General features: G+C 44.2%; 1 protein-coding gene across 5 annotated transcripts; it reads left to right on the top strand.

Annotated features, from left to right (window-relative positions):
- Positions 1-18,511: 18,511 nt before the first annotated feature.
- GEMIN8 (gem nuclear organelle associated protein 8) lies at positions 18,512-37,547 on the top strand. Of its 5 annotated transcripts, none has more exons than XM_019808143.2 (5): positions 18,512-18,645; positions 22,409-22,470; positions 26,614-26,658; positions 27,238-27,691; positions 36,999-37,547. In XM_019808143.2, exons 3-5 carry the CDS (start codon positions 26,647-26,649, stop codon positions 37,253-37,255), a joined length of 723 nt encoding a protein of 240 aa, XP_019663702.1. In that variant the 5' UTR covers positions 18,512-18,645; positions 22,409-22,470; positions 26,614-26,646; the 3' UTR covers positions 37,256-37,547. The 5 variants fall into 5 exon arrangements, with proteins under 5 accessions (XP_019663702.1, XP_002927497.2, XP_011233319.1 ...); XM_002927451.4 differs by having other exon boundaries at positions 22,409-22,491; XM_011235017.3 differs by having other exon boundaries at positions 22,409-22,528.
- The last annotated feature ends 16,144 nt before the right edge of the window (positions 37,548-53,691 follow it).

The raw sequence follows: 53,691 nt of genomic DNA, 5'->3' as shown, positions 1-53,691 counted from the left end.
GGAGCCTGATGTGGGGCTCGATCCCATGACGCCGGGATCACGCCCTGAGCCGAAGGCAGACGCTTAAGCGCTGTGCCACCCAAGCGCCCCTGAAGCTTCACAATCTTTGATTAAGCTCTTACTGTGTGCCATGCACTGAACTAAGCACTTTACATACATTATCTCATTTACTCTTTACCACAACCCTTCAAGTATGTATTCTTACCACAGTTTACATATATTACAAGTATTACTAGGATGACCCTTCCTTTTGAGCTCTGTATAAGCTTGGTGTGAACCTCCATTTCATGAAAAACCGATGCCAGCCCCATGGTTTTTAGCACTTCCTTTTTTTTTTTTTAAGATTTTATTTACTTATTTGACAGAGGGAGAGAAAGAGCACAAGAAGGGAAGAGGAGAGGGAGAAGCAGGCTCCCCACTGGGTGGCAGGGACTTGATCCCAGGACCCTGGGATCATGACGTGAGCCAAAGGCAGATGCTTCACCGACTGAGCCACCCAGGTGCCCCTTTTTAGCACATCCGTCTTTAGGACCTTACTTTCTCATGGTTTCCCTGCCTGTGAGCTCCTGCTTTAGCTGAATGATTTTTGCTTCGTAACTGTCTGATCCTTCCATCCTTCCCTCTTATGTGCATTTCTACATTAAACACCAGGCCCATTCCTTTACTTAATTCACACACTCACACACTCACACACATGCACACATCAACACACACACATACACCCCAACCAACCCATTTCCATTTACAGCAAATTGTACCAAAGAATTAGAAAGATATAATAGGTGTACAGCACAGTAAGAGAAATAAACTGGAAGTAAGATTAGCTCTCTCTGTTCCTGGAGTCCTTTCAGTCACCTCAGTATTCCACGTAGCCCCAGCCTTCTTACTGGTGCTTCCTTCCCCCTCTCCCTTACTCCTTCTCACAGGGCCAAGAACAAATGATTGATTTCTCCCATGTTCTTATAGAAAATGAATGGCCCTTCCTGTATTCTGCATTTCCTTTCCAGAAGCTTTCCAGGCCTTTATTTTCACGATACCATCAGGTATTTTTGCAAACAAAGAGAATTCTGTCTCTGTGAGGAATTTTGGCACCAGCAAACAAGAAATACAGATGAGGAAACCAGGGCTTTAAGAAGTTTTGAAATTGGTCCTGGGTTAAGCAGGTAGTAAGTGACAGAGTCAAAACTCATTCTCTAGAGGTGCCTGGGTGGCCCAGTTGGTTAAGCATCCAACTCTTGATTTTGGCTAAGGTCATGATCTCAGGGTTGTGAGATCGAGCCCCATGTGGGGCTCTGTGCTGGGCGCAGAGCCTGCTTGGGATTCTCTCTCTTTCCCCCTCTGCCCCTCCTTGCTCTTAAAAAAGAGCAAAAAACAAAACGCCGCATTCTGTAGAACTGCACCATCCAATATGGAAGTCACTAGCCTCATGTTGCTACTTAAATTTAAATTGGACTTCATTAAAATGAAATAAAATTAAAATTTCGGTTCCTTGCTCTCACTAGCCATATTTTATGTGCTCAAGAGCTCATGGGGCTGGTGGCTATTGTGCTAGACTGTGCATATATAGAAGAGTTCCATCATCCCAGAAAGTTCTATCAGACAGTGCTTCTGCAGACGCTGTGCAGCTCCCAGACTCTGCTCTCTTGCGTAGGTGCCACCATGGAGATGATCACGAGCCCATCTCGTTCCTTCCCTCTCGGACCGCTGTCTGCCACACCGTTTGTAAAGGAGCGCAAACCCAACGCAAGGCACGGTTACAAGTACGGAGTGTAGGGAAGCAATCGGCCTGGTTTCTCTGTGACCTGCTTGCGGGCCACCTCCCTACTCGGCTCCGGTGTGCTGCCTCTGGGCGAGGCCATCACCGGCTGGTGCTCTTCCCACATTTTCACTAGCCCTGGAGACGGGTAGAGGCTGCTTGTCCTCTAGAAACAAGGGCCTCATTTCATAATGAAGGCACTGGCCACTTTACGAACCTTACGGAAGCTGCAGGTCTTTCCAGGAGTGGTGGTGCTCCCTGCTCCCCCTCCCCCGTGAAGGCTAACAACTGTCTCTGTGGCGTTGATATGGATGTGCCTGTTTGCTCCCTCTATAACCATATGCTCTCAATCCTTTCTTCTGACTCTCAATTCTCTTGAATTCTCTGAATCAGTTCAAACAGCCACCATTTCTTCACTTTGAGCTTTGACAGCAAGACAGATGATTCATCAGGATTGAATGCCTGTAAGCCAGTGGTTCTCAGCCTGGCTGCCCATCGCAATCAGCTGGGAGCTTGGAAAAATCCCGGTGCTCAGGCCCACCGGAGACCAATGACATCAGAGTCTCCAGGGATGGGACCTGGGCATCGGCACTTTTAATCACCCCCCATATGATTCCTATGTGCATCCCGGTCATCAGGCAACATTGGCATATGTGGGATGAGTGCATCGTACACATTCCCAAAACTGGCGGTTCCTGAGCATTGCCCCAGCAAGCTTTGTAAAAATATAGATTGCCAGGCTCCTTGCCCACAAACTGAGTCACAATCTTGAGGCTCGGGGTCAAGCTGTTTGTATTTTCTAAAGAAGCGTAAGAGATTTCAAGGGAAGACAGCTTTGCACACATTTCCCTGGGGGCATGTGCCTCCCTTGTAGGGACCAGGGCAGAATTGCACGGCGAGATAAATCTGCTTCTCTCCTGCACTTCCCAGGCCTACCGACAGGCTTCACACTCCTCCCAGCACTGCAAACAGGGACAGCTCCACACCTGCTCTTCTGCTGGTCACACACCCCCAGGGCCCTGCTTCCAGCCTGTTTGGGTTTTACCTCTGCTTTCTAAAAAGGGAAAAGGAAATAATGCTAGCATCTAGAAAATCCTCAGAGAAGCCCTATGCAATGGACCTGGTGTAGTTTTGGAATATCGGTGAGGTTCGGTGGGGTGGAGTCCAGAGCCAAGGACCAAGGAAGAATACTTGAGGTGTCTTTGGTGCAAAAGGGTGGTTTATTATAGCACAGGGACAGGACCCGCGGGCAGAAAGAGCTGCTGCCCCAGATTGTGAGGGGTGGCTGATTATATGCTATGGGGTCGGGGGAGGTGAGGAAAGAGGGAGGTTGAGAAAGTACTTTCCTATGTTAAAGAAGACTCACAGGATACCGGAGGCCCTGCCACTGTCAAGTTAAGGTGGTTTTTCCCTCTAGCAAGGCATTCACATGAAGACAGTTGGGAGCTTCCTGGAGGAACATCACAAATCCCGCCCAGGAGTGGGGGTCGGGGGAGGTTGTAGGGTGTCAGCTTATGCTTTGTCTTCAGCCAGCCTTCTGCTCCCTCATCAGACTCTTTTCCATTCATAATACAACTTTTCCGCCTCAAGATGAGTCTTTCTCCCCCTAGCACCGCACCCATTTTATAATTGAGACCATGGTCCCAGCATCTTGCCTTACACACAGTAAGTGCTCAATACGTGTTTGAAGGTGAATAATACATGTGTGCAAGTATTACTATATTCAAAATTTGACATTCGAAGATTTTTTTAAAAGGTCTGTTTTGGGGGGTTTTTTAAAAAGATTTTATTTATTTGACAGAGAGAGAGACAGCCAGCGAGAGAGGGAACACAAGCAGGGGGAGTGGGAGAGGAAGGAAGCAGGCTCATAGCGGAGGAGCCTCATGTGGGGCTCGATCCCATAACGCCGGGATCACGCCCTGAGCCGAAGGCAGACGCTTAACCGACTGAGCCACCGGGGCGCCCCCATCACTCCAATTTTGAATCAATTTTCTGCAGTAAGTAGAAGAGCCCGCCGAAACTTTCTTCCACATATTTGTATGAATTTTGCCCTTAAATACATATAAACTAACCAGAAGACCAAAGGAAAAAGAAATAAATGTTACTTCTCTCCAAGAGGATTTCCTTGAAACCAGTGCAGCCGTTTCCGAGCTCGGGGGCCCCAGCATTTGTTAAAACTGCCAGGAGGTGGTCTTCCTCAGGCTCGGCCACTGGAGATGGTACAGACCTGCCAATGATTCGAAGATGTTCACCCAGGGGCCCTGGAGAAAGACGCAATGATTATTTCCAGGGAGGAGGGCTGTCCTTCCTTCTTTGTGCTTTTACTTCCTGTTTCGTATCCAATAAAAATCTACTTTCAGGCAATAATAAATTGAAGTGTGCCGGCTCAATAGTGAGCATTGGGAGTTCTGTCTTTATTCAAGTGGAAATCAGAGAAGACCTTTCCATCTCTGTTCAAAGCTAGAGTAGGTGGGCCCAACTGTGTTCATTTCGTGGTTGGAATCCTTCTCTTTAATGGGAGCTTTATGCCAGTTTAAACTTTTGATGATAAATATTAATCCCTGATAGAATCTTTTCTCCATCACACAAGATTTTCCAGTTGCATATTCTTTTATACATTCTTCACAGATAAAGAAACACTTCAAAAATGGATCTTGTAAGTAGCTTAAGAAAATAATCCAAACATTAGAAAATCGGTATGCAGGGAAATCTGTCTGTAATGGTAAAAATCTGGAAACAGCCTAAATGTCTCCAGATAGAAGAATGGTCCAGTAAATTACAATACAGCCATTTGAAAGAATATCTTGAAGCTAACTTAAATGTTGATTATGAGGGATGATGACCAGGAAAATGCATATCAAATAACATTTTTAAAGAACAACATACAGGGGCACCTGGGTGGCTCAGTCAGTTAAGTGTCTGCCTTCCACTCAGGTCATGATCCCAGGGTCCTGGGATGGAGCCCACATCTGGCTCTCCCTGCTCAGCGGGCGCATGCTTCTCCCTCTCGCGCTCCCCCAACTCGTGTTCTCTCTTTCTCTCTCTCAAATAAATAAATAAAATCTTAAAAAAAAAAAAAAGAAAGAAAAGAAAGAAAAGGACGGCAACTGGCAGACACACATTAGGTCCACAAGAAATATGAGTCAAGCAGATATTTCTTGGGTTATATCCTGAGCCCCTTCTCTCTCCTCCCTACACCCTCCCTCACAGTTTCATTACAACCTATAACCTCAACCCCTTCTGTAGTAATGATTCCCCAGTCTATTTACGGCACAGAGCGCTTTGCTGAGTGTGACTCCTGTAGCTCTCTGCCTCTTATTAATAATAACTATAAAGTTTATTACTGAACTGTGTTCATTGGCATTAACCCTCTTCTCTTAGAATCAGCACTTGCAAGAATACCTTTGACTTTTTTTTTTTGACCCACTACAAGCTTGTTTATTTGGACACGCCACCCAACACAGGTGTGTAGCTAGTGGTAAGGTGGCAGAGGCACGTGAAAGGTGGTGGGGGAAGGAATTGAACGGTGTTCTGTAGGCTTGTCGCCTCTTAAAATCCACTTCGAGTCCAAAGCAGGTGCCTGTTTGAAGCAACTCCATCTTACAACCCCTTTTCCCTTCCTACCACCAAAGTATGAAATATTAATGCTGAGGTTGTCAAGAGTAGGGTCATGCAGGGGCGCCTGGGTGGCACAGCGGTTAAGCATCTGCCTTCGGCTCAGGGCGTGATCCTGGCGTTATGGGATCGAGCCCCACATCAGGCTCCTCCACTATGAGCCTGTCTTCCTCTCCCACTCCCCTGCTTGTGTTCCCTCTCTCGCTGGCTGTCTCTATCTCTGTCGAATAAATAAATAAAGTCTTTTAAAAAAAAAAAAAAGAGTAGGGTCATGCAAACAATCTTAAGGACGCTGACGAGAAGGCATGAATGCCTCGAACTAGAGAGAGACATATTTCAGTGACAAGTAGCTACTTGGCACTGTTCATGCTCTACCTGCATTAGCCCATTGAAACTTCATGTCAGCTCCAAGGGGAGTGCTGATAATATTTACATTTTCGATGGATTCGGGCAGGAGTAATAAGGTGCTAAAGCTTTCACAGCTAGGAAATGGAGGAACAAGAATCTGAATACAGGCAGTTGGATGCCAGAGACTCACTCGGTAGATGAGGGTTCCTTCACCTCAGCACTAGTGACATTTGGAGCCAGATAATACTGTGCCGCGAGGGCTGTCATGTGCACTGGCGAACGTTTAACAACATTGCTGGCCTCTCCCCACTAGGTGTCAAAAGCAACCCCCTAGTGGTGACAATCCAAAATGTCTCCTGGGGGGTAAAATTACTGCCAGTTGAGAACCACTACTATAGATGGTGGGGGCTGGGGGCAGGGACTAGTTTAGAGATTAAATAGATTGCCAATATGGTAAATAGTAAATAGCCCAACCTGTATTTGCTATTTCGCTGTATTGATCAATATGGCAGAAAAACCAAGAGCAGAGAAAAAGAGGGAGAAATGAAAACAAATATACTTGTTCTTTTGGACTGATTTACCTTTGTTTAAAGCAAAAGAAACAGAAACAGTCCCTGAAGGCTAAGAAGAGGCTGGTAAAGATTGGTAAAGAAAGAGTCCCTAATGTGCGTAAGCTTACCTAAGAGTAAACACAGACATTCTATAAACCAGTGTTTCCCAAACTACATATTAGCATCACCTACTGAACTTAAAAAATACTGATGTCTGAGTCCCAGCCCCAAGAGATTCTAATTTATTGGTCTGGGATGTGGCCTGGGTTTAGGGTTTTTAAAAGCTCTCCAAGTGCTGCTAGTATGAATCCAAAGCTAAGAACCACTGCTATAAATTATTCAACTAGTACTTTATTTCTATGGGTCCTATCAATTATGTATATTAACCTGATTGCATTTGTTTAGCTTAATAGAAAACCAAGCGGTTACCTAATAAATTGAGTACATATATTATTATCAACATTCAGTGATCATCAAAATTGTGGACGTTTATAGAGTTCCCTAGCCAGAAGGGAAAGTATTCTCTACTTCCTAGCTTTTTGGCCATCTTGTTTCCCATCATCATTTCCAGGAGAAAATGAACAAAAAAACATGGAAATGATATTAGCAATTTCATAGTTGTTCACAACATTGTAAAATTGTTATGAAAAGAAATTTTTTTAATGATTGGGTAAAATGTGGTTTGGAATGGTTTCAGGGCTCTAAATACTTTCTTTTCGTTTATTCTAAGATTTTCGATTAGGTGATTTTTCTACAAGTTCACCTTGTCCCTACCACCAGGAACAATACAGAATTCAATAGATGCATCAAATGCAACAAATGCATTTCTAATATGGGATTTATTCAGACAGCAGCAGGATATGGTTGTGTTTTATAACATCGCCTTCAGGCTATGGAAAAGATGACCATTTTCTCAACTTGCTTTCTAACACGATGACCAGCAAATCTTGTCTGATGGAGATACAACACTGCTACTCACTCCAAGCATCCTCTCTTTCACTCCCTGGACAGTCTACACCTTCTAATCATTTCTCTAGTATTGATGATCATTTCTAATCACACTGAACAAAAATGCATCCAGCAATTTTCATTGATTCTTAGAAGATGGTCACTAAATGTAGGTCACCCCTCACACATTGATCCATGGAATCCATAAGCTTCATCAGAATTAAGCCAAAGAAACCAAAAATGACGTTCAATCACAAGTTATCTTTCAACAACTACTCTGAAGACCAGGGAATGGGTTTGCTTATTTTGCTTTGTGGTTATTGCCAATTTTCTTGGGTATGAAAATAAATAAATAATGGAATTAAGTGGAATAAAGAGACGGCTTGGGAGTGTCATGAGTTTTCCCAGGCCCTGTAAGTACATAAATACTTTCAAGAGCACGGTAGAGTCGAATAAACTGTGGTTGAAAATCTCTTCAGAAGAATGTCTACACATCCACTGTGGCTAACATTGAATTGGAGTTTTACTTTAGACTCCAGAACCAAAAGAAAACAGCATTGACCCTGGATAGTGGAAATATGTGAATTCACATAACACATAGATTCCCAGAGAGGAGAGTTATGTGTCATTTGATTTAATGACATTTAATTCAATTTTAATTGCACGAATGGTCCACTCCTACAGTTAACTCTTTGCAAACCAACAAAAAATAGAGAGCATAAATGCCTACTTTTTTTGAATCTTCATGGCATCTGGCAACCTGCTTTATGTGTTAAAAATATGCCTTTTATGGGGTACATGGGTGGCTCAGTTGGTTGGGCGTCTGCCTTTGGCTCAGGTCATGATCCCAGGGTCCTGGCATGAAGCCCTATATTGGGCTCCCTGCTCAGTGGGGAGTCTGCTTCTCCCTCTGCCTCTGCCACTCCCCCTGCTTGTGCTCTCTCTCTCTCAAATAAATAAATATAATCTTTATTAAAAATATGCCTTTTATGTTCAAAATGCATGCTATTTATTGACTGGCTAAGGAAAAGATCCTTGAATCACATAAATTATTCTTCTCTACATTATTCTAACTTCTGCTTTTTATCATCCATTGCTCCTTTCTAAAGTGGAGGTGAATATGGCCGAGGATGAAGGTTGTGAATGGAAGGATGAAGGGACATGGAAGAAGTAGAGAACAGATGCAAATGTGGGGTTTGTGATGACTATTGATTGCTTGGCTCTGCTCTCAGTTGCCATCGATTTGTTGATGTTGACTGGATCTACTACTGTGATGCTTTCTTTCTGAGGGCCAGTATTTTTTTTTCTTTGAGAGCCAGTATTGTATTTTCCCTGCAGCAGCATATCCCTGGTGCATAGGTCATTTCCTAGAGACCCCGGCAGAGCCAGGAAACAGCCAAGAGTTACGAAATAAGCCAAAACACCTCTGAGCAGCCAAAATAGATATGGCTATGTCTCCACTGTCCAAACACTTCATAAATAGGAAAGCCCTTTGGAGCTCTCTGCACATAGTTCCAGTAAACTCTACTGTGTGATTTTCTAGCAAAGCACATTAAAAACAGCAAGTTTGTGTAGAGGTTAGGAAGGGAAGGCTGCCAAAGGCTGGGACACTGGCAACCATGAAAATGACACCTGATAGACTTTAAGAAAAGAAAAGACCAAAGAACACAAAAAGAAAACCTGTAAAAACAAGAATCAAGGAGGCGGCACCGGGGTGGCTCAGTTGGTTAAGTGTCTGCCTTCGGCTTAGGTCGTGATCCCAGGGTCCTGGGATGAGGCCCTGCATCAGGCTTCCTGCTCAGTGGGGATTCTGCTTCTCCCTCTGCCTAGTCCCCCTCACCCCTCCCCGACTCGTGCTCTCTCTCTCTCTCTCTCTCGCTCATTCTCTCTCAAATAAAATCTTTAAAAAAAAAAAGAATCAAGGAATCAAACAAAACTCAGAGGAGATCTGATCATGCTGTGTAGAGGCAAATAACCCCATACTTGAACTGCATGTGAGAACATCCTTGTATTCTAGCGTGGGAGAGAAACTGACATTCATCATGGTGAGCCTGAGATAAAAAGACAAGAACAAGGTATGTTCAGGAAACCATTGGAAAAGGCAGGATGTATGCAGTACATTTTAGAAAGACTTCTAGCCAAAATGTTTTTGCTGTTGTTTTCGTGTTTAAATAAGTAAAGATGGGGGGGATCTTTTTTTTTTAAGAAAGAGGGAGAGAGCGTGTGGGGTGGGGGGAGCAGAGGGAGAAGGAGATAGAATCCTCAAGCAGACTCCCCACTGAGCGCAGAGCCAGATGCAGGGCTCTATCCCAGGACCCTGAGATCACGACTTGAGCCAAAATCAAGAGCCACCCACTTAACCAACTGAGCCTCCCAGGCGCCCTCCCAAAAAGATCTTTTACCTTTTAACCCACTAAAAAAAAAAGAAGTAACAGAAAAAAAAATATCAGATTCAGAAGTCATTTAAATATGCCAGTTCTTCCGGGACAGGCTAGATACATTAGGCATTACTGTATTACAAACAAAGCATGAAAATCTCTTTAGAAGTGTCATGTTCTGCAAAGATCACTAACAGCAATAATGTGATTCCCGAAGGAGAGAGACACACACAGAGACAGAGAGTTACAGAAAGAGTGAGACTACCAACTCTCTGACATGTCAGGGGTTATTATGGCTTTCTTGCCTTTTGTTTCCCAGCCGCATATGTTCTCAGTGTCACCAAGCTTGCTTTCCATGCACCTAGATAATATTCCTAATTTTCATTTTGATGGCTGCCTAACATTCCATGTTCCTAAATTGCTTCCTATTTTACTAATTATCCGTATACAATTGTTAAAAAAAAAAAAAAAGGAAAGAAAAGAAAAAAAAAAAAGAAGCTCTTTCCTTTTGCCTTGTTGCCTCCAAGATGGCAAGATGGGTCACCAGCAGCTCTACTGGATGCATGCAAGGAGATTTGGCCAGGGTTCTCTTTCTTGCAGCGTCTATGCAAACCGGACCGTCTGATCTGGAAATATGCCCTCAGTATGCACCGCCAGGGTCTCGGTCAGTATGCGGAGGGTTCAGGCTGAGGTAAACCAGATTCAGTGAACTTTCTTGAGTAGGTCATCCTGGATCCCCACCTCAACAGCAGATATCCAAGAATCAGGCACTAATGCTCTCTTGTGCATAGAATAAAAATACTTCAATTAGGAGGGTTTTAAAAAGAAAGAAACAAGGAGCTCGAAACTCAGTCATTTGCCACCACCCCCCAAAGCAAATCCAAATTTAGTTAGTTTCCACCTCTCCCAGGAATGAGATATTGTAACAGTCAGTCTGAAATGTCCTGAGTAGCACAAGTGAGGTCCTCTGCATAATAAAAGCACTCCTATTCCCTTCCTGCCAAACAAGAAGTAAAAATCCTTTCTTTTCTTTTGCTAATAACTTAACTTTATGCCCCACTCTCCTTCTATGAAAACCTTCCATTCTGTACAACTCTCTCTCTACAAGTACTTGGTCGCTGGCGTACTGCTCCATTCTTGAGTCACTTAATAAAGCCAATTAGATCTTTATTATTTTTTATTTATTTTTTTAAAGAGTTTATTTATTTGACAGAGACAGCCAGTGAGAGAGGGAACACAAGCAGGGGGAGTGGGAGAGGAAGAAGCAGGCTCCCAGCGGAGGAACCTGATGTGGGGCTCGATCCCAGCTCGCCAGGATCACGCCCTGAGCCGAAGGCAGACGCTTAACGACTGCACTACCCAGGCGCCCCTGATCTTTATTATTTTTTAAAGGTAAACTCTATGACCAAAACAACCTGGGGCTTGAATTCACAACCCAAGATCAAAAGTCACTTCCTCTCCTGACTGAGCCAACCAGGCACACCAAGATCTTTACAAATGTAAAGATCAGTTGAATTTTATTTTTTTAACACAATACTGTAATAAACATCTATACCTATATAGGTATAGATATATAGCTATTATGTTCTTTTATAGTTTTCAATTACTAACAAAGGATAAACTCTCCAAAATGGAATTAGCAATCTAAAGCAAGAAATGTATCTGAAGCAACGATTTGCTTTACAGGTGGTCTTAATACTAATCAAAACCTTCCTCCCCAGATTAGCTTCAACCTAACCCCCCACTTGGATCCTGCTTCCTCCTACTGCTCTAAATTGCCCAAGAACCCTGCGATTTGTTAAGTGCTTCACAGAGAAAGATAGAAACTTTTGCCGCCATCTGGTGGACACTTGTGACAACGGCTGTTGTCAGTTACTCATGTAACAGCTGACCCCTGCTTGCGAGGAGCTCCTGTCCTCGGCTCTGACACCGCGAGCACACACCGTCCATCTGCGAAGAGGGCCCAGTGGGCATTATTGTTCCTCTAGTAACAGATGAAGATAGGCTCTGAGAAGGAGTCACTTGACCCAGGCCACACAACCGGGAAGGAACAAAGTCAGATCTTCCATCCCCTAGAGCAGTTCTGTCCATTTCAACACATGAGCTCATGATGTACAATATCCATGCCCAGAAAAACCGGAAAATACCGGGGGTGGGGAACTATGAACATGATTTCCCCCCCGGTAATCTAGGAAGAGAATAGCGCCCAGTATATGTAGGTGTGCTTTACTTCTGTGTCATGACCTGTAACGTATCTGGTGAGAAGAGAAAACATGCCATACGTGAAGTCATGCTCTAAGAAAACGCTTACACGTTGTTGGGCTCAAATGCTTTTAGCCAGTTGAAATTAACAGTATTATTTAGAGATTAACCTAATTCTGAGCTTGTGGATGATAGAATTTTTTTTTAAATGTGAAAGAACAGAGTTGGGAAAGCAGTCTACAAACAGCACATTGGTGAACTTTAGATGGATAGTTCCACTCACTTACATGGGATGCCATGTGTCACTAACTGTGAGATGAACACACTTCCAGTTACTTTTTGTCAAGTATTTCTCCATCGCTAACTCTATACAGCTGTGCCCTCTGCTGGATGAAGAGGGTAGCGTTTTGCGGAGCTCTGCATAGACATAATACAGTGCTTTATAATCCTATCTATTTAAGCAAAAATGTTCATCACTTGAATTCTGAGTAATATTTCATAATTAGTTGGCTCTATCCTACACCAATCCCCTAATCCTCTTTATAAGTTACTGTTAAAGAATCTCATCTACCGAAGATTCAAAACACTGTTAAAGATTAGCTCAGAACTGTTAATATTGTCAGCTGATACTGACTCTTAAACTTCTCAAAAAAGTACACATAATTAAATATCATAAGGTAAATATGGGTTAATCTTTTTGGAGTTTCCCACATCACAAGAAAATGCATAATAGGGAATCCTTTCACCATAGTTTTTCAGTTTGCAAAAATCCACATAACCACAATTATTGTCCCATTTCATTTCATTATTTCATTTAACCCGTATTGATTCCCATGCTAGGTTTGGGTGACACAGAACCAAATAAGGCATGGCCCCAATTCTCAGGAGGTTTGTCATTGAGTGGAAGATGCTGAGAAGTAAATTGATAATTGTAGAGTAACCCACGTCATGAACACTGGGATGGCCCCCATCCCCCTTCAGTGAAGGACCTGTTGCTCCAGCCACAGAAAGCCACCTCACCCACTGCCAGGCCCCCTTCCAGCAGCCATGGCTGGTGATGGCTCCATATGAGAGAATAATGGTCGACCCATCTCCGCCCAACTGCTGATGACTCAGAAGGGCCATTCCAGCTCCCGAGATGCCTGTGCGGTCCACGAAGACGACTGTTAGGCTGCTTCCTAGTTCATTTCTTCTCTCTACCGCAGTGGTTCTCAACTGGGGGTGATTTTGTCCCCCCTTCACCCCCAGAAGAGATACTTGGCAATGTCTAGAGATATTTTTGGTCATCACAACTGGGGGAGGACGAGGGGGAGAGGTGTGTGTACGCACACATGAACATGGCACCGGCATCTAGAAGGTGGAAACCAGAGATGCTGTTAAACATCCCACAATGCACAGGACAGAACCCACAACAAAGTATGGCCTGCTCCAGAATGTCAATACACTCTGCTGAGAAACCATGTTCTATCCAATCCTACTTACTCCATTTTCCTTTCATGGGTGTTGGTGCCAAGCTCATTTCTTCATAAGCACCGTCCACCCTAAGCTCTGTCGCAGAGCCAGTTTCCTGGGGAAGAGTTGCTCAATAGGGAGCTACAAGAGGAAGCCGTTTGGCTTTATAGGTGCATGTATAAGAAAAATTATTAGCATAAAACAAAAATGGGAGGATGTACACTGATTAGAAAGAATGGTTCTTTTAAAGTCATGGTGTTGGGAGGGATTCCTGTTGTTTTCCTTTGTGCTTAAGTACCTGTGTCTTCTGAGATTTGTGGCTTTCTTCTTGAGTTTTGTTCTGTGCACTAAGCACATATCACTTTGCAGTTTGGGGAGGGCGAATGTGGTGATTGCAAAAAAAGAAAGAGGACATGGCCAAGAGGATCAAATACTGCAGGAGCCAAATAATGGTAGGCAGGAGAGAGGCAGAAGTCAGCAGAGAGCCTCAGGGACACAGTTGTACAGTACCGAATGTGCTAGAAGAGAAATGGTGGCGGGTTGAGAGCAAGGAAGGGGAGGACACTGAGGTAGCCCACTTCGTACAGAAGGAGGACCAAAAAGAGAAGGAGAAAGAAGAGTAAGGAGCGAGAGATAAAAAATCCACTAAAATTTCTGTAAGGATCGGAGAGCCTGAGCAAGGCTGATGCTGAGGGGGAAGGGGCTGGGAAAGGAAGAGGCACTGATATGAGAAGAGGGACATAACTGAGGGAGCAAGGAGCCCCTGAGGACGTGGGACTGGATCCAGAGAACACGAGGATGGATGGGCGTAGGCAGAAGCCAAGATACCTCTGCCAACGAAACAAGAGGCGCTGCATTCCGAAGTGAGGAGACCTGCACCTGGGCATTTTCGTTTTCATCAGGAGTGAGGTTCTCCGTGGAGGGGGAGGGACGGGATGGTGGGGCAAAGCTGACAAGAAGGTCAGATCAGGCGGAAAGTGTAGCAGAGGCCCTCAGGGGGCCCAGAGGCCAAGCCGCCACTAGGCAACGCTCCTGGGAAACTTGATGTGCAGAACAAAAGCAAAAGAAATGCAGAAAAAATTAAATGTCCTTACAACTTGCAGCCCACTGACAAGTACTCGAGACAGGCAGGGTGACCTTCCTCCAGGAACTCAACTGCCTCAATGTGAATACTTCGCTAGAGGCAAAAGACAACCTTAGCTTGACATGAGCCCGATGTCCAGGATCCTGTAAAAATCCTTTTGGAAACTTCCTTTATCTCTGCCCACCGCCCCCCACCATGATATGTGTTGGCAATCATCCTCCAAACATGTGGCCCACTGATACACATCCGAAGGGTCTCGTGACTAAGGTTTTACTAGACAGTCAGTCATAAATGACCTGATCTTCATAGCGGCTAGCCCCTCAAGGTCCTGAAAACCTTGCTCCCAAATTCCTTAGAGACTTATATGGTCTCCCTAGACCCCTCCCAACGTGAGAGTGTACAGTCAGTCACTCCTCACAACCCCGGTGCAGCTCTGTCTGCCCACGGATCCTGTGCCTGGGCTTTAATAAAACCACCTTTTTTGGCCAAGAATTCTTTCTTGACCATTCGCTCCTGGACCCCAACATTTCACATCAAAACTGACCTTCCTTTATGCAGCTCCCGGGTAAGAACTCAGGACTGTTGGCTTTAGCACCACTCACTTGACCCAGGCAAGGAGACTGGCTCCTCACCAGCTTCTCCAGCACTCAGGCAGCAGAGAGGGACCAGGCGTGGTGAGATCCAAAAAGTCCCAGGAGATGAACCAGGGCTGCCTACGCCTAGCGGGGTCATCCACACCCGTTCATCCCTCAGGAGGACGTTGTCCCCCACACCACCACAGTCTGGGACTATTCTGTGTGCCTTCGTGCTTTAGGCAATAACCGCTATAGATTCCCTTGCGCTGGGGGATTTAAAGAAATTTTACATCCGCTTTCTGGGCCTTCCGGCAGCCCTCCGTCAATCTCATCTCCAGCTGCTAGGACAAGCGGAAGCAGAGCTCTCCAGAGTATTGCAAAGAGGACATGTCACGCTGCATCTGGAGCCTGTCCTCCTGTTTCTCCCAGACGTGCCCCTCCCCCTCCCAGGGTACACAGACAGGAAACGCTATGGCAGATGGCCTTAAGGGTCCGTGGACTTTCGGATACTATGTTTGAAGGAACGGTCCTCAGCAGGGAGTGATTTGGCCCCCAGGGGAGATTTGGTAATTTGGGGTTGTCACCAGAGGAGAGGGGAGGGATGGGGGGGCTACTGGCCTCCAGTGAATAGAGGCCAAGGAGGCTGCTGAAGATCCTCGGGGGCACAGGACAGCGCCCACAATGAAGAATTATCTGGCCCCAAACGTCAATAGTGCCGGAGGTGAGAAACTCCACTTTAAAGAGTTCTTCATCTTAAAGAGGAGGACCCTTAAAGTTTTGCTAAAATCCACTTAAGGGTTATTAATAATTTGAGGTTTACACTGGACAGGAGTGAAAACCCATCCCAGGCAAGCGGGTGAAGAACGGTAGGACTTACAAATTTCCACCAGATGGCACTACAACACAAGAGAAAAATCCAACATTCTGCCACCTCCGTTTCTGAATCTGGCTTCTCTCCCTGGTCAGCCCTCTGCAGTAACAATGCCCATCCTTTTCAAATGGGTTCCTCACTTTTTAGGTACTTAGTGTTTCCCACCACCAATATTTTTATGCAAGTGAATTGAAACGAACAATGACTAAAGCTCATTCTGGAAGATGTAAAGAACAGGGCCACCTCCTCAATCAGCTGCGGAGTTTCCATTCCCTGTGGCAACAAGGGGGCTGAAGAATCTGCTAGCATCTTGCTGCCTCCTTTAGCAAACTTTTAGCTGGGCACCTGGCCAGCAGACAATTCCAGGACTCCTTTGCCCTTAGGATGGCTGAGTGATGAATCTCTGGCCATTCATGGGATTCGAGCAGAAGTGTTGTGAGTACCTCCTAGGTAGTAGTGCACTTGGAGCACGGGTTCTCATCCAAAGGGGACTGCCCTCGAGCGGACATTTGGCAACTTCTGGAGACATGCTTGGTTGTCATACAGGGGGATGCTACTGTCACCTAGTGGGTAAAGGCCAAGGATCCTGCTAAAATCCTACAATGCTCAAGAGAGCCCCCCAAAAGGACACAGAATTGTCCGTCCAGAATATGAATAGTGCCCAGGTGGAAAACCCTGCCTTAGAGGGAAGGGGCAGGCCCCAGCTTCCCCTCTCCCCCTTTCCCCTGGCTGGAAGGAAGGTACACGGGTGCACCATCTTCGGCCAAGTCTTTGACCATGCGGGGCCACAGCAACGAACCCAGGAGTGTGGAGCTCCCAGATAGGTGAAATTTGAGTCCCTGGCCCCATATATCTACCTCACTACTCTGGACACCTGATGCCCAGAGAGATAGAAATACATTTTCAACACTGTGAGCCACTCTCCTGAGTGTCTGTGACAGCAGCCAAAATAATATGCTGATACCATAGTATATCCATTATGTGTGTATACACACACCCACGGTACGATAGCGTACATACTGGTACTACTCCAGTAACCGCTCTACCTGAAACTTCCCCACTGCAGGCCTACTTTGTTCTGTTTCCCAGGGGCCCCCTGAGCTCTTTCCCCCTGGTATCTTAACCCTCTTCTCTCCTTCCTTCCTCTCCTGATGTGGTTTCTTCCCTAAGGCAGAGATTCCACCAGGACCAAATGATTTATCAGCCTCAATCCATAGCTGACTTTGCCCCGAAGACACCACACTCCTACCATCCCCTTCCCATCCTATCCATAGAGATCTCATTCTTCCCACATCCATTTTCTGAACAGGGGAGGAAGAATCTCATCTAAAACAACCCCCTTCAATACATACACCTTTTCCGGCCCTTACCCTTGCTTTATGTTCTTCATATAACCAAGATGTACAACGACATTATTTACCTGTTCATTGTCCATGCTGTACTCAACAGAGTGTTACTTCTTTGAGGACAAAAACTGTTTTGTTCACCACTGTATAACTGGTAAATAGAATACCAGAATCCGATAAAAATATATATGATGCGTGGGACATATGTCATTTCAAATGTTCTAGCAGTCACATTAAGTAAGGAAAAAAAGAAAGGTGAAATTAATTTTGATCTCAGTTTATTTAACCTAAACAGTCTTTCCCTAACATGTTATCACTAGTAAAATGAGGTATTTTACATTCTTTATCTCATACTAATTCTTCAAAATCCACTGTGTGATCTACCCTTCCAGCTCACCTCAGTCCAGACTCCACAAGCTCTCAACAGCCACAGGCGTCTGGCTGCGTGCAATGGACGGTGCAGAAACAGAATAAGCCCAGACACAGTCGGCAGCCAGTACATACTTGTTAATCTTCTATACTGTTTAATTCTTCTGTAATATAGGAATACCAGGTAATATTCATGCCAAGGGTAGAGCCTAAATGACTTAGCCATTTGCTCTTATTAGGCACTTAAGTGTTTTCGTTTTCACTTTTAAAAATAATTCTGCAATGAACATCCGGTTTAACGTCTGTTTTTCTTTGGAACAAATTCCCAGAAGTGAAAATTTTAAGACAAAAGTACGCCCTTTTTAGGGCTCTTGCCCCGGTTTGCCAAAGTACCCCAGAAAGGATATACCACTTAGACTTCGGTGGATTTTGCTTGCTTATTAACGAATCCTCTGTGATGCTAACAGGGCAAGTGCTGCTGATAATGCCTGTGATACAAATAATGTTAATAGGTACGAACTTTGGTCCGCTATATCGCACCAGGCACTGTGCACTAGGGATTATTCACATTTTATGGGCGAGAACCCGAGGCTCGCGAGGTTAATAAACTAAAAGCTATTTCCAAAGCCTGGGCGTGTCCTCCTGGGCCACGTCCTCTAGCATTGCCACTTTAAAAGAGAGAGGAAAAGCTAACTAAAAACAAGACGAGGAAGATAAGAGAGCTGAGAGAAGGGCGAAAAGTCGACAGTCAAGGACTGGCCCAGGGACGAGGGTGGTGCAGAAACAACCCTCGTCTTCTTGGCACTCCACTCGCGTCAGCGGAGATACAGTTGCTCGACCCAACGCGGCGACGCCGGAGCCTCGCCCAGACCTTCAGCCCACCAACCTCCTCCAGCCAATCCCCTACGCTCCGCCCCGGAAGGCGGGGCCTCATTTCGCGACAATCCCACACGTGTCGCAGAACGCGGAGCGGACGTGGCGTCAGCGACGGCGTGCGCGGACTTCCGGCGCGCAGTCACGTGATCCGCGCCGGAAGTGCATTTCTGGTCTCCCGGGCAACAGCCCCCCTTCCGCGCCCCCTCTGTATCCTCACAGGATATAGGCCCCTGCTCGCCCACCGCCTGGGATCCGCGAGCTACGAGCACACGAGGTGACTCCGGGGACGGCTGGGTTTCCTTTGGGGAGTGAGGGAGGAGCCTGGAGGCCCCGGCGCCTGGCTTCCTCAGATGCCGGGAGAGCCGAGGGCTTTCCTGTCACGTTGTCGTAATTAGCCTCATCCCGCGGGGCGCGTGGGATGCCTAAATCATTGCTGGTTATTTGTGACAGGGGACTGGTTCCAGAGACTCTCAGCTGCCGTGCTTCGGAATCACTGGAGGACTTTTAAGAATTCTGATGCCTGGGCACCCCCCCCCGTCCTAGACCAATTAAATTCGAATCTCTAGAAGTGGGGCCCAGGCATCGGTATTTTTATTAAACTCCCCCACGGGATTCTGAGGTGCTGAATAACACTGTGTTAAGCCAAGTCTGGAAAGTGAATTCGAACTTTGGCTGTACAGCCCAGTATCTGAACAGAACGTCGCCCAGGGCACCCTCATCCTTGGAGGGATGTCTGGAATATTGGCCCGTCTACTCAAAACTTGGGGTTTTCTTTGTTTTTCCTCACACTCCTACCTCTGTGGGAGGTCAGAAATTTTGGTGGAAGTTATCTAGAGAACATTTGGCACCCGGGGTCTTTTATGCGCTTTACCCGTGGAGGTGGAGAGGGTCTTTGCCCACTTTTCTTCCTCAGTAATTAAGTGGAGTTGAACCAGGAACCGACGAAGTACTTTTTAGCTCTGAAATCCTGGGAGTTCCTTAGTACAAATCAGATGGTTCTGAACAATTTTATCGTTTTCAGGAATGAATTTTAAAGTTGTTTCATAGGCTAGGTTCTGTATTCAGCTGTTTTGCACCGTAAGTCAGAACATTATTAGAAAGTCTGAAGATTAATAACACTTCGGGGCTTATTTACTCTCAGGGTTTCCATTAATTGTGGGCTGGAGATAACATTTACAAATACAACTTATAAATACAGTTTATAACAGCCCCTTTGGGATAGCAGTGCCAAAAGATACCATATATTTTTAAAGATCATTGGTTAGTGACTTGGGGTAAGTATAACTGAAGACAGGTTCACAGTAAGGTATACAGATCTCCTCTGTGTTTATTGCTCTGCTGGGAATGTATCTAAACTAAAGCTCCAGAGAGAAATTTTCATTCTAAAACTGTTTTACAAATGGTGAAGGATTATTTTGGTTTTTAGGACCAAGCATTTAAGGGTGGGGTGAGATGAAAAGGATGGGGGAAAATTGAACAATTCAGGCCAGAGTGGAGGCTGGAGAGATCACAAACTGGTGCGGAAGAACTCTTGGACCTCTTCTCTCCGATAGGAAATCCAGCCATAGAACAGTTGGACGAGTGAAAAAAGAGCATAACTGTGGTTGATCAGAGATCGGATGAATTGAAAATAGTTTTGAAAACATACTAACGTATTTGTAGGTCTGCTTCCCGAAAAGATTTGGAGCTTTACGGTTACTCGAGTGACTAGCTACTCAGTTTATTTAGGGAAGGTAGAAGGAGGAGGAGGGACTGTTTTCAGGAACCAACAATCTCACCAGCTTCCAAAGGCAAGAAAATATAGCTATGGTTTTTATGCTGGAAGGAAAATAGGAAATTTAAAAGAAATTAATTGCAGAATCCATGCCTACAAGTAATCGATTAAATGAGTGGGACGTAGTGAGTGCCATATAAATTCAGAACACACAGCGATTAAGTGGAATTACCATGTGTGTGTTTATAGAAGTAAACTTGAAATAAAGCTCCTGAAATCTGGTGGGCTTAACCACTTTAAACTAGTCATCGCTTTTGCTGATAGGCTCTGAACTTGCATAACCTGCCTGTACAACCCTTAGTCCTTTACAGTCATGCTAGGTTTTATTTTGTGAGGGATACACTTGGCTGTGAAGTGAATTTACCTGTTTCCTCGTTTGAGTTGTAGTACTATTATGTCCTTTTTGTTATCTCAGTTTTCAACTCTCCCATTGCCTGCTGTGTTCATGAGTCAGAGGGTCATTTTGTTTTTGAGTGGCCTCATATTTCACTTAAGAGTTTGACGTTAGCCACATGGGGATTTGGTGAACTTGCAAATAAATCCACTCACAAATCCATCACCCTGCTGACAAATTAAACAATGCCATTCTGTGGGTGGAAGGTTATTTGTATTTTTTTAAAAAAAGAAGAAAGCTTAATTACACCCTTTCAGTCTTTCTCCTACCCCATGCTGGGCCTGCCTTTGTGACATTACTTCTAACTGCAACATCCAGAAGAGAGTAAACTGGGGTTTGGAGTTGAAGGAATGAAAAGGAAATAAAACTTTTTTGGCTCCCTCGCCTATCAGTTTTAACAATGGTTGTTACAGACAGAGAGGTGCGGGCTCTCTGAACTGGGTAGTATGTGCTCTTGCGGGAGGCCTGTGTCTGGCCATAAGACAGAGCCTGGACTCCTGAGGGTGGGAGGACATTCAGTCTTGAGCCATCTTTGTTCTCCACATTACCCAGCACAGACCATGCTAAGCCACAGGAGGGAGCCCATCAAGCCAGTTGAACTGCTATCAGGCAGCTGGGGGTGGCAGGCAGGAAGCAATGCTGTCAGAAAACCCTCCTTTTATTATCTTAGAGGAAGTTCCTCCTGGTGTGTGCATTATTGGAAGACATCTTCTCTGATAGGGTTATTACTAAACATACAGAAATTCCTTAGAACCACACATGACTCATTTCATGTAATTTCCATTTTTCGTTGTACCATCATTTATTTTGAGCAATTTCCAGCAGACCCCCTTCTACCCTGAACATATCCTGAAGGCCTAAATTAGATGTTCCAAATGATGTGTTTGGTTCAGAGAACCAAATCACTGGGAACCTTCTCGGGAAGGTTTGACTTTAGGGGCTTTAGCCAGCATAACTTATGACTGACCTCCAATGTGTTTCTATGCAAAAATCAAAGCAGGTGAGTTTTCATGTATTTGATTTTCAGAATTCTACTGGAAAAGGAGGATAGAGAGGAAAATCCAGTTGCAAAGTGTACATTATCATTTGAGGGGAATTTGTGTTTTTATTTTATTCATTGGTTGCAATGACACATCCTAGATCCTATATTTATAGGAATAGTAAAAAGAGTATGTACGCTGTCACTACCTTTCAACAAAGTCACATTACTTATTTGTGGAATTTTTTAATAACTTGATGGAAATAGTTGGATTTTTTTTTCATCGAAAACGACAAAGCTCTTGTCTGTTATTCCTCATGTATATTTATGCATTGAAAAATACATTTCCAGGATAAGCAGATTCGTTGAAGAATGAGTACGTTTTTTAAGAAAGGTTGTATGGGGGGGGGCGCCTGGGTGGCACAGCGGTTAAGCGTCTGCCTTCGGCTCAGGGCGTGATCCCGGCGTTATGGGATTGAGCCCCATATCAGGGCTCCTCTGCTGTGAGCCTGCTTCTTCCTCTCCCACTCCCCCTGCTTGTGTTCCCTCTCTCGCTGGCTGTCTCTATCTCTGTCAAATAAATAAATAAAATCTTTAAAAAAAAAGAAAGAAAAAAGAAAGGCTGTATGGGAAAATATATGGTTCAGGCCCTGGGGCACTGTCTTGCCAGTGGGCCCCGGGCCTCAGCAGTGTTTCGTGAATGACCTCAGCGCTGTTTTTTTCCTTCCTTCTCTGGTGGTTGAGGACAGACAATGAATTCCGTCTCTGTGCTCGCCTGGGCTCAGCTGGGTAGTGACTATTATGCCATTGTGCTTGCTGGGGCGGGCTGCCGGTTTGGTGGTACTGTGGATCCTGGCCTGCCCTGACATTGCCATTCTCTTTTCTTTCAGCTCCACCATTCCATTAGGAGAAAAGCTGCTGTTCAGTCCATGAAGACGTGTGCCGCGGAAGAGTAAGAGACACTCCCAAAGAGGTGGCGAATGAAAGAGAAAATTGAAGACCATTGAAAGGCATCTAAATCTGCTGTGACTATAAGTTTGCTTTTCTTTGAACTGGTGGCTGAAGGTGTTGCTTTAACGTCTGGAATTAGTTTCATGTTGGCTTTTCAGAAACCCAGGCATCTCTTTTAGGTCCTTAAGTTCTCTGTGTAGAAAGAGTAGCCAGTTTTAAAAAGTTAACAGGACCCATTCTTAGAGGAGGTTCTCGCCTTCCCTTAGGAGCTGAGGCACTTAGCAGGAAGGGACATGTATTCTTTCTTCCAGGGAAGAGACTCTGGGAGCTCTCTCCTGCTTCCCATCTTTGTTGGGTTGCTGTCCAGCCCATGGCAGCTAGTAGGTTCTCCCATCAGAAATCATGGCACTACGTGTGCATTCTAAGCCCAGTTGATTGCAGGAGTTTGGTTTTTTTAAAATTAAGTCTTTAAATATCTATGTAGATCTTTAAGAAATAGTCCAATTTCCTTATTTAGTCATGGAGATGATTCTTTTGTCCCAGATATTAGGAACTGGTCACCAAGTTTGCTGGTGGTCATCATCACGGTTGTCTTGCTTCCTCTAGGCTTACTCCAGCCCTAATAATTTATGAGACGAGTGAGAATCACAGAGTTCCTCCATGCAGTGCCAGGTGGAGAGAGAGCAACAGTGAGAGCATGCTGCGTGCCGAGAGCAGAGTCTGTGCAGCTGAGTGATATGTTCACATGGAGCAGGCTGGCGAAGGATGGCCCACAGCTTGTTTCTGTTACTACCCGGGCGCTAAGAATGGTGTTTACATTGTCGGAGGGTTGTTTTTAAATTTATTTATTTATGAAGATTTTATTTATTTATTTTAGAGAGAGCGAAAGAGCACGAGCCGGGGGAGTGAAAGGCAGAGGAGAAGGAAAAGCAGACTCCCCACTGAGCAGGGAGCCCAATGCGGGGCTGGATCCCAGGACCCCGGGATCATGACCTAAGCTGAAGGCAGATGCTTAACCGATTGAGCCAACCAGGCGCCCTGGGTTGTTTTTAAATTTAAAAAAAAAAAAAGAAAGAATATGAAGAATGTATGACAGAGACTGTATGTGGCCCACAAGCCCAAAATATTTACTATTTGACCCTTTACAGAAAAATTTTGCTGGCATGAAATACTAAGAGTAATGCTGGAAAGAGCAAGCCAATAATTATAAAGCTGCGTGCAAGCTGCTACTCTTTTAGACGTATTTTTCTAGGCCTTCTTTCATTTGATTTCTGAGAGTTTACTTAATTTGTCATTCTCAGGAACTACTTTTAATTGAATATTTGTAGGATTTTAGGAACCTTAAAGTACTTAAAATGTAAAAGAATATGATACAGAGGTTTGGGAATTTGTAGAGGGAGAATAATAAAGCCAGGGGTGAATGAGCATGTGCGACACACAGCTCCAGGACTCTAGACTTGCTGGAGGATGGTGGCAGATTTGATCATAAGTGTCCCAGTGGCCAAAACAGGAAAGTACTATCAGAATAAAATCGATGTCAGAGATGCCTATATCAAGATAAATTCAAGATAAATTCAGCTTTCCTTAATGGCCTGGGTCTTGAAAGAGTCCAGTGCCTTAGCTGACTAGTTGGTCTACTTCGTAGGGCACTGGCACACCAGGCTGAATCCGAGCTGCTTGTTCTCCAGACCCTGGAATCAGCTTTCTTCAGCCATCTCAGCCCACTGTCCTGGCTTCCTTCTTTCAGAAGGGCTCAGGGTGTGCCTTGCGTGATCTCTGAGACAGTGTAACATGGCAGCCCTTCTAGCAAATTATTTGTCAAATCAAGGGCATAAATAAGTAGCCTCTCCTCAAATTAGCTCTCCCTGCCCCCTTTTAATCACTGCCGTTGACATTCGAGCAGCCTGGTGAACGTGATGAATGACACTGGAGCCTCTTGAACAGTTATCTACTTGATCATGTGTGCCTACACTTCTAAGTCTGCAAAGTGGAACCTCTCATAAGCCATCTTGTACATTTTCGGAATACTGGTACTTTTAAAGTCAGGCTGGATTTTCCCAGTTGTAAATAAAAACAGGCTTTCCCAAGGTCCGCAGTAGTGTTCAATTACAATAATGTTTATGGCATATTTGAGGCTAAATCCAGACTTCCCAGTTCGGGATAATTTACATTGATCTGGTTCTAAGTACGTTTTATGAGGCATCGAAGTCTGGATTCAAAACTCTTAATTTCCAGAAGACACACAGATGCTTCCTAGACTTTCCAAATTTAATTCCTACGCTACTTGTTAATCTCTAAAACAAATTTGATTAAGACACATGGAGTTCACTTTAATGGCATTATGTGCTGCAGGCTCTCAAAAATATGCAGATTTCAGTGATACAAATATGAAACCAGACTGGAATGAATTAGCCACTTACGCGCTGCACCTTACAGTTTAGCACTTAAGTATGGGCTGATTTCTACTGTAATTTCATTTATGTTAGTGTTATTTCTCTGGGTGGTTAACCCCTTAATTGTATTGACTTTTATATGTCTTCAGTAGCTTGTAAACCACATAGGCAGTTAGCCAGGTTTTCAGGTAATTGCTCATGTTTTAAACCTTTAAATTATAGTTTTAAAGTAATGTGAACTTAATTTACACTTATATTATCACTGCATCGGTTAGCTTTTTTCCAGTTTACATTCCCTGCATGTGTGTGTATTCCTGAATTTAGAACAGGGAACAGGAAGTGTGGGCTGTGTTTAAGATAACTTTACAGAAGATCATGTCAACCCTTTTAGAAATGGCTTACTGGAAAGCCTATTATATTTAAAAAGAAAGTGAATGGTTCTCTTCAGGCTAAATCTTAAAAGATGTGGTCAATTTAACATCTCAATTTTCGACATTAACCATAGCAGAACATCTGATAGAGATTACAAAATAAGTCAAGTTTATTTCTTAAAGCTTAGAGATTTTTTAATTCTGCCCTCTAATTAAGTGAAGGAGGAAAAACAGGCCTCCTTCAGTATCTGATTTCCCAGAGTTTGAAAACCCAAGTAGCTGGTTGCTCAGCATCGCATCATGCTAGTGGTTTCATCTCAGAGATACTGCAATTCTTGTGCATTTTACAACATTACTTTTGGTTTTTTTTTTTAATTCTAATTTTTATCATTTTTTTAAAGTAATCTTTACACCCAATGTGGAGTTTGAACTCGTGACCCTGAGATCCACAGTTGCGTGCTCTGCCGACTGAGCCAGCCAGATGCCCCAGGATATTTTGTTTAGTTTTTTTTTCTCTTAAGTACATTCTGATGTACGCTGTCGTTTTAGTAGCTCTGAACTCTGAACAGGAAGGAGAAAAGATAAAATTACTTTAAATAGTTCATAGAAGGTACAGCTGCAGATTAAACTTTACCTTTAGGTGTCTTTGGCCATATCAGTACATCACAAGCAGGTAGGTAGGGGCGAAAGGAGTAAATCCCGGCCAAGCAAGGCTGTCGAGCAAAGGTGTTCTACGCAGGCACTTGCTGGAGAGTCTCCATGGAACAGTTTCTCCTGCAAAGATGCAGAGTGGTTAGGCAGGGAGAGTGTGGTGCCACACGATGGCTGAGAGATGCTTACTACAACCAAAACAAGGCTCATCTGGGGGCTTAAAGCTCAGGGTACAACCCAGACTGGAGAGAGATCTTATTTGGAGAGACTTCTCCAAGTCCCAGAGCTGAGGCAAGATCCAACAGTGGTTTCCAGTGAGTTGGCAAAGTGTATTCTGTTCAAGCCGTGGGGACAACTAGGGTTAATTTCAATCGGCATCGGCATGAGTTAAGGATTAGTAAATTAAGTAATAGTTGTATATTTTCAGTTCATGTTCTATATTAATAGTTTTTATACAGGTACTAGTTACTAACTGTATGGTTCTTTCCAGTCTCTACTTTCGATAGGTAAACAAATACTTGAAAAATGCAGTGTCCTTTGAGCCACTTAATCATACCTAAGGGGATCCCTCTCCCGGTGCCAGGGCCCTCTAGCGTATGTTGCGTGGAGATCAGGCATGGTACCTGCAAGAGGCAACCTCTGAGGACCTGCTTTGTAAACTGTGAAGCAGCCACAAATGTCACCCACGTGTACTGACCAGATGTTTGCACTGTGGTTGTTCTTTCCTAGTTTCAGTGCCCATTTGGACTTCCACAACCAGAGATGGCAGCAAAGGTAAGATTTTCTTTTTAAGTCATGAGTAAAGGGTAAATTTTAGCCTTTAGAGTCTTGGTATCTCATTCCATGATGGAAAAGACCAAAGAAACAAATACATCCAAAAGCTAAAAGTAAAAGCACTTTTGGGTAGGTTGCTAGACAGCTTTTGTCCAGACACTGAGGAGTGCGCCACACCAGCAGATGTAACAGCGGGTATCAAGGGAGGATCCAGAGAACATTAGTCCATGTGGTTCTTGGAACTAGTCGCTTAGTTACAGTGGGTAGAGAGGGCCAAGATGGTTGACGTCTGTATCTCTCCCAACATCTTATCTAAAAATGATCATAATTAGCCTCTGTCCCACTTTATCATGGCCATAACCTTAAACTAAGTCCTGTGCATACCTCATGCACATGTACTTGGTGTCCGTTGTGAGCGTGGACCTGTCCTGTGTCCTCTTCGGCCCAGTAGTAGCATCCTGATGTAGAGTAGGTATGTACTAGATACTCGCTTGATCTTACTGTGTAGTCAGTTAAGTATTTGAGGGTTCTCTTGCAGAACTATGTGGTGTCTAGCCTCCACCTCCCTTTATTCTGTAGGTGGCATCCTGGAAAGCTACTGAGCCGTGGTCTTTTCATCCCGTATATGCAAGATACTGGCGACATTATCATCAGGCGATGGCCTGGATGCGAAGCCACCACAGTGCCTACAGGAAGGCCGTGGAATCGTATTTCAGTTGCCCGTGGTCCTTCCCTCCTGCAGCTCTTCCCCAGAGCTCTTACACTAACAAGGCCAGATCTCTTCGGCCCTCTCGTGACCATCTCCTGGCTTCCACGGACTCGCACTGCGGGTCTTCACATTCCAGAAGGTCTGGGCAGCATCCACCAGCCCGCCCAGGAGAACGGCGCCCGAGAGAACACCGAGCTCGCCCCACCGAGGAGGAGGCGGAGTCCGAGTCAGACGGGGGCGTGGAGTGCGACCTGAGCAACATGGAGATCACCGAGGAGCTGCGCCAGTACTTCGCCCAGACCGAGAGGCACAGGGAAGAACGACGTGAGTGTGCGCCTGGCCCCCCCCGTGCTGCCCCCCCGTGCTGCCTTGCCTTGCCTTTTGCATTGTCTTCTTCCCTCGAGTTATTTTTTAACTTCCTACCATTCCACATCCAGTCCCACCTCAGCTCTATCAGTTTCCAGAGGCATTTTAATACAGGACTTTTTTTAGCTCTAGAACAAAGCTTGTCCCAGTGGTACCCCTGCCATCTACTGAGTATCAGGGGCGGATGGGGGGGTATGTGCACGTGGGTGTGCTTGTGTTCCCTAATCTACACCCCAGCCCCTTGAGGGTATTCCACCCATTTCACAGATGAGGCAGGTGACCCTTCAGAAGGTTGACTGACATACTCCGTAGTACAGGCTAGTAATGAGCTGTTGGGATTCAAATCAAGGTCTGTCTGACTCCCAATTCCTGTTCCACTTCCTCTAGCACAAACTTAGGGATTAGGTTTTGTCCCTGAGACTGCTAGGTTTTTAAAATACTGCTGTCACCTCACTGGTACACAGTTCTGAGATTTCCCTGGTGCTAGTGAGCTACCAGGTCTTAATTTTTAAGCGGTGTTCAGAGTAGAAGTCAGTGTGAACCCAAACAGTTGCAAAATGTCTAGGACTCAAACCTTTCTGGTTCAATCACACGTCGAAGCAGTCTGCTCTTAGTGTTAGAGAAGCGCAGTAATGCTCTTCTCTCTTCCGTGGCAAAGCAGGAATTTCCTTTTTTTAATTTCTTACCATGTTGCCACAAAGAACTGCAACTGCTTGTTGTGCCCTCCTTACTATGAAAATTCACCAGACTGTTTACATTTGAAGTGTCTCAGTTACACAAATGCTCTTGTTATAACCAATATCTAGTCTCAATATTGTTTTTATTGAATTCTAATTATATGATATTTTACCTAGAATTTTTTAATAAATAGGAACAAACAAGATAAACAGAAACATGGAAGTCTGGGGATGGGCAGGTTGTGGTTCCATCTTTGACTGATCTATGTTTTCCTGATGATGTGCTTATCGATCCCCGCGGGGTGTCAGGAACTGAGCGGTAGGCTTTGTATAAAGTATCATGCCCTTCAGTGTCTTAAAAGTATACAGTGATGAAGGAGAGGACGTGTTCAAGCTTGTCCACATTTGGTTGGAGTGCCGTTTTTATATAGCTTTTAAAAAATATGACGGATGTGGGGTTTCTTTCTGTTGTCCTTAGCAGAGGGTAGAATAACTTGTTTTTCCCACCAGAGATTGATACTTTTATGATAGCAGTTCTGATTAGGGATGGAAGCAGACCCCAGTCACCCAAAAGACCATTTTGAATTATCTGCTAATTTAAAATAAACAATATATAGTTGTTCAATAAAAAATGGATATGAAGATAATGAAAATGAGGTAACGAAATGTGTCTTTCCAACATAAGCAGTTCAGTTACAGATATGGCTAAGAACCATCCCTGTTCCTCCTCTTGCCTTGCTCAGGTAGAATTCTAGGTAAGTTTAAAAAAAAAAAAAAGTAGAAATTACCTGCTAAGTCGTGCCTGGCACTGAATACAGTTTTGAATGAATGAATGATTTCAGGATTAATTATGAGCCTCAAATTGGGAGGTTTTCAGATATCCCATAAAGTGCTAAACTTGTTATGCTTGTGTGGGACATTTTACAAATGAGTTAGGCTTTGAATGCTTTATAAAGTTGATGACCTTCGTATTTGGTTTATATTATTCCCAAATTTGCTGAGTTGACTTCAAGGCTCCAAACTGCACTGTTATCATCGCTGTTGTGGTTGAATTTTGTTCCCTAAAAAAAAGATTTGTTGGAGTCCTAACCTCCCCCCCACCCAACCTCAGGATGTGACCTTGTATGGACACAGAGTCTTTACAGAGGTAATCAAGTTAAAATGAGGTCTTTGGGGGGGGGGCTTATCCAGTATGACTAGTGTCCTTATAAAAGGAAACACTTGCACACAGAGAGAGCCATGCACCCAAGGAGAAGGCCATGTGAAGGCTGGAGTTCTGCCACTGGAAGCTAGGAGAGAGGCCTGGACCAGATCTTCACTAGTGCCTTCAGAGGGGGCACAGCCCTGCCCACACCTTGATCTCAGACTTCTGGCCTCCAGACCTGTGAGATGAGAAATTTCTGTTAACGCTAAGCCACCCAGTTTGTGGTGCTTTGTTACAGCAGCCCTAGGAAACTAATGCAATCCCCCGTGAGAATTTTCTTTGTTCCCAAAATGCAATCTGCGAGTGCGACATGAGGTGAACTGCACAGGTCTTGCCATCCCTTTGAAGATACTGATACATACATATTTTACCACGGTCCAGACAGCAAACCAATAAAAAAGGGAATTTTGTGAAAACCCATACAGCCTTCATCTTTAAGTTCATTCTTCAGTATATACGTTATTTTTCATAACATTACACCGAGCGAGCTGTGGCGGATCCGCTCACATTACAGAGCCCCGCCCGCCTCCACCACTTCTCAGCCAGAGGTTCTGAGTTTGTGGGTCACCTGCCCTGATCAGTCTGTGCCGCAGTCACCTCACCTGTGCAAGGGGGTCCTCATTAATGGAGTGGTAATTATGACGATTCCATGAGATAATAAAAGAGAAGTTAGAGAACCATGCTTGGTACGAGCAGTGCCCAAGAAGTGTTAGTTGTTTTGGTTAGTTGCTAATAGCTCATCTTTTGGTGTGGGTTACTAACCATTTACTGATTTTACTCGGTGTTGTCCGTGCTAATTAGTGCTTGATTGAGATTGTGCATAGTTTTCAATAAAGATACTCTGTGGCTTCGAAAAAAAGCCATTTCCGCTCTGCACTTTTCAAATTCTTAAATTGACTTAGAATATTTAAAAGGCAAAAGAATTAAAGTTTTGGTGTCGATCTAATTTAGTCATTAACACAGTTTCATCCAAGTAGTTATTAACACAACTTTTAGTCCATTTCAAGGACATTCTTGCCTGATGGAACAACATAGTAAAATACAGAGAAAAATGAACCCACTTCCATATTACTAATAACAGCACTACCTTGACCTTCTGCTTCTTTGTGCTTTGTAAATGTGTAGTTGTAGCATAATTGAAAACTGCTTGTCATAGGGTCTCCACGATGCTTTTGTGTCCTGCGGTCTGCCCTGAAAATATTATCGGGTCTTTGGGAGATGTGGAGATTGTCTGGCAAGGGCGAGAACCTGCTGTGGTGTCAGAGTCTAATCTGACTGCTAAAGATTTAGAAGGTGCCGGGGCCTGACCCGATACCACCAAAAACAATGGGCATTATTTTTTGCACCAGCACTTTTGGTGGCATATAGGATGAATACAACTCCAGACTGTTCCTTCGAGCAGTACTGAAGGATGGAGCTCAGATGTAAGCAGTGTGAATGCCCATGGTGCTTTCCAACCCATTACCTTCACTAGAAATGTTCATGGAAGTTTAGCTACATACACAGCTGGGATGTATTGTAGTAGTGATTAGGGACCTGAGTAATGTGACTTCTTGGTTAAAGTTGTTTTGTTTTGCTCTTTGAACCACTGGAAGCTACTTATTCAATAAGGCAAATTCAACTTTGGATATGGATCATCTAGAGAACACAGAATTTTATGGAATATCACTAGCAGGGAAAACATAGCTAAACTTGATTTTAGTTTCAGTATTATTCACTTCCACGGGAATATATATGTTACGTAAGTCATCATCATCTGAGTCTTATTTAATATTTTCTTAGAATAAAATCCTTCATACTGGACAGCACGTTCTTGTTTGTGATTATTGCTCTTCCAGATAATCTCTAACATATTTTAATGATAACAAAAAAATTAAGTAGGATAAATAAAGAACTCCTGTGTGGTGGGAACAGACATGCTTTTGATTATGTTATATGTCATTTCCTAATGAGATATTTCCGTTATTCAAAACTTCACTGGTAACATTACTTATGGGAAAGTAGACAGTTGTGAGGTCAGCTGTGTTTTCAGTTATTTCTTTTTTTTTTTTAAAGATTTTATTTATTTATTCGACAGAGATAGAGACAGCCAGCGAGAGAGGGAACACAAGCAGGGGAGTGGGAGAGGAAGAAGCAGGCTCATAGCAGAGGAGCCTGATGTGGGGCTCGATCCTGTAACACCGGGATCATGCCCTGAGCCGAAGGCAGATGTAACCGCTGTGCCACCCAGGCGTCCCGTGTTTTCAGTTATTTCTTAGGAAAAAATATTTATTGTTAGATTAAGAAAAGTATCATGTTTTAGTCCTAAATAACCATCAGTTGAGACTGCAAGATGATAGTCCTAATACTTAGAAGGGAAATGAGTGAAAGTTGTCATTCCCAGCGGAGAAGAAGGCCTTCTGAAATGAACGCCACCACTGTCTCAGGCTTGAGCCAATCAGATATTATCCCCTGTGTTTTGGGGGTAACCATTGGGTCAAAACAGAGACATATTCACAAAGAGCTTAAACCCAGTTGGGAAGAGGAGACAAAATAAATTAAAACTGATACCTAGAAGACCCATCTATGGCCTGGTCCATGGATACTTTGGCAGCGATGGATAGAGCCAGTGAACTCAGCCATCAGAGAAGTTTCACGGGGTAGTGGTGGAAAATGGAGTGTGCTCTAGGCTTTGAGGGATGGGGTCAATTGGGATCAAGAGAGAAAGAAAGGGAGTAAGTCCACTCCCCACTTAGCACTCAGAGTGCTCTTCTTACCACAAGGCCTAGATGTGCTTTTAGACATTTGATGGGAGACATCTGCTCCATCGTGTTGTGTCCACCGAAGCTGGAAGGTTTAGACCAGTTTTCGTTACCAAACTTTCAGTCAGCTGGAACCCAGTTCGCCCTCAGTCCACCCTCTGTGGGAAGCCTGGAGGATATAATGAAACGTACAGCCCAGTACTGAGTGAGCCGCTGTGGTTTAGCCGATGGGATTAAAGCGTGGCGTCCTACTGACTGGGCACAGTTCTGCCGTGTGTGTTTGTCTCGTCTAGTTCAGATGCTCGAAGAACGTCAAGCCAGTCGGTGGGAAGATGCATATAGAAGTCCATAGAAAAGTGGAAGGGCGGGATGGAAATGCACTTGTATTCTAAAAGTGAAAATGGTAATTATCCACTGACTTCATTTATCAGGGAGAGAGGGCTGTGAGGTGAGGCTGAAGGCCCAGCAGAAATGGCTCCGGGTCTGCTGGCAAGCCCGTGTGTTCCGGGTGTGTTGCTGACAAGCCAGAAATGAGTCACTTGTGATATAAATCAAGCCTGTGCTTTTGCTCAGTTGTGCTGAAATCATTAATTCTGGCAACATAGCAGAGAATACAATCAGAAAGACATGCTAATCCTAGAAAAATGAGAAAAAATAACGTTCTTCAGCTCTCATTTGTCTTAGTGCTTTGTCTTCCAAAATGTTCTGCCTTTGGGCTAATTATCTGTGGAATACTGAATGAATGTTTTCCTGCTATTCAGGTCTTCTAAAATCCAAGTCACTCATGATTTTGTTTTCCTTTGTAGACTGTAAGTCCACATTGGTAGTAGCATCATGTAAATTTATAGATTGAGGGGGAAAGTATCAAGGTTATAGATCCTGAACCCAGATGGGATCCAGTAGCGTTTCTCCTTAATAGGATGTTGCCATTCTCTTGTTTTAACCCTATATGCATATTAACCTTTATATTACTTTCCTAGGGCTGCTGTAGCAAATGACCGTACATTGGTGGCTCAAAACAACAGAATTTATTCTCACAGTTCTGGAAGCCAGAAGTCTGAAATCAAGGTGTTAGCAGGACTTACTCCCTCCAAAGGTTCTGGGACTTTGCTTCTTCCCCCTCTGGTGGCTCCTGGTGTTCACTGGCTTGTGGGGACATAGTTCCAATCCTGCCTCCTTGTTTACATGGTTCCCCCCTGTGTCTCTGTGTGTCCTTTTCTGTCTCTCATAAGGACACGCTCATTGGGTTTGGGGTCTACACTAATCCAGTATGATCCCATCTTGGTCCTTAATTATATCCACAAAGACACTATTTCTAAAAAAGGTCTGTTCTGAGGTTCCATGTAGGTATGAATTTGTGGGGGACACTATTCAACCCACTCCAGCCCTGTATTAAATCTGGAATCTAAAAATATATTCTGATTTGTATTAAAACAAGTTCCCATGACTGAATAGCCTATAAGAAAAAAAGCACTGGGTAACACTGAGTCCCACAGCTGTTTTCAGTGAAAAATGATCCACTTCTCCATGACATGGCACCTGTTCTGTGTGAGGTGCGATGTTCTACTGCTCTGCTTCTGTCACGTGATTCTCCATCTGGTTGAGCCCTCGCCTTGTTTTGACAGGAAGAAAAACTACTAGTGATTGAGAACCCTTTCCTTCATTGGGAGGAAAGAAGCAATAAATAGAAAACGGAGTAAGTGATGCCTTCAAATTCTGTTGTAAGATTTGCTTGGTCCCCTAAGTCAGTATAAGCTACAGTACTTTCAGATGCTAGCTGTAGCTTCCAGTGTCCAGCCAGTCTAAGGCCATTTGGTTTTAAGCTGACTGGTTCTCAAATTTGTAGCCTAGCCTTAGGACTTTTTTTTTTTAATTGTTTAAGTAGAGGCACAGTGACTCAGATGTAAAGGAACAAGATCAGACCTGATCTCATTGGTGCCCCCGTCTCCCCCAGCCTCTGTGCTGTGGAGGCTCTGAGGAACCCACGGGAGGGGAGCTCTGCCCAGCACCTTATGAGATGTGAGCATCTGTTTCTCTATCCCTGAGTTGTCATCATTTTTCTTTAACAGCATCTGGAAGAAACAGCTGTTTACAAAAAATGTATGGCCTCTGTCCAGGCTTTCTCTCAGCAGTCATTTCCTGAGCACCTGCTTAGTGTCAGGCATCGTGTCCTCCCGGGGCTGGGGACGGTGGGGGGTGGTGAAGGCAACAGTGCCCCTTCCCCATGCATGACTTCCACAGGCGGGTTTTAGCATTAGCTGGTCAGTGCAGGGGACAGGCTTCCTGCCCCCTTAGGTCCATGTTTTAGGGTAACTACTCACCATACTGGAAACCAGGAAAGCTCCAAGCCTCTTTCAAGGCAGGGAGACGACAAGGGTTAAGTCTTAAATTTTCATAAGGAAACCTGAACAGGAAGGAGATACAAGAAGAGAATTGAGAGCAGAGGGCTATGCATTTTATTCTGTTATTCTTACACAGAATGAGCTTCATTAACTGAAACCCTGTGATGGTAAGCCATGAGCATGTGCCAAGTGTGAACTTGGAAAGCTGCACTGGCTACGTTGACTGGTGGCTGCACTTGGCTCGTATTAACAGTGTTTCATCGACAGATGTCAACCGTAAGAGAAAACATCTCGATGTAGAGTTGTTACACTTATGTACTTACTACCTGTAAGATAGTTTTGGTCAGAAGAGTAGCAGAACCATGGTAAATTATCATCAGGAAAAGAAAAAGAAAGATGAAAAAGTAAGAAGGTTAAATTCACATATTCTGGCAGCAGAGAGCAACACTTGCTAAGATAGCACGGATCCGGTGTTGATTAAAACTTGTAAATGCAAAGACTCAGATTTAGACAGGAAGTTGAACATCTGCTGTGTCACTAGATCTGTCGGCGAGGCTGATTATAGTCTTGGGACAAATGTGAAAGTAAAAGGACTGTGGTCTGGGAACCTCTGTCTTCTAGATGCACGGGCTCTACCCTCCGCCCTGCAGTGCCCCCCATGGGACTGTTTCCTCCAGGCCTACCACGAAATGAGCCCAAGGCTCCCATAGGTGGCACAGGGAACTGCTATCCCTGGCTAATGTGGAAATGCCACACTTTCAGAAGCGTAGTCTTTGAAGGGTGGGGATATACAATCTAAACACCCGGGAGAGCTGAATAACTTACATTGTAATGTTTCAGACTTGGCCAAAAGACCAAAACTGAGAAACAAATGCTTAGTGACCTCCCATTCGCCTGCACATTACACCAGTATTTTGGTTCGGTTCTACATTTCACAGTAAATCAGTTACATCTCTCTTCTGTGGATAAGGGAACAGTTACACTGCTTGACATCATTTGGCCTATGTGTAGGTGACGTCCTGGTGTAAGAGATAAGCTGCGGGTGGGCTAACTCAGAAGTGGCCGTCCATATTCGTCGTGTTCCCAAGCGTCCACAACTCCTTCCCCCCAACTCCAAGGGGATGCGTGCAAAGAACAGACTTAGGAGCAGGACTGCCTAGCCACAGACATATCTTGCTGCTCACTTCTGGGTTCCCTTCTACACTAAGCTTTCTGCTTTTCTTTTCTTTTTTTATTTCAACAAGGAAAGGGTGACTTAGGTCATTGTTTTATCCCTTGTGACCATCTGCACTCTTTATTCAGTAGCATTTCTCTCCGTAGCTATAGCATTCTGCTGTCCATCTCTTCCCGACAGAGTCGCTTAGAAAAATCTGTCAGTTGGCTAAATTTTACCTTATGCAGTGTTCTTTTATTGATACGTTTATGTTGTTTCTGTATACATAAGAATAGAAGTTCTGATATTAGGACTTGTTTTAGTAAAAAATAAACGGGGGAGAATATACTGAATTTCTTGCTTTGCAAGAATCCATTTAAATTAGTAGGGTTAAAATCAGAAAACTCTATCCCTTGAAATTTAGCCTACGGTAAGCTGTGAAGTGGAAAGACAAATCCCATAGTGAGGAAGTCAGCGCACCGTTGCAGATCTGTTAATACAGCAGGAAGCTCAGAAGTCAGGTCTTCCTTCCATTGCAGAATTGCCCTGGCTCAGCCCTTTTTTCCTTGGGCAAGGGTTGAATTATTTGACTCCATTTCCTGGTGTGCTCTGTGCTTTGGCCGTGTGGAAGGATCGGGGATCCTCACTGCAATTCTATAAATACCAGCACTTGCTCTTTTCCAGATTACGTAAAATCGGTACCCCTAACATGGGGCTGACTTTTTCCCCCAGCACTTCATTTGTGGGCGGAAGTACTACTTGCAACCCTGGACTTTGCAGGAAGCATTTCGTTTTCCTGCTAGCCTGGTACAGTGTGTGAAACGGGGCGAGCTCCGCCAGCCCTTCCCAGCTGGGCAGCTTGTGGGCAGGCCACATAGTGAAAAAGAGAGAGCTGTATTCGGGGCTCAGTACAGAGGCTTGATGGTGCTGGGTGACATGGTTCCTGGCTGCTCTTTGTTCTAGCAGGGTATGCCTCCCAGATAAGTGAACGGTGCCTTTCCTAGGTACGCAGGTAATGGTGTGCGGGTGATGCCTTAGAACCTAGTAAACGTCTCGGCGGGTGCAGCCGGGCCCGACCTGGCGGTGCAGCCGGCAGCCGCATCCCCAGGCTCACCACCCACCCCACCCCCATGTCGGTTCGTTCTTAGGGCGGCAGCAGCAGCTGGACGCCCAGCGCCTGGATGACTACGTGAACGCCGACCACGACCTGTACTACAGCACCCGGCGCTCGGTGGACCCCCCCTCTGAGAGGCCTGGTGAGCGGCGCCAGGCCGAGATGAAGCGCCTGTATGGGGACAGCGCCGCAAAGATCCAGGCCATGGAGGCCGCCGTGCAGCTGAGCTTCGACAAGCACTGTGACAGGAAACAGCCCAAGTACTGGCCGGTCATTCCGCTCAAGTTCTGAGCCCGGGCGCAGGGCACCCAGCCGTCACCCCCTTCCTTTTAGATTCACTGAATCACACCTTCTGTGCATTTTCTCAGGGAAATTTCTCTTATACTGAGAAATAAGCATGTCACCAAAGTCCCAGGGGGCCCATCTCAGGGCTGGATGTAATATGTTGGCCGCTTGAAGTCAGCAAGACGTACTGTTGCCAACATGAAAGATTTTCTTTTGACCTAAAATGATAATTTCATATATATTAGGCTTGGTTTTGATGTCACTAATACTGTTCAGTTCATTAAAGTCCTCATTTAGAGACACTGCCTGGTTTTTTGCCTTTTTCTGTTTTCTTCTGTCCTGTCTTTAACCCAACTGAACTTCAACGCACATGCCTGAAATGAGTCAGATGTCCTCTCCTGCTCGAACTCCTTTAGCCCCCACTGAAAATGACCCAGTGGGACAAACACCACTTCTCTCCGATGTAGAGGTCAGCGCGCATGTCCTGTAAAGGAGCAGAGAGTGAATATTTTCGGCTTTGTAGGCCACACAGTCTTTGTTGCGGCTGCTCTGTTCTGTCCTTGCAGCGTGAAAGCAGCTAGGATGGTAAGTAAACAAATGGGTGTGGGTGTGTTCCGACAAAACTTTATTTATAAAAACAGGCGTGGAGCCAGATTTGGCCTGTGGGCAGTAGTTTGGGAACCCACTGCTCTAATGGAATGAGAACCATCTTGACATTTTTCTTGTTATCTCGTTATCTCTACAGAGCTTGAATGTCATGCAGAATTGAGAGCAAAGAACAGTAATTCCCACACCTGCTCACCTCTGCAGTATCCTCTGTTGTAGAAAAGGTATAATTGAGCTCTTACTATGTATAGCAAACGTTGCATTGAGAAGAGAATACATTTCTGAGGATCAAAATCTAAAAATTGATGGAACAGTCCATTTATAAAAGCCAGCTGCTTTTTAAATAAGTTATTACAGTGTGTTGCCAGGGTGAGCCCATGTTGACCTGAGAAGATTAGCACATCCATCAAAGGTTGGTGAAGAGATTTCGTATTGACATGTTTCTCCCGAAGAACATTTAGCTCCACATTTCAGCCCCTGCCCTGAGACAAATGCATTACTTTCATCAGCCCCAGGTGCTTATTTTTCCAAGCTCTCATTGTATTCCTGGAGTTGTGATTTGTGCTTGGGTATTGCCAACAAAAATCAGAATTAACTTCCCCTGAGGTGACACATGACTAAAATTTCAAATCCTTAGTAGCTCTCATTGTTTTCTGTGAAACTCCTACACTGAAATAGAAAATAAGTGTGGTTCAGGCACCAATACAAACCAAAGCCTGTAATTGCCCCAGCTTCTTAGCTATTTGAGAGTGAAATGTTCTCTTGACAAACGACTCTCATACCTTCCCCCCGGAGAAACCAGCATGCGGGGCGCAGGCCTGCTGGCTTTGTTAGCGCAGGTGCGGGCGAGCTACTTTGCATTCCTCACACGTGGGCATTCATGGTGCCCCCCGCATGGGGTCCTTGTGAAAACCACATTTGAGTTAGTGGCTGTGAAACAGTGCTGGCCACATGGTAAAGACTCAGGAGATGTTGACATGTAGTCCCTGCCTTTAAAAATTGCCAGAGTGCCAGTGGAAGTCCTGGGTATGAAACTTCTCCCAAATACGGAGGAACATCTCCCTGTCAGCTCTTCAAATGGATGCTTTGGCTTTTTGACACCTGGGAGGGACCCATGATTTGTTCGTGGATTTATTCAGCAAATTTTTGAGTCCTTTCTATTCCAGTTAGCTAAGCCCTAGTCTCTTCCCTCGGGGAATGTGTCTTCTAGGGGGAGAGGCAGACAGGTGTGCAGTGCTGGGGATCACAGCCGGTGCGCCGCTGGGGGCAGGGGCAGGAGCTGCAGGAGCATGGAAGCGAGAGGGAAGGGCAAGCCTTCTCCGCCTCAGCACTGCTGCCATTCGGGGCTGGATCACTTTGCTCTAAAAAAAAAGACATATGGATGCATGTGTATGTATGAAAATCAAGACGCTTGCGTGGACAAGATTGACACCAGTTTCAGAGTAGCGGTTAGTTCTGAGCAGGGAGAGGACTGGAGTGCCATTTGAAAGGGGTTTTCCTGTCTCTGGCATTTCATCTCTTTCAAACCGAAAAGCTATGGTAGGAACCCCACATTGATGGAGGCCCCCAAATTCATCAAACTCTATTCTGATATAAAATAGTTCATCTTTCACTGCATTCATAGGGTTAACTGTAACCTGAAATGTTAAACTCTTCTGTAGGGCTTACTATGGGTGCACACTTTTCTAATTGCTTTATGAATACTAATTCTTTAGTAATCAACCTGTGTGACAAACCTGCAAAGGAGCTATTTCAGCTACACAACCTGTTTTCCAAAACCCTGAGGTCAGGTGTGTTGCAGAATACAGACATTGTTGTACTTTTGAAAAGTACAACAGCATATTCTAGAACTTGTCCCAATGGGCTGGGCCAGCAGCCTGTCATCAAAGACAGTTGTGCAGTAAAATGGAAGGATATTCTAACTGGGATAAGTAAAAACTATAAATACCCTCAATTCCATTCAAGTCAGGTTTTGTCATCAAATCCTTACCGTCAAGTCAGGTTTGGCTGCCAAACAAATTTTTTAAAACACAAACACACACCTTCCAGTTTCCAGAGCTTTGGGGATTTCACAGAAGTGCTGAAGGAATAGGACCCATGTTTTGCAGATGAGGAAACAGTACAGAGAAATTACCCAACTTAACCAAGTGCGCTTTCAGCGGTGGAAGTGGGTGTGAAACCCAGATATTCTGACTCCTAAACTCCCCACTTTGGGCTGCTTCACCCCGCTGAAGTCAGCTTCTACAACCGTATTCACTATATGTGTAGCGCACAATATAGCCAAAATACAGCAAAGAATCTGGAGCCGATTACAGCCCCCGGCAAGATTCCACCGTATTCCGTGCTGGAGCATGGGGTTTTAGGTACTAGTCCTACCTCTGCTTGAGAATGTGTGACCCTGGGTGGTGCACTTGCGCTCTTTGTCTGAATTGTAGAACTGAGGCTAGAGCAGCTAGAAGAAAAGGGGACGGACACACTTGAGATACTGAGGATCTAGATGTTCTGTGGCTCGGTGATTTGGACAGCTGAGTAAAAGGCTAGGGTGGCTCAGATTTCTGTCTTGGATGGTGGTTCTAGTCATTGATGTAAAAAAAAAAAAACACACACACACAATGAGGGGCCGCCTGGGTGGCTCAGTTGGTTAAGCGTCAGCCTTCAGCTCGGGTCATGATCCTAGTGATCGAGCCCCACGTGGGGCTCCCTGCTCAGCGGGAGCCTGCTTCTCCCTCTCCCTCTGATGCTTCCCCTGCTTGTGCTCGTGCTCTCTCTCTCTCACACAAAATCTTAAAAAAAAAAATTAGAAACAGGTTTGGGACTAATTCCATATGGGACAGGGTTTGAAGAGCCCACGACATCCAGGGACATCCTGCCAGTCACTGGATATTGGGCTTTGAAATTCAGTGGAGAGGGTCCGCATCAAAAATACAGACTTTTGAGTCCTCAGCCTTAGGAATATGGAAAAGCGGACCATAGATAGGCCATATATATAAGCCAGTGACAGTGGGGCCCTGAAGAACAATGACTTGAAAACGTAAGAGTCTGTGAAGGGAACTGAGAAGAAATGGCAGAGATAAAGAGGACAGCCGGGAGCTAGAGGTGTCTCAAAAGGGAAAGTTGTAAGTGGGACAGCCAGACAATATGGCTTTTACTGTGATGCACTGGGAAGTTGACTTCACCAATGAAGTATTTTTTGCAAAGATACAGGCAGATAGGTAGATAAAGAGAGATCTCAATTATATCGCAAATGTATACACGTACACATACAGATCCTAAGTACCAATTTACAGGAAGCTCAAGGAGTCGACTAACATGTTAAAAGACACTATGAAGAGACAATCATCCAAATCCAGAATGTAGGAAATTTGATAGCACAAAAAACCTAGTTTCTTCAATAACTGAGTTTTTCTAAAAGTATCTGTTAGAAGGGGTAGTGGCAAGAGGGGGAGACTGTTACAAGATGTAATGTGTGCACTTCGTAGGGATCCTAATTCGAGCAAATTAATTATTAAAATTTGGGGGGAAATTTGAATATGCACTGTTAGAGGATATTAAAGAATTATTAATTTTGTTAGGTATAATAGTTATTTGGTGGTTTTATGGTTTGTTTTGTTTATTTGTTTAAAGTTCTTATCTATTGAAGACACTGTACTCTTTACAGCTGAATTCATAGAATGGAATTCTGGGATTTCCTTTTTTTTTTAAGATTTTATTTATTTACTTGAAAGAGAGAGAGTGAGTGAGAGAGCATGAGCAGGGGGAGGGAGAGAAGCAGAATCCCTGCTGAGCAGGGAGCCCAATGCAGGACTCAATGCCAGGACCCTGGGATCATGACCTGAGCTGAAGGCAGTCACTTAACTGACTGAGCCACTCAGGCCCCCCCACTTTTTTTTTTCAGTTTTCTTTATTTAGGCAGTCTCTACACCCAACGTGGGGCTCCAACTCATGACTCCAAGATCAAGAGTCAGACACTCCTCCAACTACGCCAGCCAGGTATCCCTGCCTAGGATTTCCTTTAAAGTATTCTAGTGGGGGGGGGGCCTGGGTGGCTCAGTCGGTTAAGCATCCAACTCTTGATTTCAGCTCAGGTCATGTTCTCATGGTCGTGAGATCGAGCCCAGTGTCAGGCTCAAGAGTCTCTCTCTCCTTCTCGCCTTACCCCCTTTCTAATAAAAACTAAAGTATTCCAGTGCAGAACATGTGTGAGGTGACCAATGAAGCAAGATGAGCAAAATGGTGAGCACTGTTGAAGCTGGGAGATGGACCCATGGAGATTCATTAGTTTCTTTTCTCTATCTAGCTTTGAAAAATGCCATAATAAGTTTTTAGAAAATGAAATGCAATTTGAAAGAAAGAGATGAATAGTATTGTCACAGAAAGGTCTGGTATAGTAAGAACAGAAAATTAGACTTTGGCCTGACAATCTAGAAACCATTGTAATCTAAAGGACCTTAAAGCAATTTCAGTGCACAGGTGGGGAAGAAGACCAAATTTTACATCAAAATAATATCCTGGGGTGGGGGTGGGGAAGGACTGCAGTGTGTCAAAGGGATACAGGGGCCAGTCTGAAAGAGCCCCCAGTGGGCAAACTGGAACAATCTGAGCAACAAAATTATAACATAGTGCTGGATTGTAACCCAAAGTAGAAAAGAAATACACAAATGATTGAATAATAAATGAGAAGAGACAAGTGTTCCTTACAGAAGACTTTCAGGTATCTGTAGATACTGCCCCTTCAAGGAGGCTGACCTTCCTCTCCCTCCTCTACTGAGTCAGGTGACTGGCTTCCAAAGAACGGAGGAAAGAAAGGGGAGAATGACAACTTTCAGTGGACAAACCTGACAGACGCCATACTCTCCTAGCGCTCGAGGTTAACATCACCAGTAATAAGTTCTGTGGCTACCTTGTGCTACCTGATGTGATTTGATGTGACAGGAAGGGCGCTTCACCTCTACAGTAGCTCTCAAAACCCTTAAGCCCAGTCTCATCGTGAGAAACACATGAGATAAACCCGAATTGAGGGACATTCTACAAAATGCCTAACTAGCTCTCCTCAGAACCCTCAGAGTTATGGAAAACAGGCAAGGACAGAAATTGTTACAGAGGAGGCTAAGGAGACATGGTGACTAACTGCTGTGTGGGATCCCGGATTGGATCTTGGCACAGAAAAAGGATTTTAATGGGAAAACTGGTGAAATCCCTATAAGGGCTTTAGTTTTATTTAATAGGAATGTGCCGGTGTTAATTTCTTCGTTTTGACAAACGTACCCTAGTTGTGTAAAATGTTAATATGGGAAACTGGGCGAAGAAGTATAGGAACTCTATGATCTTTACAACCTCTCTATAAATCTAAAATAATTCCCCAAAAAAGCTTTAAAGTAAAAATAGAAATGTAATACTGATTTTTGGTCATTGTATTTATACCAGTTACTCTTGTACCACCTTTCAGAGGGGAAGATATGTTTTTACTCTGCTAAAGGAAGGACTTACAAAGCCTCTTTTCTTCTTTGGAGCGCTGTGGAATCTGACATCTTGAACACTAGAATGACAAGACCGAAGGGAAAGTGAAGTAAGGATCCAACCTTTGTTAGGTATCCAACATGCATAGTGCTGGACAATTGACACAAATTACCTGCCTTGTTTCTTCTAACAACCCGACGAAGTATCCCCAGTTTTCCGATGAGCAAATAGATTCAAAGTAAGAAGAAAGAGCATGCCTAATGCCTGGAGGTAGGGTAGAAATGGGGAGTGCCTGCAAATGGGTGCAGGGCTTCTTTCCGAGGTGATGAAAATCTAGTTCTGGAACTGGATAGATAGAGGTGGCGGCACAACACCGTGAATCTACTAAATTCCATGGAACTGGTTCACTTTAGAATGGCTGTTCTTGTGTTACATGTATTCTAGCTCCATGAAAGAAAATGTAGTAACAAAGCAAGAAGAAATGGTAGTCTAGGGATGGCAGAAAAACCCAAAGAGCTATGTGCAGAAATCGTGTGGTGTGCAGTATTTCTCAATTTTTATTTTTTTTAAGTACTGGAGCCCAACGTAGGTCTTGAACTCACAACCCTGAGATCAAGACCTGAGCTGACATCAAGAGTTGTATGCTTAACCGACTGAGCCACCCCAGTGCCCCTCAGTTTTCATGTTTTGACCGAAGAACAGTTCCACAAAATGGGCATCAGTGTACGACAGAACACGAATACTCCATAGGACAGTTTGAGAAACACTATTTCATTGAATGAGGCTGCATTTTAACAAAGAGAACAATGTAGGAGTCTTATTTGGCTACAAGTGCCATAGAAGCCACCCACGGGGCTTCAGGAAATCGAAAGAAGATCAGAGATCAGTTTGAAGAGAAGCTTTCTCTGGGTCCCGTCTGTTCCTGGAATGGAGAGTTTTGGCGTAGAGCGCCCAGCGAGACGCAGAAAAGATGGCTGTGTGTGGGAAACAATGGAGGTCCATCTGCCGAACTCCCAAGATTCTCAGACCTGGCTGCACATTGGAATCACTTGGATCCCACTCCAGCCAATTACGTCAGAATTGCTGGCACTGGGAGCTTGGGCACTGATATTTTTCTGCAAGCTCTCCAGATGGACCTGATGCGCAGCCTGGGTTGAGCCCAATGGGCTAGATCGGCTTTCTCAAATACGGTATAGGGACCTACTGATGTACAATTTGAAGTATGGTGGTGTTCATGAGTTCTCAAACGTGAGCGCTTGTAAGAATCACCTGGGGAGCTCTCTATGACATGGATTCCTGGGCCCTACTGTCCAATTGCAAATCAGTAGTCGCGTGAGGCCCATAAACTTGCATTCCTATCACGCTCCCAGGTGATGTTGATGCTGCTGGTCCCTGGACCCCATATTGAGTAGCACTGATAGAAGCAATGTGATACAACAATAAAGGAATGGTGGAGAACACAAGTGGATGAAAGTGTTTGAATGGGAGACGACCGGGCAGTGTTAGGGCAGCCCGGTCAGGATTTGCGAATATCCCGCAGCTCTCCCTCCTCCACAGCACGTGCTGGGGAGAGGGTCGTGAAGGCCTGGGCTAGAGTAATGGGTTCACGAAAGGGAGGGATGACCCAGAAGTGTGGGAAAGGGCCAGTTTCTGATGGCTCTTCCTGCTAGACTGTGGACTCTCTAAGCAACTGCAAGGTCTTTACAAAGGCCTGGACTAAACAAAGCAGTTCTTGAGAAGGTGTCTGCAGTATCTGTTCACAGACAATTACAGTAATGAGAATTAATGGGGCTCACCTAGAGGACCAGCAGTGGAACTGGAGAGAAGATGGATGTGAGGGACAGGGCAGAAATGGCAACTCTGTTCGAGCAGCTCTCCTTCCACTCTTGCAGCCAATCCATCACGCGTCCGCCTGGCGCTACCTCCTCTCCCATTCCCACCGCTGCCTCCAGGTCGGAAGGACTGCCCTCGCTCATCTGGATTCATTCAGCAGCGGCCGAACCGCCTTTGCCCTCCTGCTATCGTTTCTCAGCACAGCCCCAATGGAGACGCTTCTCAAAAAGAAGCCAGATTACATCTCTACAACAGCTCAACTTCCTACAGTGGCCTTTAAGGCATGGCAAGATCTGGTCCCCTCTTGGCTTGGTGACATCGGTTCCGCCCTCTCTCAGTTTGCTGTAAGGTCCTCTTTCCAGGATCTTGCTACTCCAAGTGTGCTTCCTGGCCCAGCAGCATCGGCACCTACTGGGAATTCATTAGAAATGCCGTGTCTCGGATTCCACCCCAGGCCTACTGAATCGGAATCTGCATTTTAACAAGCCCCCCGCCCCCCCACCTCCACACATCATCGGGGGAAGCAGTGATCCAGAACATTCTGGCACACTCCTGCCACCAGGATATCGTGTTCATTGCTGTTCCCAAACAGCTTATCCTCTAAGTACCCGCGTAAATCACTCCCTCCCTCCTTTATCCATGTGTCACCTTCGGAATATGAAATTGCAACCCCTCCCCCGGGGGGCACTCCTTAACCCCCTCTGCTGCCTTTATCGCCTCCTTAGCACTTACACCCACCTGAAAATGGTGGCCTCTGGGGAGAGGAATCAGGTGTGAAATGATGGGGTACAGGACTACCGCTTTTCTGAGTAGGTACTGCAGGAGCATTTGACTTTTAAATTATGTGCATGTATGCCTTTCCTTCACTTGTTTGTGAAGATCTGAAATTGGCAGAGGCTGGTTCCACATGCAAGGAGCTTGAGAGTCACCGCTCTATCCTAATAACAAGTACAAGCCGAACAGACTGAAAAATCAACAAGTCTCCTAGGATCCGCAAGAGAGGGGGGAGGAAGACACAGTGCAAACCGCTGTGCCCAAGATTGGAGAGACAGGCAAATACGAGTTGTGGCTTACCACAGCAGACACTCACAGGCCGAAGGAAGCATCTGGGATCCAGTGCGGGGGTGGGGGTGGGGGACGTGAACTGTAGTTGACAAATTGCTGGAGGCCTCCTGTGGACAACTCCCGGGGGAGGGGTCTCAGTCATAGGGGGTCCACCACAATATTGTGAGATTGATCTCCGGCAGCTTGAGCAGATTCCAGCAGTAAATATTGGAGGAAAATCCCCGCAGGCTTCCAGCAGGGACTGAGGAAAAGGAACCATTTTGAAATAAACCAGAGCATGGTGTTTTTCTTAACAGGGCCTGCCCTCAGGGGAAGCTAGTTAACCAGAGCCTAGCCTGCTGGGGTATTATCAAAACCTACTGACCCAGGCATGGAAAATAATCCCACTCCAGCCTCAGAGCAAAACTGAGGAGCAAAACCTGAGAAACACTTGCTAAATTTACAGCCCAGAGGCCCAGGCCCACTAACAGACAGGGACCTAATCCCAGGACTATCCCATGCTTCCCTCCAAGCTCTCCTTACCACCACTTGCCTAAAGTCCTATTACAGCAGCTCCTTTTACCTGGTACATCATGTCCCGCTAGGAAGAAAAACTGACAAGGCATCATAAAGGACAGAAAACACAATTTGAAGACACAGAGCAACCATCCAAACCAGACATAGCAAGAATGTGGGAATGAACAGACCAGGAACTTAAAACAGCTATGATTCATATGCTAGAGGCTCTCAGGGATAAAAAAGACAGTGTGCAAGAGCAGACAGGCACGGCCGCAGAGAGATGAAAATCCTAAAAAGAAACAAAAAGAAATGTTAGAGCTCAAAAACACTGTAACGAATAAAGAACGCCTTTAATGGGCTTATTACTAGACTGGACACAGCTGAGGAAAACCATCTCTGAGCTAGAGGATGGGTCAATAGAGTCCTTAAACACCAAAAAGCAGAGAACAAAGACTGGGGGGCAGGGGAAAACCAGAACATAATATCCAAGGACTGTGGACCATCTACAAAAGGTGTGAGATACTCATGATGGGAAGACCAGAAGAAGAGAGAAAGGAACGGAAGAAACACTTGAAACAATAATGACTGAGAATCTCCCCAAATTAATGTCAGACACCAAACCTCAGACCCAGAGAGCTCAGAGAACACCAAGCAGGATAAATGCCAAAAGCAAAATAAAACTACACTTTGGTATATCATTTTCAAATTACGGAAGATCAAAGATAAAGGAAAAACTCCAGAAAGAAGTCAGAGGGAAAAAACACCTTATCTAAGAGAGGAACCAAGATAAGAGTTACATCCAACTTCTCCTCGGAAAGCACGCCAGCAAGAAGAGGTAGACTGAAATATTGAAAGTGTTGAGAGAAAAGTCCCACCAACTGAGAATTCTGTACCTAGTGAAATTATACTTCAGACATGGAGGAGATATGAAGACTTGCTCAAACAAACATTGAGGAAGTTAGTTGCCTCGCTGGAACTGCTAACAGAAGTTCGGAGAGAAGGAACATGACACAGGTCAGAAACTTGGATCCACACAGAAAGCAAGAGCGTCAAAGAAGGAATCAGTCAAGGTAAAAACGTTTTTTGTATTTTTTTTAATTTCAAAGTCCGCTTATTATTATTTTTTTTTAGTCATCTCCACTCCCACTGTGGGGCTCAAACTCACAACCCCAAGATCAAGAGCCACGTACTCTACCAACTGAGCCAGCCGGGTGCCCCAAACTACCTACCTTCTACCTATTTAATTTTTTAAAGTTCAGTTATTTTAATGCAATTTCATTGTTCAAGATAGTGTACGTGAAGTGGTTCATTTCCTTCCTGAACAAAACACTAACAGCTTCTATCTCACATGAATCTGTCAAATTCAAACATGACCGCCAATGTGTTTGTTTTTTTTTCAACATTTTCTTTGCATAGCTTGATAAGATTGTTTTATTCTGGAACATTTTTTTTTAAACACTCAAGTAGTTGGGAAACATTGCCTATTTGCTCATTCCTCTGGGCACAGCCTTTCAGAACATTTATCCCAGCTGAATTGAAAAGCTCTGTTCCCTCAGCTGGTGGTAGGGCTGCTTGATGGAGGTGATCACGGGAAAATGAGGAGCGAGCAAGCTTTGCCGACTACTTCTAGTTCTCTTTATTAGCATGCTGTGATCCACCCCAGCCTCTGCAAGGTCAGACATGCAAGGCAAGTGCTTGGCCAAAGAGCAGGATTCTAACTAGTGTAAAGATAGAGTTTAAGTAAAATAGAATCTCTCTGGGAAAGAGAATTAGGTCATGCTTTACATTCCCACTCTTGCTTTAAAATATTTGTAATTTATTAGTCCAAGAGGGACTTAGAAAGTTGGTCTGCCCCCAAGGAAAAATTCAGAATGTCTGAGTACATTCGTTTTGCCAAGTTAGAAGTCAGGTTCTTTGGGAAATGCTGCAGTCCAGTCCACCAAAATGGTTGTGGGTGTGTGCTAACGAGTCATGTGTGAGACATGGGCTAAGAAACAGTTCTGAAATGTGATTATTTGAATTCAAAACCCATCATTTAACAGTATATCTTCTTATTTTATTTCCAGTATAGTTAACATACAGTACTATGTTAGTTCCAGGTGTACAATATAGTGTATATATATATAAAACAGTATATATATACATATATACATATAAAACAGTATATATATAAAACTTAACTTACCCAACTACCTCTTTTGGAATCTAGATTCCAACAGGGGTCTCACTTTTTCTTTTTACTTGTACTTTTTTTAATTAAAAAAATTGTTGATATAATTGAAGTATAACATTGTATTAGTTTTAGGTGTACAGCATAATAATTTGATATATACATGTAGCAAAATGATCACCACACTAAGTTTACTTTAACATCCATCACCACACATAGTTACAATTTTTTTTCTTATGATGAGAACTTTTAAGATTTACTCTGTTGGCCACTTTCAAATATAGGATACAGTATTGTTAACATGAGATCCTCAGGACTCATTTATCTTGTAACTGGAAGTTTGTACCTTTTGACCCCCTTCGCCCATTTCACCCACCCCCTGCTTCTTGCAATCACTCATCTGTTCTCTGTATCTATGAGTTTATAGGGGGTTTGGGTTGTTGTTGTGGTTTTTTTTTTTCAAGTCTACATGTAAGTGAGATAATGTGGTATTTGTCTTTCTGTGCCTGACCTATTTCACTTAACATAATGCCCTCAAGTTTTATCCATGTTGTTGCAAATGGCAGGGTTTGCTTCTTTTTTTGGCTGAATAATATTCCATTATATGTTCATCTGTCAATGGACCTTTAAGTTGTTTCTATGTTCTGGCTATCATGAATAATGCTGCAGGGAACATTAGTGGTCAGATCTCTCTTCAAGATAGCAATTTCATTTCCTTTGGCTATGTCCCCAGAAGTGGAATTGCTGGATTATAGGGTAGTTTTATTTTTAATTTTTTGAAGTTTTCCATAGTGGATGTGCCAATTTACGTTCCCACCCCAACAGTGCACTAGGGTTCCCTTTTCTCCACCTCCTCGCCAACACTTGTTTTTTTTTTTTATTAGCCATTCTAAAAGATGTGAGATGATATCTCACAATGGTATCTCATCGTGGCTTTGATTTGTATTTCCCTGATGGTGAGAGATGTTGAGCACTTTTTCCTGTGCCTGTTGGCCACTTGTATGTCTTCTTCGGAAAAATATCTATTCATATCTTCTGCCCATTTTTAACCAGATTGGGTTTTTTTTCTCTTGAGCTGTATGAATTCTTTACATATTTTGGATATTAACCCTTTATCAGATATATGACTTGAAAATAATTTCTCTTATCCCGTAGGTTCTCTTTTCATTTTATTGATGGTTTCCTTTGCTGTAACAAGCTTTTTAGTTTAGTTTTATGTGGTCACATTTGTTGATTTTTATTCTTGTTACCTTTGCTTTTGGTGTCAAATCCAAAAAACCATTGCCAAGACTGATATCAAGGAGATTACCCTTTATGTTTTCTTCTAGGAGTTTTGTGGGTTTAAGCCTTACATCCAAGCCTTTAATACACTTTCATTGATTTTTGTGTATGGTGTCAGATTGTTTTATTTTTTTATTTTTTACTTTTATTTCTTCATCTAACAGATAACAGTTTGCTCAAAATAATAGCAACAATGTATTCAATTATATATACCTGTGTATATGTCTTAGGAGTGTACATGCCTATGTGTGCTTATGTGTAAGTGAAATGAATGACAGTAATAATAGAAGAGATGAAAGGGAGGAATTAGGATTGTTTTGTTATTTTAAGTTACACTGCACGTGAAGTGGTGTAGTGTTACTTGAAAGTAGACTTGGATTCGTTGTAAATATGTAATTGCAAACTCTAGGACAACCACTAAAAGTAAAAAAATAAAAAGAATAACTGATATTCTAAGAAAGGAGAGGAAATAGACTCATAAAATGCTAAAACTACAAAGGGCAGAGAATGAGTCAATTAAAATGCATCACAAATTACTAATATCAGAAATGATACTCAGATCCCATGGAAATTAAAAGGATAATAAAGGAATACTCTAGGCCTACAACTTTGATAACCTAGATGCAATGGATCAATTCCTTAAAAGACACAATCTTCCAAAATTCACACAAGAAGAAATTGATTATCTGAATAGGCCTATATCAATTCAAGAAATGGAATCAATAATTATAATCTTCCAAAACAGAAAGCACCAGGCCCAGATAGGTTCACTGGTGTATTCTACCAAACATTTAAGGAAGAAGTTATACCAGGTCTTTACAATCTCTTTCAAAGGATAGAAGCAGTGGGAATGCTTCCTAACTCATCCTATGAGGCCAGCATTACTCTAATACCAAAACTAGACAAAGGCAGTGCAAGAAAACTATGGACCAACATGCCTCATGAACATAGATGCACAAATCCTCAACAAAGAAGATATACAAATGGCAAATAAGCCTGTGAAAAGATGTACCACATCATATACCATTAGGGAAATGCAAATTAAAACAACAATGAGATGGCACTATACATCTATTAGAGAATGGCCAAAATCCAGAACACCAACACCACCAAATGTTGGCAAGGACGTGGAGCAACAGGAACTCTCAGACATTGCTGGTGGGAATGCAAAAGGGTCCAACCACTTTGAAACGCAGTTTGGCAGCTTCTCGCTAAACTAAACATACTATTACCATATAATGCAACAATCATGCTTTTTGGTATTTACCCAAAGGAGTTGAAAACTTAGGTCCACACAAAAATCTATACATGGATGTTTATAGCAGCTTTATTCATAATTGTCAAAACTTGGAAGCAACCAAGATGACCTTCAGTGTGTGAGTGGATAAACTGTGGTGCGTCCAGGCAACGGAATATTATACAGTGCTGAAAAAAAATGGGCTATAAAGCCATGAAAAGACACGGAGGAACCTTAAATGCTTATTACCAAGTGAAAGAAGCCAATCCGAAAAGACATATCCTGTATGATTCCAACTCTGTGACTCTCCGGAAAAGGCAAAACTACGGAAACCATGGAAAGATCAGTGGCTGCTGGTCAGGGTTGGGGGAGATGAATGGACTGAGCAGAGAGGATTTTAAGGGCAGTGAAAATTCTCCGTATGGCACGGTAATGATGGATGCATGTCATTATCCATTTGTCCAAAGCCATCGAATGTACACCACGGAGAGTGACCCCTAAGGTCAACTGCGGACTCTGTGATGATGATGTGTCCGTGTAGGTTCCTCCTCTGTAACATAGGTACAGCCATAGCGAGGGGCGTGGATAGTGGGGGAGGCTGTGCATGTGTGACGGCAGAATATGGGAAAGCTCTGTAACTTTCTCTCCATTTTAATGTAAACCTAAAACTGCTCTAAAAAAACAAAGTCTGGAAAAAAAAACTTGCCAGAGAATGGACCCCAAACGAAGGACCCCCCCGGTTCTAGCGGAAGCTGGAACAGGGACAGTGCCACCACTTCGGCACTGCTGCGGCTGGCATGAGCTCAGGCATCGAGTGCCATGGCAACAAGGAAGAAGAAACGTCTTGGAGACTCGATGAATGTCACTCCTGATGTTTATAAAACAGAAGAAAGAACTGAGCCAGATGAGGACTAGCCTTATCCAATAAACTATAGAAATAGAAGAAAGGAATGCACACATTTGGCTGGATGTCTGAAGGGGTATGTGCCTCATCAGTGCTGTGCATGGATTTTTCCAGTCCTTCCAGATAGCGTAAGACCGCCCTTGAGGGTCCCCATGCCACAGGACCAGTTCTAGCCAGTGAAAGCCTCTCCGAGCCTGTGCACCAGTTTTCTGTTCCTTTTCCTAGCCCAGCCACGCCAGCGTGCGGTTACTGCGAGGCCCGTGAGGCTGCACGAGGAGGATGTGGGGGTCAGCCTCCAGCTGTGCACATGCTAGTGTCGTGCCACAAGGGACACACAGTGTGACCAAGAAGTAAACCTTTGCTGTTTAAAGCTACTCACATTTTATTTTTTTTTGAGTCAAGTGTCCTTTTATTTTTTTTATTTTTTATTTTTTAAATGATTTTTTATTATGTTAGTCACCATACAGTACATCCCCGGATTCCAATGCAAAGTTCGATGCTCCATTAGTTGCGTATAACACCCAGTGTACCATGCAATACGTGCCCTCCTTACCACCCATCACCAGTCTATCCCATTCCCCCACCCCCCTCCCCTCTGAAGTCCTCAGTTTGTTTCTCATAGTCCATAGTCTCTCATGTTTCATTCCCCCTTCTGATTACCCCCCNCTAAAACTGCTCTAAAAAAACAAAGTCTGGAAAAAAAAACTTGCCAGAGAATGGACCCCAAACGAAGGACCCCCCGGTTCTAGCGGAAGCTGGAACAGGGACAGTGCCACCACTTCGGCACTGCTGCGGCTGGCATGAGCTCAGGCATCGAGTGCCATGGCAACAAGGAAGAAGAAACGTCTTGGAGACTCGATGAATGTCACTCCTGATGTTTATAAAACAGAAGAAAGAACTGAGCCAGATGAGGACTAGCCTTATCCAATAAACTATAGAAATAGAAGAAAGGAATGCACACATTTGGCTGGATGTCTGAAGGGGTATGTGCCTCATCAGTGCTGTGCATGGATTTTTCCAGTCCTTCCAGATAGCGTAAGACCGCCCTTGAGGGTCCCCATGCCACAGGACCAGTTCTAGCCAGTGAAAGCCTCTCCGAGCCTGTGCACCAGTTTCTGTTCCTTTTCCTAGCCCAGCCACGCCAGCGTGCGGTTACTGCGAGGCCTGTGAGGCTGCACGAGGAGGATGTGGGGGTCAGCCTCCAGCTGTGCACATGCTAGTGTCGTGCCACAAGGGACACGCAGTGTGACCAAGAAGTAAACCTTTGCTGTTTAAAGCTACTCACATTTTATTTTTTTTTTTGAGTCAAGTGTCCTTTTATTTTTTTTATTTTTTATTTTTTAAATGATTTTTTATTATGTTAGTCACCATACAGTACATCCCCGGATTCC

The sequence above is a fragment of the Ailuropoda melanoleuca genome, chromosome X, assembly GCF_002007445.2.
Source record: "Ailuropoda melanoleuca isolate Jingjing chromosome X, ASM200744v2, whole genome shotgun sequence".
Classification (NCBI taxonomy): domain Eukaryota; kingdom Metazoa; phylum Chordata; class Mammalia; order Carnivora; family Ursidae; genus Ailuropoda; species Ailuropoda melanoleuca.
Note: the sequence above shows the minus strand (reverse complement) of the source record. Positions and strands in the feature narration are given on the sequence as shown.

Coding starts and splice junctions, on each gene's coding strand:
- GEMIN8 (XM_019808143.2), top strand. Junction 27,692..36,998: donor GAGGCACAGGGAAGAACGAC/GTGAGTGTGCGC, acceptor GTTCGTTCTTAG/GGCGGCAGCAGCAGCTGGAC.